The sequence below is a fragment of the Balaenoptera physalus genome (assembly GCF_965194825.1).
Source record: "Balaenoptera physalus genome assembly, chromosome: 15".
Classification (NCBI taxonomy): Eukaryota; Metazoa; Chordata; class Mammalia; order Artiodactyla; family Balaenopteridae; genus Balaenoptera; species Balaenoptera physalus.
This window is the reverse complement of record NC_138894.1, coordinates 98,160,371-98,222,344: the sequence shown is the minus strand read 5'-3', so window position 1 is coordinate 98,222,344 and position 61,974 is coordinate 98,160,371. Positions and strand designations below refer to the sequence as shown.

The following is a 61,974-nucleotide window of genomic DNA, read 5'->3' as shown; positions in this document are numbered from 1 at the left end:
CTGCTTGGTTTTCAGCACCTGAGGGACAACCTGTACAACTCCAGAGGCACCACAGAGAGTAGGTGACACATGCTCACACACCAAGGAGGCATGCAGCAGAGGGGTGGGGTGGCTCTCCCCAGGGCACGGAGGGCCACTTGCAAGACACGCCAGGAAGGTGAAAAAAGTGTCTGTTGCATCAGAGGACCACAGCCACACTGATGCCCTGAAGCAAAGGACAAGAGACTAAGGTCGGGATAGAGTCGGCACTCCTGCGTTCCACACACCACCAATAGGCAAGGGGGGAGAGGCAAGGGCCCCAAGTGAAGGCCAAGAGTGGCCCCATTTGCTTTGAACTGCCAGCCCTCATCTTGTTCAGAGAGCATAACAGAACCACCAATCCATGTGCATGGAATCCCCAAAGAGGAGACCCAGGGAGACCGTCACCAGCAGGGCCTGCTTCAGCCTCACCAGACACCTCTTCTCAGGTGACAGTGCCCAACACTTCTGGGAACATTACATCTCACACATGACATGACACCTGTGAGATGAAGTTATCACAGCCACAGCAGAGTGGAGGACCCACACTGCATGGCCTCACTGCCCTTGGGTTGCCAGGGGCCAGAGATGGAGTATGATATAGGATCAGCTCTGCTGGACACACACCTAAGAGCCAATGCACACGCCCAGGCAGGCAGCTCAAGAAGCAACGGGAGAGCCAGGTGCAAAGTTGTGGTCAAACCCAGAGCACTACGCACGTCCAGAAGCCCAATGTCCCTGGCAACACGCACTGAAGAAAACCACACCTCTCTAGCAGCAAAAAAAATGCCCACATTAGGTGAAAAACTTACCACACCCAGCAATGGGGGCTGGCTATTCACAAATTGCAGGGGGACCCACGGCACCTCAGTCCAGCCACTGGTCCCCAGCACTACCCCATCACTGCCAGCCCCAGGGCTCTCACGGCCATCTCAGGGTAGCGTGGCAGCAAAGGGGGGTGGGGGGCAGGAGCGGCAGGAATGAGGGAGAGAGTGGGCGGGGTATGCCCTCTCCAGTTCGCCCAAGTTGGCAGGTACCGGTCCGTCAATGTCTCTAGATGGGGACTTGGGGAAAATTCTGCAGACGCACCTCTGACGACTGGGCCCCAAGAGGGACAACACCCAGACCCGTGCCTCCCTATCCAGGTTATCTCTCATGGCCCGGGGCGGTCCCCACCTCCTCAGTGCGACTCCGGAAAAAGAGTCAGAAAGAATCCAACCCCCAGGACTCCAGCGTGCCCGCCACTGAGTCCACTCCACGCTCCACGGGCCTCAGCACATACCGGTCAGTCTTCACCTCGGGAGCAGAAAGTGTAGAGGGAGTGGGGAAATTAGTAAGGTTGACAAAGAACCACCGCGCCCCAGGCGTCTGGGTGCAGGACACTCTCGCTTTCCTCCCCGCAGCGCCGGGCCATCGTAGGGTGGGTCAGTGCAGCGAAAGGGGCGCTGGCGGATACCGGTACGCCGGCCAGGCGGCTCCACGTCCGGGCGGAAGCGCGGCGCGGCCCGCTCCCCTGTGAGCCTGCGCGCCCAGCCTCCGGCGAGAGAACGACACGCCCCCGCCCCTGCCTGACCAGGAGAGTTGCCGCCAGCTTCGCCGGACGCCCGGAACTCCCCTTCCCGCTCGGAGGCCGCGTCCCATCCATCGCAAAGGTCGCCGGAGCTCCAGAGGGAAGAGACGATATAAAAGAGGCCGCCAGATGGCGGCCGACAACCGGCGCGAACGTCAGCGGGAAGATCCCGAGCGCCCGGGAGCGAGGACGCAGCGCTGGCCGCCCCAAAGCCAAAACTTGTCCCGGGGCGGGTGGAGGGCGTCCGCCCCGGCCCTGAGGCATCCTCGTGGCACTTAGCTCCCGGTTTCGCACGGCACAGCACGGCACGACCGACCCCGGCAGCACACAGGGGGAGCGGGGGCGAGGAGAGGAGGCTGGGAAGATATTGGCCGGCGTCTGCCGCCATGGAAACACACTACCCACGCGATTTCCAGGTGGTTAAAATTCCACGGAGACGCCGGCGCGGCCTGGTGGCCAGCAAGGCCTGCCCACAGTGCAAGAGCGAGAGCCCGGCTCCTGCGAAGGAGGGAAGCCGTGGACTGGCAAACCGAAACCCAGCAAGTGCTCAGAGAACAACAATGCATGAGTCGGTTTTCATTCCATACTTTCGAACGGAGGAGGTCTTTCGAATGTACAGGGAAAGCCCAGAAGCTGGAAAGGAAAGGCTGATACGCTCAAACCTATACAAGTGGAAATAAAAATCTATCTCTGCATAGACCGTGACAAAGTCCAAAGACAACAAATTGGTGTGTGGGGGACACTGGGGAAAATGCACTTGTGGTCATGAGGACATGGATTTCAGCATGACTTACCACAATAACTGGGGGAAAAGAAGTGTGTGTGTGTCAATAGCTATCCACTATACACCGAGTTCCAGTCAATCTATACAATGCAACATTGTGTGCTGTGTGTGTTTGAAATATGTTAAATGATGGTGATAAACTGTAGTCCAATAAAAAAAACAAAATAAAACAACCACCCAAAACTCAACATGTAGAACTTCCAATGTCGGGCATTAAAAAATAAATTTTAAAAAATAGAAACAATATGTATATCTGATAAGGGGTTCCTATCCTATCCCTAACCCTAACCCTAACCGTAAACCCTAACCCTAAACCGTGCCCTAACCAGTACCCTAATCCTAACCTGAACCCTCACCCTAACCCTCCCCCTAACCCTAACCCGGACCCGAACCCGAACCCTAACCCTACCCCTAAACCCTAACCCCTCTCAGCTGCCCTCAGAATTGATTCCGCCGGGAATGCACAGGCGCTGTGGTTCGGAGGGGGGCGAACGCAGCGCCACTTTTTGGTCAGTCTCGGAAGTGCAGGCCGCGCCTCCCTCCCATGTCACTTGAGACAGCGCCCCCTGCTGGCAGAACTGCTGAATCCATTAAACTGTGGAAATTCAAACTAAACTGGAGACTATACCCCATAAGTTCTCCAAAGTAGTTAAGGAACAATTAATTGGAAACCATATGGAATGAAATGAATGTAGATGCAAACTTTAAAACTTACCCCAATTCACTCAAAATTTTTCATACACAAATTTTAAATGCAAAACTATTCAAAATTATAGAAGAAAACAGAGAAGAAAACCTACATGTCCTTGGGTTTGGTCATGTAGATCATGAGCTTCGAGTTTTAACACACAACACAAAAAGCCTATCCACAAAAAAAAGAGCAAGGAATACTGTGGACTTTATAAAATTAAAGATTTCTACTCTGTGAAAGACCTTATTCAGAAAATCAAAATACAAGCCACAAACTGGGAGAAAAAATATTTGCAAACACATATCTAATAAAGGCTCTGTCTCAAATATACAAAAAACTCTAACACAACCCCATTAAAGATAGGTAGAGATATGAACAGTCACCTGACCAAAGAAAATATACAGAGAGTATTAAAAAATTTGCTCAACATCATACACCACTGGGGAATTACAAATTAATGCTACACTGAGATATCGCTGCAAACCTATTAGAACTCTTGAGTTCTATCCCTCTTGAAATCTTGTGGCTGGACTCATAATAAAATTGACACAAGACAGATCAAAAGAAGAAAAAGAAACAAATTTAATTCCTGCACACAGAGGTCTCATAGAAATGAGACGTAAGAAGTAGTCAACACAGGCAGGAAAGAAAAAAAAAAAACTCACAGATGGAATGATGTCAAAAGAAACAGGGGCCAAACAAAAGGGATATCAATAGCCAAAACAGGAATAAACTAAGCAACCAAATACTGCAGTGCTGGGTTATACCCCAAACCTTAAACTACCTATCCACGTGTCCACACTGGTAAAAATAAATGATTGCACAGGTATTTTATTAATAGGATTGAATAGAAATCTCCTATGCAGGAGAATTCCTGAGAATTGATGAGGTTAAATAGAAATCTCCTATGCCAGAGAATTCCAAATAATTGATATAGACACTCAGCCATCCTTCAAGGAGGTGGAGCTAAAACACCTCTCCTGAAGTGTGGGTTCCACATAGTGCCTTCCTCCTGTCAAGGTAATTGAAACAAAAAAAGTCTGAGCAACTGTCAAGGACAAGAGCTTAAATAGTCATGATGACTACATATCATGCAGTACCATGGATGGAATCCTGGAACAGAAAAAGAGAATGAAGGGAACTGGAAAAAATACGGACTTTAGTTACTAGTAAGGTATTTATATTTGTTTGTTAGTTGTAAGAATTATGTAGAAAACTAGAAAGAGAGGAGAAAATAAAAATCAAATAAGAGAAACCTATTGCATCAAACCGAAAACCAAGAGGAAATGGGCGATTTCTTACTAAAAACACACATTAACAAGATGGACCCTAAAATAAAGAAAATATAGACAAACCAATTAGCCATCCAGGGACCTCTTTCCCCATCTGGTTCTCCTCTCATTATTCTGGGGTTTTTCATTCCCGGGAGAGGGAAGGAACAGGGACAGAGATGTTCAGCAGCTCCCCTAAGATCTGAGCCCAGCCACTGTCGTCACATCCCCAGTCAGGCCCCGCCCAGTGAGGACACCATGTGCGGGAGACTCAGAGAGCTTCGATGCTGATGAGTCAGCAAGGACTTTTCTGATGCCAAGGAACTGGACACACTTACTGAAGCAAAATAATTTAATATATTGTAAATGGTAGAAATAAATTCATACTTTTATGCGGCAAGTTTAACAGTGGGTTTGGACCTGGCAGGTCTAGGGGCTCACACTCTCACAGTGTGACCTGCTCCCTCTCCAACCCTATGTCCTGCTATGTGACTTTGGGTGGCTCCATTCACAGGCACAGTCTCACTGCATCCAGGGCCTCCACCAACTCCAGGCTGACACCAACTCACCGTCTATTCTACTAGAAAAGGTTTTTCCTTCCTTTGTGTTCCACAGAAATTCATGGCTTTAAATGCCATTGGCCTGGCTTGGGTCATATTATCATCTTTGAACCCATCAGAGCAGCCAGCGGATGGAACATGAGATTGGCTATATGTGGATGATATGCCCATCTTCACTGTGGATGGAAGATGAGGTCAGCCCTCTGGAACTGTTTGGATTGCAAGCAGGTAAGAAGTTCCCAAAGGAAAGCTGGGGTGCTGGACTTTGGCGTGAGAACACAGGCTGGCTCGGGGAAAGCGGCATATTCCACGTCTCTGACAGCCCACTGCCCAGCTCTGGGGTCTGAAGGTGTTGACTTAGGGCCAGGTCTGCAGCCACCCATCCAGTGCCCTTGCTGTCCTCCCACGACAGCAAGAAGCTCTTCCTCTTGCAAAAGGCACAGCCCTCATTGATGTCCCTGGTGGTGGGAGCCCAGGAGTCACACCTGCCCCCCGGCCACATTGCTCACCCATGCCCCAAGAACAGTATTGCTCATTTATCCAGTCTCCTCCCTCCTTTACAAAGAGCAGAGACTAAATGCTATGGTGGTAAAGAAATTATTCCTCAATGAAGCAGTGGGAGGCTCAAGGATTATTTCATACCAGGAAATGCAGAGTTGACCGGCTTTCAGGAGGCCACATGAATGCATGTGGCTCTCTGGGACCTTCGGGCCTTAGTGTAAAACTGCCAGGTTGGAGGTACAGTTGCTCCCATACATTTGATTCTCAGTGAGTATGAATGTCAAAGGTTATTATAACCAGAAGGCCACAGGATAGCACGCCACAATCTGCTGTGTGGTGGTAGGGACCAGGGCCATATTCAATGCTTGCTGGGTTATGACCTCTCTTGGCAGGCTAAGAGGCTGTGAGGGAGTGGACACTTGTCTCAACCACGTGAATGTTGGAAACTGAAAAATTCCAGGTACTGTCTAGGCTGCCCAGGTAGCTGTTCATTTGCCCAGCAGCAAGGTCAGCTCAGTAATTGGCCACAGGAGCGTGACAGCACCCAGACTGGCCTGAGCAGGAGGGCCACAGGCGGCTGCCTGGATGTCCGGAATTCAAGGGCTTTCCTGTCTCAGACCTGACCGTCTACTGCTGCCCACTCGGAAGGGTGGAAGGATCCACCGCGTCCCAGGAGGGCCTCACCAGCCCTCAAGAAGGCAGCGCCTGGGGTCTGGCAGCGTGCTGCACCAAGTCTACATGCACCCACACCTGTCTGCTGAGAGCTCTGCCTGTCAAGGCTACGCAGGAACCAGGCAGAGTGGGGCCAGCACCACCTTCCCCAAGTGCGAGGGCAGAAGAAAATCAAACCTTATGTGACCTCTGGGGCCCTAACACCCTTGACTGAGGTTGAGTTGGGTTTAAAACCATCTGTGGCCTGAGCAGACATTTCATTCTTCTATATGAGCCCAGGCCTGGGGGGCAGGCAAGCAATGGTCTGCATCAACCAATTTCCACCAGAGAGGTCTCTTGTCTGAGGTGTCATCTATTCATTGCTGCATACCTGTGGTCCTTCCAAGCACACTCAGAGGAATATAGGGAATTGTAAATACTGCTGCAATGAACACTGCGGTGCATGTATCTTTTTGAATTATAGTTTTCTCCAGATATATGCCCTGGATCATATGATAACTCCATTTTTAGTTTGTTAAGGAACCTCCATACTATTCTCCACAGTGGCTGCACCAATTTACATTCCCACCAACAGTGCAAGAGGGTTCCCTTTTCTCCACACCCTTTGCAGCAGTGGTACCCAACCTTTTTTGGCACCAGGGACTGCTTCCGTGGAAGACAATTTTTCCATGGACGAGGGTTGGGGGTGGTCAGGTGGTAATGCGATTGATGGGGAGTGATGGGGAATGATGGGGAGTGATGCGGAGTGATGGGGAACAGCAGATGAAGCTTCACTTGCTTGCCCACTGCTCACCTCCTGCTGTGCAGCCTGGGGGCTGGGGACCCCTGCTCTACAGCTTTTATTATTTGTAGACTTTTTGATCATGGCCATTCTAACACATATGAAGTGATAACTCAATGTAGTTTTGAGTTGCATTTCTCTAATAATTAGCAATGTTGAGCATTTTTTCATGTGCCTCTTGGCCATCTGTATGTCTTCTTTGGAGTAATATCTATTCAGATCTTTTGCCCATTTTTAGACTAGGTTGTTTGTGCTTTTGATATTAAGCTGTATGAGCTGTTTGTATATTTTGGAAATTAATCCCTTGTCGGCCACAACATTTGCAAATATTTTCACTCATTCTATAGGCTGTCTTTTCATTTTGCTTATGGTTTTCTTTGCTGTGCAAAAGCTTTTAAGTTTAATTAGGTGCCATTTGTTTATTTTTGTTTTTATTTCCATTACCCTAGGAGACAGATCCAAAAAGATTTTGCCGAGATTTATGTCAAAGACTGTTCTGCCTATATTTTCCTCTAGGAGTTTTATAGTACCCAGTCTTACATTTAGGTCTTTAATCCATTTCAAAAAGATACACGCACTCTAAAGTTCATTCTAACACTATTTACAATAGCCAAGACATGGAAGCAATCTAAATGTCCATCGATAGATAAATTGATAAAGATGTGGCACACACCCACACACACACACACAATAGAATGTTATTAGCCATAAAAAAGGATGAAATAATGTCATTTGCAGCAATATGAATGGGCCTAGAGATAATCATACTAAGTGAAGTAAGCCAGATAGAGAAAGACAACTATCATATGATATCACTTATATGTGGAACCTAAAAAAATGACACAAATGAACTTATTTACAACAATAGAAATATACCCACAGACATAGAAAACAAACTTATGGTTACCAAAGGAGAATGGGAGGGAGGGATAAATTGAGAGTTTGGGATTAACATATACACACTACTATATATAAACAGATAACTAGCAAGAACCTACTCTATAGTACAGGGAACTATACTCAATATTTTGTAATAACCTATAAGGGAAAAAAAATCTGAAAAACAACATATATATACGTATATATATATATATGTATATATACACACACACACATATAGAACTGAATCACTTTGCTGTACACCTAAAACTAACACATTGTAAATCAACTGTACTTCTCTAAAAATATTATTAAAAAAATAAAGAAAAACAACAAAAAAGAATATAGGGAAGTCTTTACTAAGGGTCAAATGCTAGTTTTGCAGAGTAACCCAGACACTTGAATTAGATCTTAGTACACTAGTATGAACCCTACAGAATATTAGACAAATCAATCATATATACATTTGAGAAAGAACCAATCATACAACATAAAGGCCTTGAGTTTCCACAGGAATACCCACAAGACACTCCATGGCAGTGATGAACAATAAAAAAGCAAATTCACATTTACCATAGACTCATTGGTGGTCACTGTGACCATCACAGGGGCACAATGACTGAATGTGCTAGAGATATTCTGCTCACTTCCCAGAGCCACTCTCAGCCACATCTACCTGCTTAGTATCCCAGAGAGCTGGCCTGTATGGACAGCCCACAGGCTCTCCTGCCTTCTGGCTTCCCATCAGCTCAGTCAGTGGGTGTTCACTGCTCTGCACGCCAACGAGGGCCACGGTGATTCTTGACCCAAGGTCGCAGCTCCTGTCAGATCGCATACTTCACAAAGTTTTCTCTCTGAGTTTGAGTCCTATTAAGAGCCAGCTCAGGCCTGAGGAGATGATGCTTCTGTCCCCCTCATTACTCACCTGCGGTGTAGCATTATTCCTTTGGATTCCTTACACTCTGCTCTTACACCTTTGCCAGCAGTGCCTTTATCAACAATTTTCTATCAGAACTCTGAATCATACAGTTAGCACCATTCTTCTGATTTTACAGATGAGAAAGCTGAGATAGGAAGCATTTAGAGACTTCTCAGAGATCACTCAGCTGGCATGTACCCAGGCCCAAATGCATGTTTGTCGTACTTTAAACCAGTGCTTGTGACTACTCTCATGCCTCCCCAAAGACGCGTTCCGTGTAGGAGAATGCCATGAGCCATATGGGTTCAGATAAGAAATCCTAAAACTTTGCAGGAAGGATTGATATCTGCGGGCCAACTGCATGGAGTGGTGGGAATACGCCTTGTGTTTGTGACAGTCATTAGAGCCATTCACCAAATATTTCCAGGTCTTCTTCCAGGGACGCATCTGATTGTGCTTTCCCATCTCCCTACACTCAGGCATGGTCATGCAACTTTCTTTCGCCAGTGCAGGTGAAGGGGAAATGGCATGTGAGTATTCCAGGAGAAATCTCCAAAAACCAGTGTGTGAGTCATCTCTCTTCTTTTCCGTTTCATAGTAATTGGGGGGATTATTGACAATACCTCCCTCACCCTGGCGTTCTGAGTTTGGATGCCATAATATAGAGGTCGCTCCCACCTGACCTTTGAGGAGCATGTATATTATGGAGAAGCTTCTTTGAGCCACTGAGATTTGGGGGTGGCTTGTTACCACAGTATAACTGAGCCTACCTGACTGCTGCAGGCTGAAAGGTGGGCAGAAGCTGCATCTGGAGAAGAGATGCAAAGAGCAGAGTAAAATGCAAGTCTTATCTCAAAAATGACAATGAGCATTGTGTGCTGTTGAGGTGGATGAAGAACACATAAGGAAAACCACATGCAATAATGAGCAACTAGACTTCAAGAGAAAGTTTCACTTTGCCTTCATGGAGACTCCAGTGTCTGGCTGAGCATTTGGGGCTGTGATGGCCAAACAAAGCCATTAAAAGCCCTGGTTCATCCAAGGATGGACCAGAGGCTCTGCTCTAGGAGACTTCCAGAGGAGAAAATCACCCACGTCCTCCAACTACATGCAATGAGATACTCTCCTACAGCTGCACCCTCGGCAAAGCTGTCGGCTTTCATTCTCTCCTCCAAGGTTTAGGAAAACACCTTTCTCTTTTTATAGACCTAAAATTACTAAGTGGTCCTTGCAATTCCCTTCTGTAGGTGGAAGAGTCTAATAATCAGGAGATCTGAAGCTAACACCAGTGCGTAGGCATGCATATTCACTGCAAAATGATCCACACTTGCCAGAGCTTGTTAAATACAGATATTCTGCAGTATCGGTTAACACATAGGGTTGACCTCCTCATCTGCTCCCTTCCTTCCCCTCTTGGAACTCTTGGGGGTGATGAAATGAGTCACAGGGGTGCAAGTCAAACCACTGCAAAATGGAGATTCATAAAAAAATCCATTGCCTTGAGAGGACATTTGGCGGGGAGGTTCTAGAACATGTGTGTTTAGGGGGAAGTGTGCGCCTTCACAGTGGCTGGGAAAGAAACATGTGGGCAAACAGGTCACATTGGAGCTTTCTCACACAGACCTAGAAAGAGAGAGAACTGGAGGTGGCACCAGTGCTGGAAATGAAAGCTGGTGTTTCGAGATCCGTTGTACTGAAGACAGAAACTAAAGTTGAGCTACAATTAATCCGACGATAGGTCAGGGAAACAGAAGAGCACAGACAGATTTGAACATTTCTCCACTAAAAATATGCTAAAATTCAGAATAAATTGATTTCAAGTTTTAAAAAATATTAAATGATTAATAATGAAAAGCAGAAGACTACAGTAGGAGCTGAAGCAAATCTCACAAAAAGGTTTTAGTATTAAAGGAATGTCTCTGGCTTTATCTCACCTTCACGTGTTCCAATTGTATATATTATGACAAAAGAAAAAAAAAAACCAGAAGGATTTCACAGATTAGGTTGTGAGAATTCAGTGGATTCTCTAGGAAGTCTGGGATTCCACTGCTGGAAAAAGAAGTTTGTTGAGAAAAACTGAGGCTGCTATTGGAATGAAGCAGAACTTCAATATCTGCTTATTACCCATTCTACAGTCTGCAGACAAAAGTTTAACAAAAGATGAGAGCTAGATTATTCATGAATGGGGCCCTTGCTTTCCCCAGAATGCAATGGAAAGAGAACAGACCAGTTTTTCTCCTTCAAAACACAATTGACATTTACAAACACTCAACGTTAGATGAGATATTGCTTACTCATTTTCAAGAACTTATTTTTTTTAAGCTGTTATATTGTTTTGCCTTCAGTAAAACTGAACTTAAGTCAGTTGCTTAAGGAATCTAAGAATGATTACAGTGTGATTTTGGAAACAAAACTAAATTTCAAATAACACCAGAGAGGTAATACTAAGATGAAAGAGAAACTTATTATGTTGTAAATCAAAATTTTAAATAAAGTTATAGATACCTGTTTTTCAAAGAAAACAAACAAAAAAAATTAGATGTAATGTTTACAATAAAATAAAGTGTGCTGGAAATAGAGGCATGTAGGCCATAACTATATTAGAGCTACATTGTTTCCCCTCTCACTGAGATTAAAACAATAACATCTTCCACAGTGCGGAAGAGAATAGAAGAGGGGAGGGACGGCCAGGCCTACAATGGTTTCAGGGTTTCGCCCCCAGAGAAGCGGCTGTGTGCATTGCAGCTGTGTACAAGGTGAAGGCTGCTGCAAGAAGAAGTGAACACAAGGGCGCCTTTGTCCATCTTGCTTCTGCAGAAGACAAAGTTTCAGATCTGTTGCATTTTTAGTTGAAAATTTATTATAAATTTTTACTCAAAAAAGAGAAAACTCACAGTGTTTGAACTGACAAAGGCTGCTGTGTTCAAAAATCAAGCAAGAGGAGAAAAAATAAAGTTGAAACATTTGGTGGACTTGAAGCACCCGCCCACCCCCGTACTCCCATCACCACCAAAAACAGAAGAAAAAGCTGTGATTACAAAAGCACCTTTCTGTATGATTTGTGCTTGGGGAGAGATCATGGTAGAATTATGAGCTGCTGAAACTCTTCTTAGATCTCTGACACTAAAGTTATCTACTTAATAGATAGGTTCCCTACGTTTCTATTTTCATTTTGTCTTACTTAGTAAAGGTGGTCTTCAGTGCTTCCAGAATTGCTCAGTTGCACCATTTCCAAGACATTATTTTCCTTTGTATTGAACACGGCTGGTTACAAACTAGCTGTGCTATTGCAGAGCCTATGGGTCACACATCTTTTAGCAGGGAAATGCGTGTAGTAGGTGGGAGCAGGCCTTACTTCAGGACTTGTCTTTGCTCCAACACCTGTTCTGTGCAGGTTTTCCATCATTTTAGCCCTGCCTTCACATCCAGCCTCACTCATTTCCACTCCTTCTTGGCACTTTCCTTGTAACCATACCTATGGAATAGCAGCCCCCAAATGTGATATAATCTCTCACTCATTCTGGGCATTGTACTCTAACTAACTCCAAATACCTTTCTGTTCTGGGACAAATTCCTTCTTTCCTCTTGAAGAGGCAGCCCATGTGTCCCCACCTCAGACATGTCTGTCTGCCACCCCAGTGTCTCCTAGACAGTCTGGGCACTCACTGCACCTCTTTATGTCTCTTTCTTGCTTCTGTGCAGGAACACATCAGAGTTTGTGGTGGCAGCACTAACCAGCTGGTGTGCTCATGCGTGGTTCAGTTCTAGATTCCCGCCTGCCACTCTAAAAGTGTTTGAAGTTTAAAATTCACATGAAGATTTTCCTTAGGAAGGGAATAGTTGACTTGAGTAGGCTCTTGAGCCTAGCTCATTTCTGTGTTCGGCAGCTATTGAGATGCAGGTCTAAGCCATGATTCTGCCCCTAGCAGCTGTGTGGCCCTGGGAGGTCACTTGGTGTTTCTCACCTTAAGTCCCAGCATGAGTAACACTTTCTCATGGCCTTGTCAGTTCTATCTGGTGAATAATAAACAAGCACACAAAACATTTAGTTTTCTGGAACCTGGAACGCAACAGTTCCTTGCTAAGTATCAGCTGTGTTGACAAGATTGGACTGAAAGGAGCTTTCAGAAGTAATGGGAATATCGTTGAGGTAAAGTGTATAGAAGAAAAACATCTGCTGTAGTGTGCCTTTTGTTGAAAGGCACGTTTCATCAGCTATTCAGCAAGAAAAGAAGCACTGCCTATAGACACTGAGGTCAGTCTTTGAAGAGAAACATGTTCTAATAGCCTTTAAAATTATCTACACCATGCTTTTTATGGGCCTTTACACCCAGAAATTCTGGAGAAAGAAGACTTTGAGTGGGATCAAGAGTGATGACGCACATGTTTTGATCTAGGGTCCAAAAGCCAGGAGCACTCCTGCGATTTGTGCATTTCAAATGCACCAGGATGCCTCAGGAGCGCATTTTCCTGCCCTCCAAGAGTCCAACAAGTTCCTATGGCCACAGTGTATCCAGACAGCCATTCTATTAACTCACTGAGAGACAAGAATGTTGCCCACTTAAGCAATGGTTTTACTTTTATATAGGAAGACATTATTTATCTAAGTGTCACTTTTGAGGCTATTGGTTCACATGGCTCATTTTCAAAATTTTCTCAAATTATCAGGGTCATAGCTAATGTCACTGGCACCTACCATAAGAGGGCTATTTTTAAAGAAACATTTTGTGAGAGGAAAAGATCACCACATTTCAAACTTTAATGTCTCATATTATGCATTGGTAAATTAGAAATGAACACGTTCCCCTTCCAGCCCTCATCATAGCTCATGATCAAGATCTCCTGCCTGAGTATTTTTAAACCCAGCATTTGCTGGCTGGCTGTGGGCAGTAGGTAGCACAGCTAACACCTCATTTCTCTTTGCCCTCCTGCCACACAGTTGAGGACAAACCTGAAGCAGCATGGATGGCGACTGGCTGAACACAATGGCAGCAGCAGACCTGGTTCTGGTCTCTCCTAATTTTTGCATTATCATCTTGATTTAACACAGGTGCCTCACATGTGGGGATTAGGAGGACACCTCTTTCTGGATGAGCACATAGCACTGAAAAGGACTTTTGTTTCTGTGATTTGCAGACTTTGGAATATAGTGTGTCTACACACTGAGGCAGGTGGTTCTGTGGTAGCACCACGTGTGTAGGTCTCAGGCCCACAGTGGCTGAGTCGCCTCACTGCCTGGCCCACTGCCAACCTGGACCATGCAAAGCTTCGCCCAACACATCTGTAACTTCTGAGCACATCTCTCCCCCAGCCGCAGGTGACAAATTGACAGTGGAGCCAAAGGGAACAGGCTCCAGGAAATGGGATGTAATTCTTAGAAATGAAGGGTTGAGTCTTGGACAAGCCTGGTGGACAGAGTCAAACTTGTGTAATGAGTAAACACAATGTGTGTCTTTTAATTAAATATTAAACCATAATGGAATGAGTGTAGAGAAGTGCCTAACATGGCTCAAATCCCAGATTTCAGATGCAGAAGTGCTGCTGTTTCAATCTGAACGAGCATAGCCATGGTTGAGGGGCTAGGGACTAAGGGATGGGCTGCGCTCCCAGCCCCCTTCAATCAGCACTGCACCAGTTTTATTTATTTTCTAAATAAGGATTCTCTTTGAAAAATGATTTAAACAACTCATTCCAATTTCCTATTTTACAAATGAAATGTAATGAAGCCCAGAGGGGTGAACTGCTTTGGTCACAGTCATCTAGTGCTCAGTCTTCTTTCATCTACAAAAGTAGAAAAGCAGTAAAACCTCCTGTGGTGATGGCATTTAGATATAACACTGTTGTCTCCCATCCTCCATCCAGCCATTCTGCTCATGTGGGGATGGCTAAAGTCCTCCTCTTTCGGGGAAGGGGTGGCTAGAAAGGGACTAGCTCTTGATTACTTCAGATGTAATGCAGTTGTAAACAGCATAAGTTTTAGTGTTGTTATTTTTGTGCTTTTTGTCATAGTAATGACCAAGAGCAAATTACTTTTCATTTACCTTGCAAAGACAAGACTCCATATTTCACACAGTTGAATTTTTTGGATCCTATTCATTGAATAATTGTAGAGTTTTACTATACTAACAGTGACATTTGAACCGGTAACTCTTCCATCTTTAGATCAGAGTCAAAAGTGAAAATGAAAGAAACAATGACGCACAAAGGAAACAGTGGACTGTTTACTTAATTTCTGCCTGCCCTAGGTAACATTCAACACTGGCAGTGCTTGGTCCAGCCCCACATCTTGCTCATAGGTGAGACAGGTCCTATTACCTAAGGCCTCCATAAGCTGGTTTCTTTCTGTTCACTCAATTTTAGTTCTAATTCCCAAGGAACACTATTTTCTAGGTTACGAGCATTTTCTGTAATGAAATAAGTGTTCTAATTTAAATTTAATTTAAATTAAATTCATACTTTTAATTTAACTATGTTTTTTTCCCAGTTTTATTGAGCTATGATTGGCATATAACATTGTACAAGTTTGTGTACAACATAATGATTTTATATTTGTATACAGTGCAGAATGATAACCACAATAAATTTAGTTGATGTCCATCACCTCACATATTATATTTTTTTCTTGTGATAAGAAGTTTTAAGGTCTACAATCTTAGCAACTTTCAACTATACAATCCAGTATTGTTAACTATAGTCATTATACTATATGCTATCAATACATTCTTGACTGTGTCCTTCTGGGTGGCCAATCATTCCAAATATCCAGGACAGTCCTGGGCAAACCAGAGCAGCTGGTCACCTACTGTGACATAACTTTCCACTACCAATTGGAATTTAGCCAAATCAGAGTGTTTTCAAACTAGATTAGTTTTCCAAGTCTTTATACCCGGTACTCTTTAGTACTACACTTGTGTTTTGCTTTCTCAGACTGCTTTCAGCCCCACAAATGGAGTCACATTGAAACTCCATTGCATGTGTCCAACTTAGTAAAGTAGCAAATATACACAAAAAAAGTTGCTAAGAGTCCTTGGAGTTCCACCTCAGCGCAGACCCTCTTTGTACACACTGCCTTATCTTCATGGAAGTGGGAGGTACTAACCCCACAGTTTTACCTGGAAATTAGCAGATTAAGCAGTAATGGGGCCACTTGAACTCCTTGAGGAAATAAATAACTCCTTTATTTCCCACCTGGCCCCTGAGGCACCACTGCCTATTGTGATTTATTCCTTAATTATTTTACCGCCTCCCATTAATCACTTGGATCTAGTCTGGGCTTGTACAGCCCTGTTCAGAGTGGCTGATTTGCAGAAACCTGATCAGGGCTCTCCTAGTTAAAGAGAAGTTCTTTGCTAATGGTAATAGAGTACGCAAAAAAGCTGGAGCTATAGGAACACCTTGGCATTCAAGAACCAAGGGTGCTACGGGGCTGGCTGAGAACACTGGGTGAAGGGGAGAGAGAGCTTATTTTCACTGATTCGGCAATTTTACTTACTTAAGGGTGTGGTGACACTTGGGGCTTCTCAGGGCCTCTCTCAGAGAGTCAATAAAGAGCCATCTCCTAATTCTGCGTATTTATTTTAACTCTCCTTCTGGACCTTTTGCCAGATGAACATGGGGAAAAGGCGGGGACAGGGATGTTGACAGAGGAAAGTTAAGATAAAGTCTGAATCCATTATTTATTGAGCATCTACCAGAAACGATTCACCACAAAACAGTTATTTCCTGAGATGGTGGGTGATCCTGCAACTGGTCCAGTGGGACAAATAAAGCAGACTCAGCAGCTGGGATCCTGTTTTTGGAAGATTCTTCCTCAATCAGTCTTATTCTGCAATCGTGCCTCATTCCATCTCTTTATTCAGTGCACTCTCCCCTCAGTGCACACACATGCACGTACACATGCATGTTCAAACACACACACACACTGCCCACAGCAGGTTTCAGTCTTATCCTGAGAGTCAGAGCAGTGTCAGTATCAGTCTGGATAATTGTTTGATCTTGGGTCACTTCACCCATTGGCTTCTAATTATACTAAGTTATTTGTCACTCTCTGCATGTGCTAGAGGATCCCATGCCTATCAGCCTTTGGAAACGTTATTCTCTCTGCCTCAAATGCAACCCTCCTCTTCCATGAAAACGAATTCCCATTGATCCTTTTGGACTCAGAAGCAGTTCATGACTGTGGCTGGGCATCACCAGTCTGGAGTGAGAGGGTCTGGATCTAAACATGGTTCTGCGGATCAGTAGCTTGTGACCATAGGCCACCTGCTTCATCTCAGCAAGCCTCCATTTTCACCTACTGATGAAATGATGTGATGGTAATAACTGTAGCCAAGCAGAGTTGTGTAAAGGATGGTGATGGGCCGAAGAACACCAGGGGCCTCTAGCTGGGGCACCTTACCATGGCAGCTCCTGGGGCCTTGACAGCCCACAAGTCTCCTTTTGCCGTTACTCACACTGACTGTTCAACATTATTGCCTTTGCAATCTCGGCCTCAGAGTTTTCCTCCATCGCATATCTTCACGGTAGTGCTTGCAAGTTCCAACTCAGAAGAGGAGACATCCAAGTGCAATGTGCGTTGACCAGTGAGTGGGATCAAGAAGACACCAGGGATGGAAGCTAAAGAGACTGGATGCCACAAGAGAGAGGGCATGTTTCTTGGCAATTTTAATGAGGACACAGTATATCTGGGCAGTTTATCAAGTAGGACTTGCATTTAACCTAGGCTCATTCTAATTGTGTTTGGTTTTCCATGAGCATCTCTCATCAGGAAACCCAAGCTTATTCTCTGAGGCTGAGAACACCTTTGTATAAACATACATATCTGCCTCTGATTTCAGTAAACCATTAAATTTTTTAGACTTTCCTATTCTTCAAATTGAGATTTTAACTTTAATTGTCAACTGAGGAGTACCAGGGGGGTAAAAGGCCTGTCAATGAGGGTTTACCTCTTCTGGCTGATAATCAATTCAGGGAAATGAACTGAAGAGCCCACAAGTCCGAGAAAATTAAAAGACACTATTCTCATCTACATAGAAATACACTTCAGGATGAAAAGGAGGAGAATAAACTGTCATGACAAAGCAATACTACTGATGCATATTGGCCCAGTTACAAAGGGGATAAATGGCTCACAAAAGTAGTTAATCCCTTTTGCTTTTAATAAAAGGAACAGACAGAAATCTGGGTGTGTACAATGCTGATTAATCATTTCCCAAATACTTTATGGTGCCGGTCTTGTTTTGAGTTGTCCTAGCATTAAATAAAGATCTCAGCCTTGGGAAATATTGTTTTTGAGCTCTTAAATTGTAATAACCCATCCTTCTAAGTGAGGTTCAAGTCCTTGCAATGAAGCCCTAGGCTGGTACCATTTTCCTAGATGCTTTCACTGGGGAATCTTAAGAAGTGCACAGTGTGGGTACTCTGGACACACACAACACACTTGAAAAGTGCCAAAATATGTCAAATAGACCTCAGAGAGTGAGAAGAGATGAAACTGAAGGAGAATTAGAAATTGGAAGCTCATGGGAGGACACACTAGGAATTTTTTGAGTAACTCTAGAAGATCACACTGAAGTCTAACTGTTGGGCATTTTCCTTTCTGCATTTCAAAGGAGTGAAGAGGACCCCCCCATAACTTTTGCTAACAGATATAAAATAACACAAAGAATTGGCATTCCTGGGTGGAACAAATCCAGTAATATTTCTAAATGATGATTTTTTAAAAAAACAGAACTAGCAACGACTGTAAAGGCAATGATTTAGTTTCTTTCCTCACAACTTAGATTTATACTTGCATTTTATAAACGTTTGTCTTTAAATCCTGCTGTGAACACAAAAGTAAAGACAGACCTATAGAGCTTCAGATAAGCATATAATGGACGTGATAGAGGGATGTCTTGAAGGACAATGAAGAGGAGATGAAGGGACTTGAAACCCTGTGAACAGAAAACAAAAAGGGCAACAGTGTAACAGAGCTTTACAAATACCACGCAATTGCAAATGTGGGGTAACACCTAATGAAGCTACTGCTGTATTCATTAAGCAGCTCTTTCTGATTGGTATGTTCACTAACCAACTATGCTAATATTTAATATTAGGTATAAAACAAAGTAGGCAAAGTTGCACCACACTACTCCAGGTATAACAAGGAGAATTTACAGAGTCATACATGAACTCTCCAAATCAAAGAAACATTCACCCGTAAACGGTTATGTTGTATAATTGTGAGTAATGTAAATACCTAAAACTTGATGCTCTGAGAAGCCGGCAGGAATGTCTTTTGGTACAAGAAAGATTCTCCAACTATCCTCCATGTCCTTTGACTTAGGTGGTTCTCTTTTCTTTGTATGATGAAATCAAGGATCTAAAATTGTCTGAAAAACTAGACATGCACAGTTTGTCTCATGCAGAATGGCTGGCTTTACAGCAATTGTTGTTTACAGATTATAAAACTGTTGAACAGAGAAAACAGTCAGCCTCTGCCTACAGGTTTTGTCCACATGGGATGCATACCTTACCAAGGATGGGGTCTTCCGAGCAAGCCAGTGGAGCCCCTTAATGGAAGGTGATTTTGAAATCTTGTAACTAATTAGTAACAATATCTTTGAACAATTTTTATGATCAAGTGTTCTACTTTGCTGTAAATAGAAAAATGTTCTCTGATCAGAAGAGACATCAGAGTAGGAAGTAGAGTATGAAGTGTTGGATTTTAGATTGTAAACTCTCATGCAATATTATGCATTCGAAGATATTTATTTCTAGAAACTCTGAATATAAAAAAGGAACTATTATCAGAACTGGAATAACAAAACAAACAGAAAATCACGTCAGCACCCTAAAATTTTGGTTGCAGAGTGTTTACGGAGTGTGAGGACTGGAAGCTTCCATTTGGCAACATCCGGAAAATCAGTCCATTGCTTCCAAGTCTGTCTGAAAACCGGTCAATTATTTCCACTCCAGCTATGCCACAGGGGAACGGCATTTTAAATGAGATGGCAGTGTATGTGAAGACCCTTGTAAACATGCTCTGCAGATGTGAAGAATAATCTAGGCTTAAAATAATGTGGCGTAGGTTTTCCTTCCACTAAGGGTAAAAAACTATTTGTGTGTATGACACACAAGCTGCTAAGTGCATGTGTGACCAGTCAGAGCACACAAGAGAACAATCATGTCAAAATGGAACAAACATATGCACACACACACTGCACTCAACATATAAAAGGTTTTATGCAAAAGGATGAATTAGAAAATTTAATCAGGTCTCTCACTGAACTGGATAAGGTAATTAGTGGAGAATCTCACGAGAAAGCTATAGGGGTTTTTGACAGAAACCTCTAGGAAAACCCAGCGGCCAAGACACAAAGCAGAGATGCCTCCGATAAGTTCTTGAATGATTCACTTAACCATTTAGTGAGGCTAATAGATGATCACTCCTCCACAACCGCAGGCCAATTATATCACTAAACGGAGGTGACAGCAACTTGACTCTTTCCTCCTCTGCAAAACAGAAGCAGTAGCAATACTTGCCCCGACTACCTCAAAGATGTTTGTGAAGATCAAATGAGAAAATAGATATCAAGAGAGCCTAGTAAACTTTAAACTTCTAGATAAGTTCAAGGTAGCAGTGCTTTGCCATTAATATTCCTTGATACCTTCCAGATATTTCACTAAATGATCAGAAAAATCACACAATACTTTTTCAGGATTTCCTAGTGCAGTTTTGGTGCTTTCTCTAGACCAGAAAAATGTGTTTGCTTTCTTTCTTGTTCTCTGTTTTGAAATTCTAACCCACTCTTACTTTACTAAACCATGGTGGTGAAAGAACTTTATACACCCACTGGACCTATCACCACTGATTCCCCTTCTGCTGGAAGTAGGTTCTACACAGGGAAATGGCTAGCTAAACGCAGAGCCAATTAGCAAGTCCCACGTTCCAGAGCCGTGAAACCTGGAGAACTCCAGAAAAGAAAAAAAACATTGATACCAAGTGATGGCAGCTTGAATATATAAACTGGTTCATAAATATTTAGACAAATCATTGAGTGATAAATATATATTGAATCATTAGGGGACTAATATGACGAGAATAATAATAACTATTCAGTGTCTCCTCTGCACTAAGTGCCTTTAAAGACATTCTCCACCCTCTAAACTGCCCGTTTACCTTTTAATTAAAAGGAGACTGAGAGAAGGTTTACTGCTGTCCCAGCTGCTCCAGAGGCACTTGCCTTCTGCGAGCCTCTGTTTCCATGAGCTCCCGCTCTACTGTACGGACACCACTCACGTTCGCTCTTTCAGAGCTCAGAGCTTAATCTCTCCACAGATGCATTTTTATTAGAAAATGTTCTTCCTCGGAAAAGGCCCTGTAGCTGTCTGACAGGGTTCCTCACATCATGGACCACTGTGGGTTTACTACGCTGACCACATAAGTACATCCTGTGACCAGGGTTAGTACTGGGTGAGCAATCCTGAGGATGCTGGCAGAGTGGGTGCAACGACTTCCTGTGGCCTTCAAGTCTGAGTTCACTCAGCCCGGAGGCAACAGGAAAAGGTGACTCAGGCTTCCTTCTGCCTCTACCTGCATGGGGAAAATGTTGACTGTCGGCTATGTGCCGTAGCTTTAAAATGCACTCGAGACTTAGTGCATATCTTGCTCTTCTCTTTTACTATTGCTGAAAAAATTTCACAAACCAAAAGACGTGCCAAAGTTCCCAGTACTTCAAAGTGACTTTAAAGGAGTTCGTCCTCCTCCTTTTACAACTGTGGCCATTTCTCATTTACCTAAAAGTCTCTGGGTAGCCCCTGCAATAATCATGGTTCTGCCAGACTTCGCTGAGACGATCCAGAAGGCCTTGAGCTTCTTATCTGGCGCTGGAATTCTGTGATGTACGTGAGGTGGATGCACTCTGGATTCGCAACACTCGTTCGTGGAGCTTGTGATGCAGCAGGTGGGCCGTCACCCAGTTTGGCATGTTGCCTCACTGGCCCAAGCTCTTCTGGCACAGCTTCCTTGCTCCCCCTCCGATTTTCTCTTTATTTAAGACTCTGTTTCTAAGGCGCATGCCATCTCATGTAAAATGACCAACACACCCTACACCATGAGAGCCTGTCCTGTAGCGTGGACATTTGCACGCTGCCCCGAGCCTTCTCAGCGCGTGAGACATGGGGCAGCGTCTCCACCCTCACCGGAGCCACTCAGCGGACGGAAATGGGGACAGTCGGGTAATGCGGGAGTGGCTGCTTGGAGAGAATCCTGCTTACGTTTTGATCTGTTGAATCAGTCTGCGCCCTTGAGAAGTTACGAAATTCTTCAAGCATTCTGGCTCTCATTTACTTCTTAAAAGAGAGAGTGCGGCTGCTTTTGGAGCCAGGCAGATTTAGGTCCATACTCTGACTTCTCCAGCATATTAGTTCTCTGACCCGAGCAGGTACTAAATCTCTCCACACCTCAGCTACCCCACAGGTTAAAATGGTGGTCCTGATAGATTGGTGTGAGGCTAAGGTAGAATAACGAAGGTGAGCGCTTCGTCCTGCTCCTGCTGCAGGTGCCCAGGAAGTGCGGGCCCCCTCCTGGGCTGTGGTGACCAGCTTCTTCCAGGGAGCTAGGCCCTCCCAGGAGTAGGACTAACACCAGAGAAGCATCTAACCCTTCTTCATCCTCACCACATGACCTTCCCCACCAGACAGGAAACACTCTACCTAAGCTGCCCTAATTTAAGGCAAGAGTGAAAATGCCAAACCCTGAACGCCATGAACTTCAAGTTCTCATGTGCTCACGGTAGTTTTGGCATTAATTTCCTCAGAGTGGGAATTAAAGTGAAATCGAGAGCTTGGCATGGAGATGTGTGCTGAGCAAGGTGCTCTCTTAGGGTGTCCCATCTTCCCAGCTGGCTGGGGACTGAAGATTCTCCGAGGACACCAGAAAGTTCCCGGCCGACAGGGACAGCTGGTTGCCCGGCTCACGTTCAGCAACTAGGGCAGGGCTGGGAAGGAGCCTGGACGGACGCGGGGGCGTCCCCCTGCTGGAGGCTGGGGCGGTGGTACACGAGTCCTAACATTCCTTCCAGCTTTGACGGTCTGTGGTCCCGGGTCCCTGCCCACCTCCGCAGATGCCGCACGGACATTCTCTCTGGCGCCTGGCTCACCCCCGCAAGGAAGCGGCCTGAGAGCTCTCTACTGGCACTTCGGATGCACCCCTCTCCGGACTGTGGGTGCTGCAGTCCTGACTGCCAAGCAGAGGAGGCCCAGCCTGCACCCAGCTGTTTACCTCCAAGGGCGTGTCCTTGACACAGCCTCAGAGGTCACCAGAGGAAACACCGCCCCTTCGTGAGAGCGGGCCTGCTCTGGCCTCTGGCAGTCACCGCTTCTTTGCTATCTTGACTTTTTATTCTATTTGAAAAGAGGACTTCCTCTAAGAGCCAGGAAAGCCACACAGTCCTTTATCAACAAAGTTCTGACTGGATACAGACCAAGTCCCGAGGCCCCATTTGTAATGCGTTCTGCTTTTCATTCAATTTAGACTTCACATGAATTTGGAGGGTGAAGGGCCTCCAGGGATTAAAATAAACCATTTGTAACTTGCATGTTTTATTTCCCAGTAGCTTGACTCTTTTTATGATTTGGACTTTGGGTTCCATTTATGGTTCAGACAGATTGGCCAATAAATAGAAACTACAAAACGAAGGGTCGTATTGAAATCCGTGAGGCTGGCTCATGGCGCCGCTCGCTTCTGTCTGCTCGACTTTACTCTGCTTTATCCCCTCCCCCACCTTCCATCTGCGTGTTTCCCACGTCTGTCATCTAACTGCTGGCCTATCTACCCTTTACTGAGTATCTGACCTTCCTCCTAGAACATACGCCGTCATGGCAGGGCGCCTGGGGAGCCCCAGTGCCTACTGCGGTATCTGGCTCCTCAATACATGAACGTGGGTGAATCTGCTTGTTATCAGTGGGTTGTCCTTGATTATAGCCGCTACTTCTCAGGACCATGAGTGTTTCAACAGCAGGGTATGCATTTAGTGGATACCATAATTTCCATTCTGGCACTTGTAGCAAGAGTCCTACTTAAGCTCAAAATTGAGTATCCCACAGGCTATATACTAAAGCCAAGATTCCAATCTTTCCATATCTGTTTCTGTGGCTCGGTTTCTCACTTTCTAAAGACATCAATATTCTGTTTCGACTTAAAGATGAATAGTTATCAATGGTTTAATACATTCTCCCCTGCAGAAAGCATTTCAATTTTAATGACAATTTTCAAGGAGATAACACAAAGATGACAATTGTAGGATTGGGGACATTGTAGCAGAGATAATGAGGAAAATATTACTGGATAGGAGCACATTGTCTGGTGTCTCTGTATTTTCTCCCCATGAACTGTTCCTTCCTACTTCCCTGACCAGAGTTATAAGCTCCTGGTTGAGACCTTAATTTCCTTCTTGCTCGATATTTCCAACCTGGAACATTTAACTATTATATAAATTAATTTATCTCATCACAGAAAACGCAAGCAAAGTCGAAACATCTAACCACTGTGCATCACTTCATTGTTTCTGTCTTATCAAATTTTCAAAAAGAGAAACAGAAAGGTGAGAACTCATGTTTACCTGAAGGAAGACAATGACAGGTGCTGTTGGATTCTGTGACGGAAGCCACATAGCACAATGTCTGGACAGTTTCTGAACAGTTACAATCAGAGAGTTTCTACAGTCCCTGGGGGCTTGTCCATGGTCTTCGTGGAAATACAGGGTAAACTATTCTCCTCAAGAATCCTGTCTTTGGACGCTTGTGTGGATTTTTGCATAAGCCACTGAAGGACTGAAAGAGAAGCTGGCCTGGCTCAACCAGATCAGCGGTTTAGAGACTGGCCCTCCCCACTGGCTGAGGCCTACATCTCCAGTCCCAGCAGATACAGAGAGCAAACCTGATGTACGTAGTTTGCCTTCACCAAGCAGTTAACTAACGGGAAAGGTAACGAACTACACTCTCATTTTTATCTTTGGACCCATTTTACAATGATAGTATTAATAAACCATGAAGAAAAAAAATTTAAACAAAAGACTGATGAAACAAAGAAAACCAACGTGCTAAATATTCAAACTGTTTTTATTGCATTCCGTCTCCAGGGAGAACTGGAGACTTTGGATACCACATGGCTCTCCTGGGAGAACTGGAGACTTTGGGTACCATATGGCTCTCCTGGGAGAACTGGAGACTTTGGGTACCACATGGCTCTCCTGGGTCAAGTTTTAGAATGCGCTCCTCATTTCTACTGATAATCTGTTGAGATGATATTAGGAAAAAAGGGAGAAAGCCAAAGATTTGAGTAATTATAATAAGCATACTCTTGCTTCAGTTTTTTCACATTGTACAAATTCATAAAGTAATACTAAAAATGATAAAAAATACTTTATTTCTTTGACACAGAATGTACAATATTGCACTCATGTCGCAAGTAGTGTGTAGAAAAAATGAACTCTATTCGGAAACAGCCGTAACAATTGTCTGGGCCTGATATTTTATGGAATCACCAACTATAACTAGAGCACTGCACCTTTAAGCCACTGAGAAGGGCGACGTCTGATAAAGCCTTCTTTGTATTCCAGTGTCAGTGACCAGCAGTTTAGAAACTATATGCATCAGTATATAGTGAGGAAACTTTCCGGTTACATAAATACCTTTCACTCTGAGGCACTGATGATCTGTACCCATGTATTAATGAAATAGATACTATCAAGATATTTTCCATGCTGTATCAATAATTTTTTCTCTCCATTGTGCTTAATCATATTATCTGAGAAGCTCTTCTTTTGTGAACAAAAGAAACTATTTTGCAGCAATAGTGAAAAGAAATTACAAGCTTTTTCATTCAGATTGAGCTACAAAGTTTGATTTTCTCAAAGTCACTCAGCAAACTGGGGTAATTCAGTTAGGAAAGGACCCCTGGCCTCCAACCACACACTCAGGCCCGGAGCTTAGGCATGAATCTGAACGGACAAGAGGGAGCGTTAACCCATCCTGCTGGGGTCTGGGGATACCCTGTTCCTGGCAGTACTTCCAGGAGTCGCCTCCACTGAAGTGCAAATGCTTCTCGAAGATCTTGGTGCTTTTAAATGGTAACCAATTTGTTTTTCTCTTTTTTCATCTATTACATGGATGGTAGAGTCTGCACCATTTTGATCTCAGATAAATCTGAGCTAGCTTTCGGTTCATCCTATTCTGACAATAGAAAGGCACATAACAATTTTACTTAAAGCATTCACATATAAAATTAATGGAACCTGTAAACAAGGGAACTGCATATATGAAAAGGCCCTTTAAAGAAAACTCCTCTCATCTTTGACATTATCTTTCAAACTAAGTGTAATCCAGTGAACAGCAAAACAGCAGCATTTTTAAAAAAACAACAGGGAAAAATTTCTTAGAGCAGGGAATCTTTGTCTTTCTAGAGACTACATTGACAGAGGTACATCCGTCAGCCAACAGAGCCTCCCCAAATGCGCATCTGTGTTTTACTTAAAAACAAGTCCCCACAGTACTGAGCACTTTATAGAGTAGTGAACGCTCTGCTTGCACTCAAATTTGGAAATTCAGTTAAACAACATACAAAAACATAACCAAGGAGAGAATGATTTTAAATTATCCTGATAAAAACTAAAACCATATGAAGTGTAGGAAAACTATTTGAAGACCAATAACTATGTAAAAATAAATATTTAAGTAACTGAAGGACTTATTCTCACAGTAAAAGTTACAAAAATAGAATACAATATTAAACAAATACATGAATATATCAAAATTGGTTTATAAAATATTTTACCATTGAGAAACCTATTTCTCTTCCCTCCCGATTCTTCTAATAATTTTATTCTTGAAGGGACATATTGTGATAAAACATTGTAAGCTTTGACCAGGTGACAAATTTTCTTTGGGTTGTCATCATGGATACAAAATTCCTCTCAGAAGTTTCTGAATCTGAAATCTATTTACTCTGAGTGTCATGAGCTGGTTCAGATTTAGGGTCACAGTAACTCCTTACCGACACCCAGAGGCTAACCCTTGTCTCAACACACCCTTTTCAGAGAAGGGTGAACTGCTGCCAAGTTTGGAATGATTGCCTGATGGTGGGTGTGTGAATCAGACCAGAGAGCAGGGCATGTCACATGTCATGAGTCCATGTTCTGTCTAAACCGAGGCTTTTTATCCTTTTGGAAGCTGGGAACAAGAGAACCATGGAGGCACATTCTAAACGGTGCTGCAGAAGAGGACCACTGCTGTTGATCTGAAGGAACGAAGCTCCAATATTCTTCTGCCAACTCTCAAGGAACTGTCCAGGTACAAGAAAAGGTTTCCTAACAGTATTTCAGCTCTTTATCTTTTAATGGTACCTCTGCATGTCTACAACCCAACAGGAGTGGCGTTCACAGAATGACCTTGCAGCTCACAAGTGGTTTTAAAAGTGCTTTCTGATTCATTTCATAAGATGATCAGTTGCACAGTTTGGCAATTCACTGTAGTTTACAGGGCAGTGGTGCTTAGAAATTGAGGTCTACCTGTGAGTATGCAAGTGTGAGCACGTGTTTGCTCTTTGTTAGCCAGAGAATTTGTGTAGAATATAACTTCTTCTGATCACAGAACTTTGATTTAGATGGTGCCAATCCATCCAATATGATTGAAGTAAATACCGTGGCATTCATGTTTGCTTTTCATGCTCTTTGCCTTTTTTTCTTTTTAAAATTAATTTAGATATCATTAAAATGTATCATTGTACCTCTTTGTCAGCAAGCCACTCAAAAAGATGCCCTTGAAAATATTTCCAAGCAGCTTTTCCCTCTTCTGCTGCTCTCTGGAAGCAAGAATAGGTCCACCTAACACAAGAAAATATCTTCCAGAGCTTCAGCTGTGTCATAACAGTTATAACTCAGCTAATTTCCAAGTTCTATGCTCCCATCTTCTCCATAGCACTTCAAACCTTCTGAAATTGCTTAGGCTTCTTCAATGGTGTGCTTTATTCCTGGGAAAACAGCAATCATATGGACACCTGGGTACACTGGACAAAACCTGGCAGTGAGGATGGCCCTGGGGTCCCAATCATCCAGATGTACTTCAAGGAGTCCCAACTGTCGGGAAGGCTTGCTTCCTGAGGAGTAAGGAAAGAGCTGTCAATCAACACCATTCTAGGCAAAAATTATAAAGCCAAGCATTGAACTACAAAGTCTGGTCCCTGCAGTTTTTGGTTTTGTGATATTTTCTGCATTTTAAACATCTCCTTTGCACATTTTAAATTTTGAAAAGAAATCAGTAGCAAAAACAGCTATCATCTGGTTTCTCTGCATCCATCTCCCTGCAGGCCTTTTTCTGGGGCAGTAAAGAAAAATTTCTTTGAATGTTGATTGGTAAGGCCCAGTGCCCACTAGCACACAGCTGGACAACAAAATAGAACACAAAGCAAGCAGTACAAATAAATTTTTAGAGGCAAACAGATTCTTCGCTTTCAAATACAAATCTCTCTAAAAGACCCAGCGGCTGGCCTGAAGACAGAGTAGGTAGCCTTATTACAGCTCAAGCCACTAGTTTACCTAAAATGCACTCTTAGTTGGTGACTACAGAGCTTCCCAGCTAGTCAAAAAAGAAAGAAGCAGAAAGTCAGGAGTGTCCCAGTTTGTTTGCTCTATCTCCCCATGGCACCTTTGCAGATGGTGAGACAGTTCCACCCCCTAGCTTTTCAGTTGCCCACATCTACCAAAGAGAAATCTGAAGAGAGCTGGGCAATGTCTGAGATTTTGGCCTTAAAACCAAACAATGTTTATCCCTAATTAATTCAAAGGACAAGTTACCATTCTTTCATAACAATATTAAAATCAGTAACATATAGTCTGTGCAAAAGATAGAAAACCAGAAACCTAAATTTTGGCAGGCCTATCATTTTAGTGAATTGAATGACAGGAAGATGATTAAACACCAGTAGACAGAAGAGCAGTTTTCAGGAATTATACACTGGGAAACAGCATACCAAAATTATCCACATGTGACTATCTATCACTAATGGATCCCAGGGGGACCGCGTGCAGATTCTACAAGTCATTCTCCAGCTCTGATATTCTCAGTTTGGGAAAGCAAATATTTTTACTCCATGGGGTAATAAATTTGTGAACCTTTTATTTAATTCTGGATGGGATTTTTTTTTTTTTAATATAAATGGAAGAGATTTGGTTTATGAAACCTAAGCCCACCCAAGTTTCCTAGTGGACTAAGGGTAAATGGGCCATATGATCATTTTCATGTGTACTGCTCATTTTATTCACCTGGAGGAGCTTTTTTAAATTTATTTATTTTTGCCTGTGTTGGGTCTTCGTTTCTGTGCGAGGGCTTTCTCTAGTTGCGGCAAGCGGGGGCCACTCTTCATCGCGGTGCGCGGGCCTCTCACTATCGCGGCCTCTCGTTGCGGAGCGCAAGCCCCAGACGCGCAGGCTCAGTAGCCGTGGCTCACGGGCCCAGTTGCTCCGCGGCATGTGGGATCCTCCCAGACCAGGGCTCGAACCCGTGTCCCCTGCATCGGCAGGCAGATTCTCAACCGCTGCGCCACCAGGGAAGCCCCTGGATGGGATATTTTAATTTTACTTTATAATATCTCTATCTACCAAGGGGACAAAAACCTCCATATAAAATGTTTTCCTTCTCACTTAGAAAGCATATATTTGTTCATCTCAAATTTTCTGAATTTTTCATGACATCTTAAAATGAATCCGTATGGACTCCAACACAAATGTCCTGATAAACTAGAGAAAAATTACACCTTGTAGTCTTGCTTCCACAGCTCCCAGAAGTTATGGAATTAATCTCGGGCAAGTAATCCTGTGAGAAAAGGTCAGCTGCATTTTGTTCAAGCTGCCAGAAGACCCTCACCAATGAAGGCAAAGGGTCTGAGCTCTCTCCTGGCTCTTCTTCAGAGGGGACTTCGTGTCTGCGGACGGCGAGTCGAGGGGCCGGGATCGTGGACAGACATCGTCCCAGTCCCAGTGAGCTGGAGAAAGGACGTGCATTTCTTCCTCACAATTCTCCGAGCAGCCAGCCCTTAGGTGTCCTGGGTGGAAGTTCAAATAACCTGAGCTGTTTTGGGTCTAGGAGAGTAAATTTGTAGAGAAAATCTTTACAGTGCTGGTGCTTGCCAATGCCATACAGCAAACTGGGCAGGTCCCGTGTCAATTCCATCTCCCTTCTCTGAGCGGTAATATGAAACAGCTCAGGATACAGGTGACACCGTCCCCCACTTGAACAAACAGGGTTACGCAGAGGGAGGGAGGGGGGGAGTGAGTGACCTCTGTTCTCCTGCAGAGGCTCACGCTGGGCAGTTTCCTAAACCTGTGTCACTTTCTCTCTTGCCTCAACTACTTCTCTGTCATAAAAGTGAAAGTTGTTACAGGCTAACCAACCTTCTTAAATCTTTCACAGGCTCAGACCTAAAAGGAAAGGTTATTTGGAAAGTTACTTCATGGACTGAATCCTAAACTCCCTCTCAGGCTTTCACACTGGAGCACTGCGGGTGAGCGTGGGGCTGGGTCTCCACGAATCAGAGGAGAGTGCTTTTATTTTGTTGGTGTCAGGTTTTATTTTGGTGTGTTTGTGCACCATTGTGTTACTTCAGCACTATTTGCACCACCAATTTTACCTATACTCTTTGCATAAAATACAGTGCACTCTGGCCACCTGGAAGGAGCTTATTTATAAGTTTACTTTTTACATACTAAAATAGACGACAGGTTTTTTGTTTTCCTTTTCTGGGTTACAGTCGTGGAACACAGACATACAGACTACTGACTATATGGAATCGTAAAGCATAGACGTTGGAAAGCATCTGCTATCTGCCTTCGTTTTATGGACAACGGGAGCCTAAGCTAGAAGTGCGGGAGTGGTTGCTACCAGAAGCCCTCCCCGCGCCCGCTGACAGCTCCATCCTACACAACATCCCTCTGGGACATGCTGGCCCCTGCCGCTTCCTTCCTCCACATCAGGGTGTTCATGGCCAACCCTAACCCTGGCCAGCATTCACTCATCTCAGTTCCCAAGACAACCGGTGAAAAGTACCAGTTAATGTGTGCTTTTAGTTTAAATTCTGACTGCCTATATACATTCCTTGGGGATTCAAGCTAGTGGAAATGCAACAATCCTCAATGAACTACAAGGGAGCACTTAAGTCATGACCCTTCTGAGTCCAAGAGAAACAATGAACTCCTCTCTTTTTGCGAATTGTCACAACTGTACCAAGACCATGGCCACTGGGGGAAGTTAGGCTTTTTCCAGGCCTCAAACACAGGTGAGCTGTGTGCATCGTGTCTGCAGCAGACTCCCTCACCATGCTGAAGACTGATACTGTGTGTTCAATTACTCATCTCAAGGGCAGAAAAAATACTTCCACCACATGAATTTCACAAACACCTGTAGCAAGTTTTCAGTGCAGGGTCAGAGAAAACAAGATATTGCAATGTTTAAAATCTTGGTTCCCAAAGAGAACCCTGAAAAGGTACCTTCCCTTCTCTCTTCACTACCCCCGGAAATGCCCTCTCCACAGAGGTGACAGTGAGGATAAGCATTCCTTAGTTCCCCAGGGAAAAAGAACTTCTCGAGATCAACCCTGAGCTACTGATGTCCAAGCGGAAGAAACTTACCTCCCAAATTATCATCAGAGGCAAATAAAATACAGAATCACTGCCGAGTAGAACTCTAAGATGCTAGTTATGATCTAGTCCAGCTCCCAATTCAACAAACTGAAGCTCCTTCTTGTGAACTAAGCTGCTCCAGCGACTCTCCGTAGGAAGGTCTCCAAACAATTTGAACAAAATTTAGCCAAATAAAGATCTTTGCAGCTAAATGAATGTCAAACTGCTGACAAGATCCTGTAGAGAAGTTCTCCTCCCTCCCAGTTGGGTAAAGGCCTCCAGGAAGTGCAGAGCCTTCCTTTCTGCTGGAGGGGAGATGGCAGCCCCACCCCAGGGCCACAGGCTGACCAGTCAACTCACATCAAAGCTCTGGATGCCCACAGGAACTGGGGCCCTCAGGCTATGTTGAAATCAGGATAACAGCTGAGGTGTAAAACCACTTCTTAACTGAGCATTTATAATCCCAATGTCTCCACTTTTCACAGTAATAGACCAACTGGGATGGTGTTAGTGTACACAATTACCTTTCCAGGCAGCCAGAAACCGCACACTCAGAAGAACTGGTGCAGGCCCTGCGGGCACCTGGCCTGGCGGCCCTTCTGCTCTTCAGCAGCGGCCTCTCTGACGCAGGAGCCTCTGCGTCTCCATCGCTAGGGTCCCTCGCTACTCGAGAAGGCTGGAGCTACCCGGCTCGCTCGGTCACTCCCCAAGCCCTCACAGGCTCGCCACACACACACCCCTCCCGGCCTCTCTGGACGCAAACCTCGGTCCGGGTATCCCGGGGCGCAGCGGTCACGCCGGGCCCTGCAGCCCCTGGCCGGGGGTCTCCTTGGCCTTCTTACAGGTGTACAGCCACTTGATGATGCGGGCGTTCCTCTCGACCACCGAGGTGGTGCTGGGCACCTGCTCCGTCAGCTCTCCCTCCTGCAGCCCCTCGTCGCCGCCGCTGTGCCGGGAGAAGCCGCTGTCGGAGGTGGCGACGCTCACGCTGCGGACCTTGCGGGCGACGAGGTCCGACCCGGCGGAGAAGTTCTCCCGTCCGAGCGCCTCCACTACCTCGGGCTCCAGGCCACAGTACTGGAAGAAGGTGTCAAATTCGGCCAAGGACGCGGAGTAGCGCGCGCTGAGGTCGGACTGCGAGCGCTGCAGCCCCCGGTGCCTCGCCCCGAGCAGCTCCGGACCCCGGGGCGCAGCCGGGACTCTGGAGGGCGCCCTGACCGGCGGGGCGGGGGCCGGAGGCGCGGAGGGCCCTGGCACCGCGGGAGCCGCGACGGGGCCGGGCTCGGTCGGGGCGGCCTCCGGGGCCCTGGCCCCGCCCTCCTCCCCCACCCGGGACGTGCCGGGCGACCCCGGCGTCTTGTCCTTCCCCGGCCCCTGGAAGAGCTTCTTCACCAGGCCTCCCCTGGGGCTGTCGGCTCCCGACCCTCGGACGAACTCGCATTTCTGTCGGTAGATAACCAGCGAGTCCGGCCTCAGCGGCTTCCGCGCTATGGCCCTGCGCGCCACCGGACCGGGGACGCGCGCCGGGGGCCGAGGGTCGCCCGCCTGCCCTTGGCTCGCCCCGGGGCTGCTGCCCTCGCAAGCCGGGCCTGGGCCGGCTCCCGGCGGGCCCCGCACGTACTTGGAGCGGTCGGCTGCCAGCCTTTCCACCGCGCTCCTGCGCGTCGGCCCCGTCGCGTCCCGGGCCCGGGGGGCCCCGGAGTCCCGGGACAGTAGGCGCTCGCTCGGGGGCGCATCCAGGGCTGGCAGGGCGCGCATCCTCGGGGCTCGACAAACTGCGGAAACGCGCTGCGGCCGCGGCGCCCGTCAGGCCGCCAGCCAATTCCGAAGTCCGCGAGAGGTGGGGAGCTGCTCCCCAGTTCCCGCCGGCCGGTCGGGAGCCTGGGCGAACACGAGTCCGCGCGGATTGGCTAGTTGCCTCGGTCCCCGCCCCGCCGGCTCCGCCCCGCCTGCTGCCGCCCCCGCCCCTCTCCGCGCGCCTGGTTCCCGGGTCCCCGCCCCGCCCACACTGGCTCCGGGCAGCCAGTAGCCGGGAGGACTGCGGGCGGACCTGCCCCGAGGGGCCTGCGCGCGGAGCCCGGCGCTCCGCAGCTGGGAGGGCCAGTCTGCGCCACAGGGCAGAGGAACGGGGAGGGACCGCGTTGGTTCAGATCCAGGTATCAACCGCCTCCTCCCAGCCTGGGAGTGCCTCGGGTCCCCGTTGGACGCTGGCATTTCCGGACTGGGGGAGGGCAGAGCGGCTCACGGGCTCCCCCCTCGGCAGGTGTCTCGTGTCCTTTGAATTCTTAAAGTGACCTCAGCGTGTTTGGAAACTTATGACTCTTTGATTTCCTAAATCTCTACCTGAGCACTACTCTTAACTGTCAGAAAGAAAAGTCTATAAAAGGAAAGGAAACGCATCGCAGGACAGGTCAGTCTATGTGTTAGGTAGAAAGAACCCAGGAACCGGGTAGGGACCTGGATTGCGTCCAGACTCCGTCAGGAGGCCGACGGGGGGCCTAACCAGACCGGAGCACCTGGTGCCGGGACCCGCTGGAGAGCAGTGGTGTCGGAGGCGAGGCTCAGTGGATTTGGAAAAAAACCTGAACAAATTCCCAGAATGACTGCTGTTTTTACCGTAATCAGTGCAGCGGGGAAACCACGGGTTCACCGGGGTAGTGGATCAGCCTAGGAATGCTAAAAGTCTAAGGCGAAACATTTCCAAAATTCCATTCTTTCAAAAGTTGGACAAAGGACTAAAAATATCTGCCAGACGAGTGAAATATCCACGTTATCTCATGTTAAGGCCGACTCCAAGACAGGCTGACCTTCAAAGTTGTGGTCGAGTGCGCCTGGTGCAGGGCAACACAGCAGCCCGTGGGCTGCAGGCAGGAAGGTGCCTTAGGTCTGGGTCTGATTATGTTTCCAGAAATGCCAGTGGGCACCAAGAGGGGGCTTGTGGTGAGTCAGCAGGAGCCGCAGCTGAATGATTTCAAACAGGTTTGGCAAACTGGCGCCTACTGACCACCACCCCCCCAGGATCGCAGCAGGTGCCAAATGCGTCTTTGCACCGTGAGTTTCCGTGAGGCCAAATCTTGTCGTCAGTGACAGAAACACAAGAAACCAGGTCTCCTGAGAATCGGACTACCCAGTTAGTGTGACCAGAAAATGCCACACTGATGCAAAAAGATGACTGTGGTCCTGAGGGTGAGAGAGAGAGAGATGGAGCCGGTGCCAGCTCCTGGGTTGGACACACTGTTTCCCACAGTAGGATACTACTGGTGGAGGGGGACCAGGTGGGAGCCCAAAGTCCAGGCTTTTCTCTGCTCAGGCGGCCTGGTCTATTGTCAGTCAGAGAAAAAAAATCTTCTTAATTGCTTAGCCCAAAGTGGCTCCTTTTCCTCCTTTGCACTTCATGTGCAATTGCAGCAGGTCAGAGAGGGAGAACTCCTAAGCATAGGATATCCAGAATTTGTCTGAGCCTGGGTCCACCATTTATTAGCTATGTTCCATTGGACAGATAACAAACCTCTCAGGATCTTTGTTTTGTCATTTGTAAAAACCCTCATTTTTATAGCTTAGAACATTCATTGCTTTGTAGTGAGCACTAAAGGAATGTTAAAGAAAGACCTAGGCTTGGGTCTCTGCTCTAGCTTCTGGAGAGGCTGTCAGGTTGGACTTCTCAATGACTCTGGTTGCTCCTCTGTAAACTAGAGCTCCTTACATCCACCTGTTAGGGTATTTGTTAATGAGATTATGCATATAAAGGGCTTAGCACTATGTCTGGTACAGATCAAATTTTCAATAAATAAATGTTTTGATTATGATGGTTATGATTAGTGGTTTATCACATTTTAAATAATGTTAGTGAATTCACATATGAGTACTGAACATAAGAATAAAAACTACTATAAAGTTGTATTTAAGATTTATTGCTATTAAAGCAAATTATATTTATATCCATAATTTTCTATCTATTAAGCAGATAACTAACTGGATAAATAGAACTGGAATAATAAGATACTGACAAGAAAATTTTCTAAATAAATTGTTCTCATTGCTCAACTGGTAGCTTAGACTTTGAGCCTAATTTCCTCTTCAGCATCATCTCAAAAGATTTGGTCAGAGCAGGAAATAATGCTTACAGACGCAATGATCCAGGAACTCTACTCCAAGGAATATATCCTAAGGAACTAAGAAGAGATGTGTGCACAGAATGAGGATATTCGTTGCAGACAAACAGTTGAAATCAACCTGCATTTAACAACAGGAAGAAGGTTAGATAATGTATGACATACTTGTGGGATGGAGTATTACGCAACCATTTAGTCATGCTTCCACAGGATATTTTATGGAATGGGAAATGATCATGATGTATGTGAAATTTTAAAAATAGGACAAATATAGTGGCAGTCTTGAATAAATTTCTAGAAACATAAAACCTCCCAAGACTAAATCGTGAAGAAACAGAAAATCCAAATAGACCTATAACTAGTAGGAGATTGAATCAGAAATCAAATGTCTCCCATCAAAGAAAAGCCCTGAACCTGATTATTCACTGACCAAACTTTTAAAGAAGAACTAATACCAATCCGTCTTAACCTTTTCCCAAAAAGTGAAGAGGAGGGAACACTTCTAACTCATTCTATAAGGTCTGCATTACGCTGATACCAAAGCCAGACAGAGACAACAAAAGAAATCTACAGATCCTTATCTCTTATCAACAATGATGCAAAAATGCTTAACAAAATACTAGCAAGCATAATTCAGCAGCGTATTGAAAGGATTATCCACCATAACCAAGTGGGATTTATTCCTGGAATGCAAGGGTGGTTCAACATATGAAAATCAATCAATGTAATATGCCATATCAACAGAATGAAGAGAAAAAAAAACACACACATGGTCATCTCAATTGATGCAGAAAAGACACTTGACAAAATTCAGCATCCTTTAATGATAAAAACACTCAACAAACTAGGAATAGAAGGAAACAACTTCAACATAATAAAAGTCGTATGTGAAAAAACTAGAATGAACATTATGCTCAGTGGTGAGAGACTGAAAGCTTTTTCTCTAAGATTAGAAACAAGGCAAGGATGCGTGCTTCACCACTTCTAGTCAATGTAGCACTGAAAGTTCAAGCCAGAGTAATTGGGCAAGAAAAAGACACAAAAGCCATACAAATTGGAAAGAAAGAGGTAAATTTTCCTCTGTTTGCAGATGATATGATCTTATATGTAGTAAACTCTGAAGATTCTGGGAAAAAAAAAAAACCTGTTACAATGAAAAATTTCAGCAAAGTAGGAGGATACAGGTCAACACAGAAAAATCAGTGGCATTTCTATACACTAACAATGATCAATCTAAAAAGAAACTTACAAAACAATTGCATTCACTACAGTATCCAAAAAAAGAGTAAAATACTTAGGAATTAACTTAAACAAGGAGGTAAAAGACTTGTATGATGAAAACTACAAAACGCCACTGAAAGAAATGAAAGAAGACATAAATAAATTGAAATACATCCCATGTTAATGGTTTGCAAGATTTAATCTTGTTAAAAAGCCAATACTACCCAAAACGATCTACAGATTAAATGTGATCCCTATGAAAATCCCCATGATACTTTTGCAGAATTACAAAAAAAACTATCCTAAAATTCATATAAAATCTCAAGGAACCCCAAATAGCAAAAGCAAACTTGAAAAAGAAGAACAAAACTGGAGGACTTACACTCCTGATTTAATAACTTACTACCAAGCTAAATCAAAAGAGTGTGGCATTGACATAAAGACAGGTATAAAGACCAATGGAATAGAATAGAGAGTCTGAAAATAAGCCCTCACATATATGGTCAAATGAATTTTTACAAGGGTGCCAAGACCAGTCAATAGGGAAGGGACAGTCTTTGCAACAAACGATGCTGGGAAAACTGGATATCCACATGCAAAAGGATGAAGTTGGACTTTTACCGAACTCCATATACAAAAATTAACTCATATTGGATCAAGAACCTAAATATAAGCCTTAACACAATACAAGTCTTAGAAGAAAACATAGGACAAAACTTTATGACATTGGATTTGGCAATGTTTTCTTGGATATGACACCAAAGGCACAGGTAACAACAACAAAAAAAAATAGATTGCAATTCATGAAAATGTTTTAAAATGTGTGCATCAAAGACACTTATCCACAGAGTAAAATGGCAACCCATAGAATGGGAGAAAATATTTGCTAATCATGTATCTGATACAGGATTAATAGTCAGAATATATAGAGAACTCCCAAAACTCAACAACACAAAAACAAAAACCCAATTCAAAAGTGGACAAAGGATTCAGACATTTCTCCAAAAAAAGATTATACAAATGGCCAATAAGCACATGAAGAAATGTTCAACATCAGTAATCATTAGGAAAATGTAAATCAAAAGTGCAAAGAAATACCACCTCACACCCATTAGGATGGCTACAAGGAAGGAAGGAAAGAAGGAAGGAAGGAAGTCCAGAAAACAAGTGCAGGTAAAGATCTGGAGAAATTGGGACTCTTATGCTCTCTTGGTGGGAATGTACAATGATGAAACTGCTGTGGGAAACAGCATGGCCTTCATCAAAAACTTAAAAATAGAATTACTGTATGTTCCAACAATTCCACTTCTGGTTATATATCCAAAAGAATTGAAAGCAAGATCTGGAAGAGTATTTGTACCCCGTGTTCATAGTAGCATTATTCACAATAGCTAAAATGTTGAAGCAACCCAAGTGTCCATCAACAGATGAAAGGATATGCAAAAAAGTATATACATGCAAGAGAATATCATTCAGCCTTAAAAATGAAGAAAATTTTGCAATAGACTGCAACACAGTTGAAGCTTGAGGACATTATGCCAAGTGAAATAAGCCGGTCACAAAAAGACAACTACAGTGTGACTCCACTTACATAAGGTACCTAGAGTAGTCAAAATTATAAAGACAGAAAGTATAATAGTGGTTGCCATGGGCTAGGGGAGAGGATTCTGGGGAGTTATTGTTTAATGGGTAGAGATTCAGTTTTACAAGATAGAAAGAGTTATGGAGATGGATGGTGGTGATGGTTGCACAACAATGTGAATGCATTTAAAACCACTGAACTGAACACTTAAAATGGTTAAGATGGTAATTGTCATGTTATACACATAACAATAAATATTTTACCACAATAAAAGAGTGGAAAAAAAGCAAGAACTGTGGTACAATCATACTATGGAACATCACTCAACAATAGAAAGGAATGAACTGATACACCCAACCTGGATGAATCTACAGTGAATTATGTTGAAGAAAAGCCCATCCCAAAAGTTTACATACTGTATGGTTTTATTTGTATAGCTTTATCACAATGACAAAGTTATAGAAATGAAGAACAAATTAGTGGTCCCAGGGCTTAGGGAAGAAGTAGGAGAGAAGTGGGTCTAACTATAAGAGGACAACGTGACACATGATAGAAATGTATCTTCACTGTATGAATGTCAATATCCTGGTTGTGATATTTTATTACAGTTTTGCAAATATCACCATTGGGGAAAACTGGGTGAACAGCACGCTGGATATTGCTGTATTTTTTCTTACATCAGCATGTGAATCTATCTTTTTTATCTCAAAATATGTTTAATAATTCAAAAATTAAAATACTAATATAAATAAGTGAATAAATAAATAGGTGTGTCAGTTACTCCAGTACTTCAGCTTCTGAGTACATTCTAGAACATAATAAATATTTACTGGCACTAACTGTATGCAGAACACTGTTCCAGCTACCAAAGATACAGCAACAAACAATGATACTAAAAAAAAAAAAAAAAAAGCATAAGCCATACTTCAATGTATGTATCTCTTTTCAAGTTGATTTAATGTTAGCTTTTCTGCCTTAATGATCAAAGTGTTTGCTGAGTTTGTTTTCTGAGAGGAATAACTGTTGATTTTAAAATAATACATGAGTTATAAACACATTTATGAACAAATAACCACAATTACTCAGAAGCATATCATTTAATTATCTTTGGATCGGATTTGTAAACAGCAATACACTTCACCGATGTGCTCATTCACCTCTCCTGTGACAGACTCTGGCTACAACATTTATTCACGTAATGGTTATAAACATTTGTTTGATTAAAATAGTGCTGGACTATTTTAGTAAATGTTGTAATAGAAAGTTTGTATATTTTAAAAATTTATTTATTATTGGAATAAATTTGGCAATATGTCTTCCTCTCTCAATTTATGAGCCAATAAACATGGAGAATCTATCTTTGAATTTATCAGTCACTTAAAACTCTGCAAAATGATTATGATACAAAGTATTTTGATTCCTAGCTGTTTTTTGCAATATTTATCACCTATTGATGGTAAATTATTAAAACTCCTCTGGGGGATAGTCTTCAATTTGAAGTTAACTAAAATGAAAATATATAAATAGTTTTATAAATGCATGTGAAAAGTATTGATAAGGCTAATGCCTTGTAATGCAAGATGGTTCAGATAAAAATTAAGGGATCCTTCTGCCTTCCTAATATATGTACACACTCATCCATGTGTGAATGTGTGTATAATATGGGTTATGTATTTAATATATATGGTTCAAAAGAGAGAACATTATAGTTAAAATTATAAAACTTAAGTCCTAATCTAGGTATTTCCATAAATAACTGAATGAATGTGTTCACATCATTTAATTGTTTTTTGAGTCTCAGTTTCCTCATCAGTAAAATGGAATAATAATACCTGCCTTTTATCTTTTACAGGGTCATTATAAAAATAAAATTAAGTAGTATACATAGAAAGGGCTTTGGAAAATAGGGTTCTTCAAACACAAGCTTTTATTGTAGAACACAGCAGAATTTTGTGATAGGTTGACTCAAATTACTTAATAATTTTTGAATGACTAAATAAATCTTTTAAACATGTGATTAGTAGAAAAGTAAGGGAAAGTTAAAGATGTCCATAAGTGACTTTCCAAATGTTTACCAGTGTTCCTGTGCTAATTCATCCTCTTCTAATTAAGCTTGTTTTGTTTCAATATATGAACAATCAGGAAAAATGAAAATTTATTTATTATGCGTTTTGTTCTGTGTTGTGTTTAGTTATAGGGGCTCCCTGACTTATCAACACCTAATTTAAAAGTTATTAGCTAATTCTATCCTGAGAATAAATTAAGAGACTAGGAAAAGCATAACCACCCTGCTGTAGTGAGACATTCCCCCCTTAGACACATTACGCAAAATCATAGTATTTAATAAGAGTGCCAGGGCTTCCCTGATGCGGCAGTGGTTAAGAATCCACCTGCCAATGCAGGGGACACGGGTTCGAGCCCTGGTCTGGGAAGATCCCACATGCCGTGGAGCAACTAAGCCCGTGCACCACAACTACAGAGCCTGCACTCTAGAGCCCACGAACCACAGCTACTGAGCCCGTGCACCACAACTACTGAAGCCTGCACGCCTAGAACCCATGCTCCACAACAAGAGAAGCCACCACAACGAGAAGACTGTGCACTGCAACGAAGAGTGGCCCCCGCTCGCCTCAACTAGAGAAAGCCCGTGTGCTGCAAGGAAGACCCAATGCAGCCAATAAATAAATATATAAATAAATAAATAAGTTTATAAAAAAATAAAAATAGTTCCAGTGCTATTACTAGTATAGTAGCTTACACCATTCAACTAGCACCACACTATTAATATGATAGTTCTGTTTGTTTCTGACACAGCTGAAATTGACACAGTTTCATCTACTTATGGGCTAAATAGTGGTTGTGGTGGATTATCCATGATATCAACTGTTTATACTGTTTTTTCTGTAAGAAGGTATATTTGGAGTTCCCTTAAGTTTATTTATAAAGGGACTTTGGAAACATATTCTTTTATAATATGCCTATCCTCTCATTGTAACAATATTGCTCTGTTTTTTATTGGAAATGCATTGCATTGAACTACATATGACATGATAATATTTGAAAATATTAAAGGCTTTTCCAGTGTTTCCTTTTCCTATTTAGGAGCATCTAGGTCACTCTCTGCTCTGTGCTTCAGAAGAAGGCGAATGACAAAAGAAAGATAGATTCAAGACGATATTTCCTGGCATTTGGGGACCAGCATCTCAGCCCTGGGTAAAGGGGCGAATGGGGAGGAAGTGACATAAACTCAGTTCAAAGACAATAAAGCTGATTCAGGGCAGCACACGGTGTTGTAAGGGTAAACTTTCCTGGCTCCTTTCTGCCTCCAGACTAGATCAAAATCTCCTGGACCCAGATTGGAAGAAGTATCAGAAAGGAAACTAGAAGTGAGTAGATATTGATAATGGTGGGTGTCATGATGCTGCCTTTCTCCCCACAGCTGAGCTCTGGAAATTGGCAAGGATGAGACAAATGTCATGATAGGCTTGAGCTCTGAAAGCAGAGATCATCTCTAGAGACCATCTCTTGGCAGGGGACATGCATCGTAGTGCAGTGCCTCAGAGCTGGACCTGGACCCCTATCGGTGGCGAACAGGACCCAGCAAAGAGCGACATGGATGGATGACCAGAGGGCAGAGGGAGCAAGCACAGCTCAGTAGACGAGTATAGACAGATGACAGCCAGAAATCCACCTGCCTCACGTCCTCCCTGTGCCTGAGGTAGCCTCCAGGAACCTACACGGGATCCTGGGTAAATACGTGGGCCGAAAATCCAAACTGAGTGAGCAAAAAGAGAGCTGGAATTGTTTTCCTGCAGACATTAGGAGCTAAATGGACATGTGTGAGCAAGGCTGTTATCATAAACATTCTAACACTCCTCTTGAGAAAGAGTATTTTGGTTATAAACCATAGACTTACAAATAATTTATTTTGCATTAAAATAAATGTTTAAAGTTAAGGATTGTATTCATTTTTTTTGTATGAATCTCTTATTTGAGTAGAAAGTAAATTACAGAATGTTATGTACATTTTGATATCTAAATAAATTAAAAAGAATAGAATATGCTATTCTGCATATGTAACTATAAAAAGAATATTAAAATGTGGTATGAATGTACACCAAATTTACCACAGAAGTTTCCTCTGAGGAGGGGAAGAATGGGACAGGGGCTTCAACTATAGCTGCAATGTTTGTTTTTAGAAAAAAAATATTTAAAACAAACAAAAATATGTAAATCTCACTCTTTCTCACTGTTTCTTGCTCTCAGAATAAGCCTTTGGTATAAAGTGCTGATGTATCATCTACTAGTTTTCTTTTTCCTCAGTTGCAGTTGATATTGATGATGATGTGACAGTTGGAGTGTCTTAAAACGTGTTGGAGTGTAAGTATTATGGTAACTTTGAGGTGGTGGTAGCTGAGTTGCATGTTACAAACAGAATTTCATCATGAGGAGATTGGGGTGAAAGTTCCCTGCTACAGGGAACTGAGACAAAGGCTTCAACCTGAAACAGTTGACTGTCATTTTCAAAGGGGGGCATCTGGTGGTGGGGAAAAAATAGAATGATAATAACCTGAAAAGATGGCCAAAAGAAAGATGCTGCTTTGGCTGGTGAGAGGTGAACATACAGTAAACACGAGACAAAGAACCACTGAAGGTGCGTGTAAAGAGGAGGTGGCTGGGGCGATGGTGAGGGGAAGAGATAGTTAGGTAGTTTGGGACTGACATGTACACACTGCTATATTTAAAGTGGATAACCAACAAGGACCTACTGTATAGCATGGGGAACTCTGCTCAGTGATATGTGGCAGCCTGGATGGGAGGGGAAATTGAGGGAGAATGGGTGATTCGCTTTGCTGTGCACCTGAAACTATCACAACGTTGTTAATCGACTATACTCCAATGTAATATAAAAAGTTAAAACGAAACAAAAACAAAACAAAAATAAATAAATAAAAACAACACCATCAAAAAAAAAGATTGAGTGGAGATTCACTTTCTTTAATTACGACAGTGACTAAGAAAACAAATAAACATATCTACAAATAAGCATAAAAAAAGAGGAGGTGGCTGGCTGGCTAAAGTGCCTGGGGAGGTGAGAGTGACAAGAGCCAAGCCTGGAAGGGGAAAATCAACTCCAGAGAGAAAATAGTGGAATAAAGTAAGAATTCAAACTAAAGAAGACAAACCATGAGACAAGCTCTCCCCAGCCTCAGCGTACACTCTACCCTCCTTCCTGCTACGGGTACTGTCAGCGGACTCCACAGAAGAAGTTCAAGGTAGAATATTTAAAAATAAAAAAGGATACTGGGTTCTGGTTTCTCTTTAAGATTAGAAATACCTGATATACTCTAGATAAATACATTTAACTAAATTAAGACTAAACCACATTTTGAAGCATAAGATTGAATCGTATTGTTTTCTAAACACAGTAATCAAGTCAGTTAAGCAAAAAAAGCCACCACAAAACTCTCAAAGCTTAGATGAACCCCGACTGTTGAAACCTGACTAGTTTGTTACAGCAAACACACAGACAAAATCACAGATGGTATCCAATCTTCACATCTCAATTTGGTTACAATAACTCTGGCAAGGGTCTTAGGAAGTTCTTTAACAGGTGAGTGAAACTTATCAAATTTCCAGGAGGTATTGTTGTCTTCTTTCTTTTTCTTTCTTTCTTTCTCTATTATTTAAGAAGAATGAACCTTGAGTATAAGATGTCCATGCATCATTTACTAACTTTTTTCCCCTTTGAATTGAATTTGATATTGGTGGTGCTATGGGCAGTTCAAGTGTCTACAGAAATGTGCTGGAGTGTAACTGTTATTGTAAAGCTGCCCCCAAACCAGGAAGGTAAACATTCTCTACCGTGGGACACGTAAGTGCCTTGTTGAACGCTCTTTAGGAGAAGTAATGAGTAGACACTAGAAACCAAGGCATGAATGATGCTGTTCAGATGAGCTCTCTCTCCTGCCCACGATGGCCAGACTATGGCTTTAAAATTAAATATCCTCAGATGAGTGCATAAAGTTATGTTAAAATAAAACTACTGGTTTTCATTCCAACAGACAGAACGTCAAATAAAAATTACCAAAAATACCTTCCCATAGTCAAAAAGCCAATAATGCAAGAAGCTGATCAAATTAGGGAAGTTTTGACACGGTGCTTCTTTAAATATTTCACAAAGATTATAATGAAAAGATGACATTATTTGGGGGAGATGGTTTAATATCTACCCAGTAGGAGAGACTGAAGTTATTTCCATATCTCTTTATTATTTTTAAAGTTTATTTTTTCTCATTCTAAATGTAACACAGAAATGAAACAAAACAAAATGAATCAATACTGCCCATGGTACCTAGTATGCTTGAACTTACAGGGCACGAATACACTGGTTCCAAACCACTGCCTGGTTTAGCCTAAGCCCTGCAAGCTGATACTTGGGGCCCCTGCTGATGTTGGGTGTTTCCCTGCAGCTCAACCAAACCTCCCTAGTGATCTCTGCTTCCAGCCACACACCCCAGCAGCCCAGCTCCATCCTTTCTGCTCTTTGTCTGCCCTTGCTCTCCCTCTGAAATTATCCAGCAGCCCTACTCACAGGGCTCAGAGTCTGCCTGGTGCTGTCAGGTGTACTGTTTTTAAAACTATATGCAATATGTTTTCCAATCAACATTATGTAGGTTCCTCAAGACCAGAACCTTTATTTTTCCATAATTGAATCCCTAACTAGCAGAGTTATCTGCATTCATTAAGTAACCAATAGAAGTTTGTCAGTTGATTTGTATCTGTATTTTCTTGGTCAGTTATTGACATCTCTGCTTTTCAGTTACTTCTTTAAATAAGTCATTAAAATGCATCACTCAGATTTTTATTATAACAATATATTTTCATGTTTTAGTTTCACTCCATAATCAGAAGTTTACAGTAGCCATATTTTTGTTTATAAACCTTGACACATGTTTCTACATATAGATAATGACCAATCTCTGAATCTAATATGAAAGCTAAATTAACTTTCAAAGTCATTAAAATATAAATCTTTGATGAATGGATTCTTTGCCTTCTTTTATTCAATCTGAGGAATTTGAAAAATGACATTATTGCTTAAGTGCTTTGTTGTGTTCTTGTTATAATAATGCAAAGTTATAATATTACAGTAATGCCAATGAAGGTGGAGTCAGGATTTATTATAGTTCATTGCATAAACATCAGAATAATCTTTTCGAATAGAGTTTGTGAAACAAAAGATAAGTTATTTTCTCCATCAAAAACCACTTTTATTTTCAATAAAACCATTGCACAAAAGTTTTTCTTACTATTTGTACTAATCGGCGTTAGGGTAGGCTGACTATAAGTTGCAGAAGATCTGATTACAGTTGGGGGACCATGGATCTTTGTTTGCCTGGAACAGTGCTAATTTATACCTACTATTCTGACACAATTATTAATACCGCCCCTTTACTTAACAAAAAATCTTAGTTTGGATAGTCACTCTAGTTATGCTGCCAGTTCAAACCAATTGTGTCTTTATGTAGGTTAATTAACTTCTATTGGGCTCAATTTCCCATTTTTAAAATGACGAGGTCGACCTAGGTGATATGTCAGGCCTGTTCAGCTCTACCATTATGACCTGTGAAGAAAGCATAGGTAGGTCTGAAGAATGATGTTGCTTATAGTTTTCTAGTTCTCGGGATAACAAACTTCCTCACCAAAGATTCACAGAAAGGCTCCCTTAAAACAGCTACTTAATACAAAACAAAAATCCAAATTCTGCTCTCTGATCTGACTCTGGCATGCTGTTATTTGCTAAGCTCTATGTGACTCATTCCTCTTGTAAAGACTTGTCAAGAATGACAAAACCCTTTCAACAATCAATCGTTTTCTTACGTAGGTCTTTAAGTTAAATAAACTTTACCTCTTCTGTGGATGTAATCTGGGGAAGGAGGTAGAGAGCTGGGGAAAAGCAGGAAGAAGCAATATGAACCAACAGCAAAGCTGGTAAAGGAGTATCTGCATATTCAGCAACAGCTAAACGGGGTTGTGCAGGAGGGGGCTGAGTGCTGCCTCGGGCCTGTTTGTTAACAATACATCCACTAGAAGAGGGATTTCTAACCCAAATGCCCAGGATATTTGAGATCCTCAAAAGTAATACAAGGGATCTATAAATATTTCAATATTTTGAAAATCCAAATGGAAAGTGGTCATCAACTTTATAGCTGTATTAGCTTATCCAGAGGATTGGATTCCTGTGCTTTCAGCCAGCATTCTGTGAACCCATTGTGATGGGAGCAGGACAGGACAGATAACCAGACAGAAGAAAGCCTAGTTGAGACAATTCTGTAACGAAGGACTGCTGACCTCACGCTATTCATTTTTGACAAGACATTTTTACTATAGAAGTCAGAGTCACATGCAGTCCAGGTGTTACATATAACACCCCGTGAGTAGTTCTTCAGCTTGGGAATTTATGAGGAAGAATATAGGTTTTGTTGAGAATAACTGAAAGCAATCTGCAGTGAGAAGGATACAGACTGCTAGGTTACAAGGTTTGCATGAAAACTTACATCAAGTGGACACTGATGTCAGACAGTAATTCCTTCTTCTTCACGCTCTCCTCCGTAACTGCCCTTTCAGGGCAGCTGGGGACACTGCTCTGGTTTGGAAGCTGTTTCTTCTGGACACAGAAAATCCTCCTGTGTGTGTTGTGGTCATTGCTCTGTGCAGTCTCTGCTGCACACTTGCTCCTGTCTAGGGTTTACTACTAATTACAGAGAGTTCTTGGATTTTACTAAGGCATTTTCTCAAGATGCAGTCACTATATGCAATTTTTTTCCTGTTGACTTCCATCTCATTTGCTCTAAAATTTGCTGGATGCCTGCTTTGCTAGTTGCAGAGGTCAGTGTTTCTTGTATAGTAAATCTGACCCAGTAGAAGGAGGCCCTGGACAGGTTGTGGGGAACGATGATGGCTAAATGTGGCAGGGCAAGTTTGGAGGGGGCCTTGAAGGCCAGGCAGGGGTGAGGTTTGAAATGCTAGGAGACAGGGCTCACCAAATGTCTCTGGTTAGGAGAGGGACAAAATAGTGGGGCCCTAAATAAATTAGAGTAGTCTAATTTTCTTGGGTCCTAAATTAAAGTCATATTTTAAAAGGGACTTTTTATTTAAGCCCCCGACTCCAGGAAGAAAGTGTTTTCCCAAGTGGTCTACAGAACTCTTGAAGGAGATATTTATAGGAATGCCCAGGGAAACAGGTTTTGTCATGAGGTAAGTTTGGGAAATTGCCTCTTAAATTATCCTTTGTATGCCTAAGATTGCACAATAACATTTTAAACATCTTCTACACTAAAGAAATCCATTTAATTTTGGTTGCCATGTAACTTTCAAACTTACTGGAGAGCAAGATTTGTGCTTGCACGTATGTGTCATAAAGCATCAGTCAATGTTCTGCAAAACTCTGACACATAGGCCTTGTTCACAAAGAACAAAATAATTCAGTATAAAAGCCCTTTTAATGCTGAAAAATCTGACAAGATAATGCATTTGTTAAATTCTTCCTATACGTCAGGAGCTGTGTTTTCTACATGCTGCCTCCCACACAGCTGGACATCACTGGAACCCATGTCAGTTATGGAAAGATGAACGTCCTTTCTCTAGACTACTAAAATATCTCTGCTTTAGTTTAAGCCTATTTCCTCTTGCTGATATTCACACACTTTTGGAAAGAAAAGGATCAATATCCTGTTTATATAATAAGGAGAAAACTTTCCTTTTAATAACTTCCTTTTAAGTTTTCTCTTACTATTCAGTCATCAGTTTGAATCACTTTGGTCCCCATTTTTAAACTCTCACTAGTGTTCCATCCTCTTTCTTACAATCACTCTAAGGCAGCTTTGAAGTTCATCAGAAAACAAGAAACAGGGAACAGAGACTTCCTAGCACAAAAGAGGCAGCTGAGTCATAGGTCCTGGAGCAGAAAACTCCGGGTCCTGTGGATGTGAAGGCTCAGGGGGCATGTGGGCTGAGAGGGGAGGGCAGAGGGGAAGCCTGCCTCAACCCAGCCATGGAGGGACGAGATCCACGCGCCTGCCCAAGGCCCTCAGAAGTTCCAGAGCTGAAACATTATCCCACAGCTACCTGACGGGCACTGAAGCAAACACACAAAGACTCCTCAGGAATATTATGGGAAGCCAGTCAAGATGATAAAGTGACACAATTGTTCTTTCTTAACAAGAGCCTAGTGTGCTTAATCTTGAGTTTAATACTTCAAATAGTGACATTTTAACCTGACTGGAAAAAAACATCAGTGTCAAATTGTAGTCACATGTTTATAATTCTCTCTATAAAGACGTAGAGGCTTTGTGCAGATGTTAATCTTCAATAAATATGATTTCACGTAATCGACTGGCGGTTCACACATTACCTGAACTTGCTCTGAGGGGCAGGTGAGAGTTACAACCCTAAAGACCTATATCAGGGCACTAATTACTTTGTCCACGCCTGTGCCAAGAAATGAAGGGCAGCCGGGGAGGCAGGGGTGGCGTATTTGCTTTGGGCAGCCGCAGGACGCAACCTCCTGTGACACAGTGGAGGGTTAGTAGTGTCACACCTAAGCAGCATTACATCCCCTCTGAATCAAAGCGATTAGGAAGTTTCCAAAACTGATGCCTAAGAACTGGATATTAATTAAACAGGAAAGTAAATAATAAATGACCTTTACAAAGATACACTTTCCGAGATAATTGAAAAGTTTAATAATTTATTTTGTACTTTAAGAAGGAAGTTTATTCATTTTCAGAAATTTTTTTCTTAAAGATCTAGGATGTGATAGACCAGGAGAAATAGCCGCATGGGCATGCCTGCTCCAATGTCTGGACCATAGAGCAAATTCTGATGGTGGATCAACCAGGTATGGGGAAGGGCACTGGTTTTAAAGCCAGGAAGTCTGGAACCGAATCCTGGCTCTGCCAGCTACTAGTTACATGGCCTGGATGTATGGCATGGGATAAGTCTACCTTCCTAGTATGGCTTCGTAGGGATGGTGAAGGGCAATGTGTAGAAAAGTCTCTGACATAGTCGACAGCTTCTCCTCTTCCTCTAATGAATTCTTTTGCCGTTTACCCACACATATCCTCTTTCCCTCAACCCTGGGGCTCCTTAAGCTACAAAGTGTGTTGGGTGAAGGCAGCCGAGGGAGTGTGGGCGCTCTTTCCCCGGCGGCTTCCCATAGGACACCTGGGGCAGGAAAGTCTATAGGAAATTTGTTAAAGCCATCAATTTCGTGTTCCAGCTAAGCAGACTGGTACTGGTTTTTATCCTAAGAACTCAATCTTTTCTGTCCCGGGGTACCCTCGGGCTCCAGTGATGGGGAATTTGCATCCATGTATTATGAAAGAGCCACATCAATCATTAGGATTCTAGTTTTTGATTAGACAAGGATGAAATAACATACATGGAGACTTCCCTATCAACCATTTTAATTTCTAGGAAAGCCAGAAGTGGGTACTGAGGCAAGTTATCTGTACTCATGGCACAACCCTTCAACTCTCACTTTTCTGGCGCCCTTTACTTTGCCGCTTTGCAACCCCTGTCTTCAAGGGCAGAGGCCCCTCCCCCGCTTCGACCTCAGCTGGTCATGTGACTCACTTTGGCCGACAGAATGTTAGCTGACCCGGAGCAGGTAGGGGTCTGAGATGCCCCTGCTATTCCCGCTGCCTCCCTCACTCCTCTGCCTCACGACGGGTATATCGTATTCCCGTTATAATTGCAATGTTAACAGAAGGATATGTGTGTATGTACAGAGGGGTTGCATATCTTGTACACGTTTCCCTGCTATCCCAAAGTAGAGTGTTCCTGCGCAGCCTTTTGTAAACCAGAATAGCATAAGGCGAAGAGCAATTAACTAATCACGGTGAAGCACAGGTACTCACAGACGCAGTGCACAGCGCTGGCGGCCTGGGCGCATGGGAACAGTAAGCGTTGGAGATTGTACCATGAGTACAGATAACCTACCACGGTTCACACTTCTGGTTTTCCTGGAAATTAAAATGGTTGATAGCGAAATCTCCACGTGCATTATTTCATCCTTACTTTATTAAAAACTAGAATAAAGTTATAACAATTGATGTGGCTCTTTCACAACACATTTGGGGTTGTTAAGAGGTTATAATCGATGCAGAAACATCAGCTCTGGCCTCAGTGATCATTGTGCAGTCTTCTTTCATGCAAAAACAGTTACAGGGCCAAGTGTAAAATGTAAAAAAAGCAACAAATCCCCCAGGGCCCGAGAATGTGTCTGTGTGAGAGTATAAATGTGAGTAACTATAAAGGACTGGAATAAACTGTCTTAGGGCTTCATCAGGGAAGGTACTGGGACATCAGTCTCTTCCGTATAAAGCTCTGAGCATTCTGGCTGGTTGCCGCACCCCTCCCCGCCACCCCCCAACCCCCCGAAGGCAATGTCTTACAAACGAATGTGCTGCCAGATAGATTTTACTCATGACACAGACCGCCTTGAAGTCCGCGGCCCTGTGGGGAAGCGAGGCAAGTCCTAGCACGCTTTAGTCCTTCTGATGCCCATGTAGACACCGTCTTGGTGGGCTGGTGCTCTGGGTTGCCGTGTCACTATTCTGGACTAGGAGTGCAGAGTCTGAAGAGCTGGCATTGATCAGAGACAGACTGCTAGACCCTAGAAACTTAAAGACTCTCAAGGACGGTCCAGGTAGAAGGTGGGGTAGAAAGGTGGCAATCTTTATGATCTCTAGGGTTTCCAGTCTTTCGACCAAGCAACGGGTGCTCATCATGTGCCAAAACCAACAGCCAATCACATGCCCTATTTTCTTTTTTTTTTTTTTTAATAAATTTATTTATTTATTTTTGGCTGCTTTGGGTCTTCGTTGCTGCATGCAGGCTTTCTCTAGTTGCGGCGAGCAGGGGCTACTCTTCGTTTTGGTGCGTGGGCTTTTCATTGTGGTGGCTTCTCTTGTTGCGGAGCACGGGCTCTAGGCGCACGGGCTTCCATATCTGTGGCACACAGGCTCAGTAGTTGTGGCGCAAACCCCCCAAAAGCTGTCTTTTTGGGATTTCTGTTTCATCTGAGTTAAAATTGCATGATAGTTTACTACATATCTGTTGGTATTATGGAGACACCTGAAGAAGCTTTCTGGTTAGCATTCTGTCAACATAATATTTTTTTTCTACTAGATTTTGGAATAGAAATCATTTGATTTGAGTCGTGAAGAATAAAATGCCTTTTGATTGCATCTCAGTGATTCATAGTGGAAAGGTATTATTTAGGAATTTTGAATAAGTACCTTAAAATGAGGTGATTGAATATAATAGTATCCAAAAAATAGAAAATAGATTTGGTTTACTTTCCTCTTTAATGCTCTATTTTGGGTAAATGAGTCAATAGTAATCTCTCCCTCCTTCCAAAAGAAAAAAAAAGGGACAGTTGGGAAAGGGCAAAATGGAGAGTTTTAAAGTCAGAGACAGTACCGTCCACCCATCACATTTGGAGAAATGCAGGATTCCTTGTCTCTGAGCTCCCTCAGCATTTTGGGTGTTTGGCCACCTCAGCCTGATGCCAACCCTTCGACTGCCTTGGAGATGATTCGTCACTTACTCTCAGAATCTCCTAAGCTGATGAGCCCTCTTTCCTGAGGCAGCAACGCGCAAAGCCCAGAGCAGGGGATCTGGGGCCATTTGGCTGGTTTAATCCTCACCCTGACTTGCTAGCTAAGGAGTACTGAGGAGTACTGAGTACCCTCCCTCTACCTTAGCTGCATGGGGATAGGCAAGTAGCCTCTAAGCTATGTGACGATTAAATAGGTTTTGTAAGAAAGAGAAAGGTTTTAGTATACCACCTGGTTCATGGTAGGTGTGCTATTCTTTTTTGATGAACGAAGGAGCTTGTTCTCAGGCTCATATGGCCTGGTCTCTTTAAAGACCCACCTTTGTTACTTCTCTGCTGCTTTATCTTCTTTCCCCCTACTTCCAAATCTTGATAATAGACAACTAGTAGTTGGTGGCCATCCCTCTGAGGTATGGAATGGTCTCTGTGGTATCAGTTAAGAAGGAAACACAAGTTGAGATACTGAAAAAAAAACCCAAACTTACAGGGGCTTCACATAACAGAAGTCACATTTCTCACTCATATAGGGGCAAGGATGGGTAGGTGGAGAGCCCTCCGCCAAAGATGTGTGCTCCCTCTGTAGTGCAAATGTTTAGCTGAAAAGTTGCTGCACACGAGGACTACATTCACCAGCCCATCTTGCATGGTGAACCCAAGTAACTGAGTCCCAGTCAACAGAATATGGGCAGAGTGATGTGTACGTCTCTAGGGCTGAGCCATAAAGGCATCCTTTGATCCCCCACTCTGACCTTGACTCCATTGGCTGCTGGGTGTTGATGGAGCTGCCTTCAGTGGAACTTAGAAGCACACGGGGAAGAGAGCCGAGTCTCCCCCAGGCTGGGTCCCTCCAAGTTTGCCTGATGTTGAGTTCCTGTCCCTGGTCCGAAACACCCAATCTTGGGTATTCTTGGCGGTTCCTCCAATGTGAAAAATAAGTCCTCAGTGTCTCCTCCACTGCTTGAAATGCATGTGGGCTCATGTCCTTTATTCATTTTGATGAATTTGGTATTTCAAATACATTTGACCTGAGGAAACAAAGACAGGAATGTTTGTGTTGATATAAACTATTACTACATTTTATAATATTGGTCTATTGCACTTCTTTTTATCCCTCTCTATTAAAGTCTAAACATGAGGCTTATGTTTCTAGGATTTAAAAATATTTTCATTGTTAATATATGTATGGTCTTGCCCAATAAGTTGACAGAAAAGAATAGTTTATTCCTAGGCTAAGAAACATATCCCTGTATCCAATGCAGAATTAAAAAATAATTTTAATCACTAAGTATTACACACATGTGAGAAAGTTCATAAAACATGTGTGTGGTTTAATGAATTATTACATGAACACTAATGTGACCACCACTCAGACCAAGAAATGAAAGGTCATCAGCATCTCCTGTATGACATGTCCTGATTTCATGTCTTTCCACTGAGCATCATTAAGGCACAAATTATTACTCATTAAAGAGAAGAGACCAACCACAGGGGGACCTTGGGGCTTCTGCCAAGAGGGTTAGGAAGGACCCTACCAGATTTGGCTGGTGTTCAGTAATCTGGGGGAGAGTCTGAGGAAGCAGGGCTCTGCTCTGGGATAGAGGCTCGGGGGATGCAGGCAGTTTTACGACTGGGGGGTCTCAACAAGTCTTAGCAGGAGGTGGGAGGCTGGGCTGACGTAGCTGTGTAGCCGTCACTCATACCAGCTGGGGTTTTGTGGTTTGGACGAGGTTTATGTTCTGTCTGTTCAGACGTGATCGCCCAGGGCTCTGGTTTCTGTCTTCCTCCTGCCTGGTGTTGATGTTCAGCAGCAGATCAGCGGGCCAGCTTTGGGGTGCAAGGCGTGGCTTTTCTCTCAGGGTTCACCCCCCTTTCGCACTGTGTCGTTTAAAAGTCCCTCTCATAATGCTGGGAATTAAGGGGTTAGACTTGTCCACTAGACAGTAGCAGGTGCACTTTTTGACCTCACATTCAAATGGAAGTTTTTTCTTCTTCTCCAAGTACTATTGAAATAATAGTTAATTTTCCTCAATTTTTAAATTTACTCCAGAAGCAAGCAGTTAAAGATTGAAGAAAACAATCAGACAGATTACCACAATTCTCCAGGATACATGTTTTTACTTTCTTAATAATTCTTTATATATGATTTTTAAAAAGCCTGCTTGCAACTTGGTGTGTGATCATGTTGTAATCTTTAACATTTCTCTGCCCTCAATTTCATGCTAAGTATCTAATCTGTGAAGATGTAAAAAGAAATGATGTGTAAAGGACAATTTCAATACTCAGCTAACTTTCAGCAGGAAACTTGCTTCAAAACCATATAAAACGTATTTTCTTTATTTGACCATATTGGTAGCTAATTTATAACCCCATGGTCAAGAGACTTGCACAGTTCTTCTAACTTTGATGTAACTTGCTGTGGAACATTGGGGTGGACATCCCTATCTGTAACATGAGGATGATAAGAGGGCCTCCAGATATAAAAGAGGTAACACCAGAGAAGATGCTGTAAGTTCTTCATAAATTGTTTCATATTTTACAAAGTTCTTCTAACTTACCTTTGCAAATTTTATCTATGTTATACTCTTGTGTAACAGTTATTATTTTCACTAGGAGAATATTCAACCAAGAGTGGCTCAGCAATTTGTCCAATTTCATTTAGTTTGTGTTAAGGCCAGAAACCAAGCTGCTGCTTCTTTTTTTCACTCTAAACATTTATAGTCTAATCACTCTTCTACTGCATTTTTACAGCATGGCTGCTCAAGGTTTTTCTCCTAAAGAAAATTATGCTAGTTCTATTTACAATAGCCAAGACATGGAAGCAACCTAAGTGTCCATCAACAGATGAATGGATAAAGATGTGGCACATATATACAATGGAATATTACTCAGCCATAAAAAGAAATGAAATTGAGTTATTTGTAGTGAGGTGGATAGACCTAGAGTCTGTCATACAGAGTGAAGTAAGTCAGAAAGAGAAAAGCAAATACCATATGCTAACACATATATATGGACTCTAAAAAAAAAAAAGAAAAGTTCTGAAGAACCTAAGGGCAGGACAGGAATAAAGACACAGATGTAGAGAATGGACTTGAGGACACGGGGAGGGGGAAGGGTAAGCTGGGACGAAGTGAGAGAGTAGCATTGACATATATACACTACCAAATGTAAAACAGGTAGCTAGTGGGAAGCAGCCGCAAAGCACAGGGAGATCAGCTCGGTGCTTTGTGACCACCTAGAGGGATGGGATAGGGAGGATGGGAGGGAGATGCAAGAGGGAGGGGATATGGGGATATATGTATATGTATAACTGATTCACTTTGTTATAAAACAGAAACTAACACACCATTGTAAAGCGATTATACTCCAATAAAGATGTTAAAAAAAAAGAAAAAGAAAAAGAAAATTATGCTAAATTTTTCTTAAGAATCTCATTTGCATGCAGGGAAAGCACTACAATACAAAGCTAAGAAAAACAAAGACATATATCCCTACTAGCATTAAGGCTGTGGCTTTCAGTTCAAGAATTATTACAACTGAGATCATGACTGAGCAGATCTTTCTGGATTTAAATGTGATTGCTTCCTGGTGCCTGCTTCCTAAGTCCGTGCTGGCTGCATCTTGTAATTACTAAACACCAGGCCAGCCTTCCCAGCACTTCCAACAAGGAGTGCCACCTGTTCTGTTATTAGTTATTAGTGTTTGAGGATATTCTGAAGAAACCTGAAGTGGAAAACCATTAGGCACTAATCAAAACAAGAGAAAAACATGCATATATTCCAACTACTGCCTTCAGAAAACATTCATTGTCTACAGACCCTCTGAGCTTCCTCCTGGCAGAAAGGCAAAGTAGGGCATTTTTCTTTCTTCCTATTTTATCTAAAGATAGATATTATCATGAATATTATATAAGTAAGAAGAATAAGACACAATAACAGATAACAATAGATATATGTCAACCCTAATGACATAGAATTATTGCCAAGGGTGAAAGTAACTAATGTTTCTTTACTTAAAACATAATGACTATAGAAAGAGCAATGGATCTTAAGGCCAAAGAACAGAGATTGAGACCTGTCCCTGCATCTCCCAGGGGAGACTTCTGGCTAATTATTTAACTCCCCAGAGTGCTTTTTTCTCATCTATAAATGGTGATTTTAACATCTGCTCTACCAACTCCCAGGGTGGTTGTGAAGATAAACTATTACAAACTTTTGTGGTTGAGACCTCTTTAATTTTTCTTTTACATGCCTCTTACCAACATTAGTAATAAACTTTATCTGTAAAGTAAAAGGATTAATTTGAAAATTGCTCAGATCATCTTTTAACTCTAAAATTGAGAGAATGTATGGCCTTTTGCCTTTCCCATTCTCTGAGCCCCTATTCACATCCTATGATCACATAAAGCCAAAAAGTTGTAGAGAACCTATTATGATCCAGGCCCTTCATGTGCACCACCATTGTTTCTTGATTTAGCTAACAACACACACACACACACACACACACACACACACACACACACACACACCTCTCAGTTTAAGAACACTTGTAAAATATTTATATATTATTTATCAAATGATAATTGGGCACCTGATATATACTAGGCACTATGTACCAAATACTACTATTCCAGATTTACAAATGAGGAAACTGAGATTAAACAGCATGAGATTAAATAGCTAGTTAGTTCAAGAGGCAGGATTCAAACTGATGTCTTTCTTATTCCAAAGCCTGTGTGATACCAGTCTGCATGCTGCTGTCTCTCCAGGGATGTCATCTAATAAAAATAAGTTGTCTTTAACTTTTCTAACTGCCTCTGTTTAGTGTAAAGACAATTGAACAGAATCTTGGGTGGGGCGGGGGTGGTGAGGGGAAACATTGTCTGGTTGTGGGAACCAAAGTCTAAAAATGCTTTTGCTAGTATGAGTAACATATGTAAACAGCACCTATTCTGATTCATAATGCCATAAGGTTGAATGGCACCCTGCACTGTCGCTTTGACCTAGAAAAGCACTACAACCTAGGCAACCATGCCTTAATGGAAGAGCAAGGCTTGAAGCAAAAAATTGGGGCCCTGGCCCTTACTCTGTCCATCATGAGCTGCATGCCTTTGAAGAAATTGTTTAGCTTCTCAGAATTGCACTTCTACTGTCTTCAGGACAGATGATAAACCGTATCACGCCTACCTCACAAAGACATGTGAAAGCATTTTGTAAAATACAATGCTCTGCAAATATAAAAAGTTATTGGTCACATTGGTAGAAGGCATTTCAAGCACCAATTAAAGTTGAGCTTGAAGTTATGACCTGAAGAAAGAAAGATTACTCAGTGAGTAGGTGAATACAGAGTGTTGTAGGACTCACATCACAGCCTTTGGGGTTTGGATGCCCAAGAAGGAGCCAGGGTAGTTGGAACAGAGAGTATTGTTGAAGCTAATGTTTAAGTACATGAACAGAATCAGCTTGAGGTAGGGATAGATCACAGACAAAGTGCAAGTGTGGACAGTCGCTGGTAAAGTACAAGCTAAAATCACACCTGGAGAAAGTGTCAAGTCGCCAAAGCCAGAGGCAAGCAGAGTGAAACTGTTGTGGAGAAACTCAAGTCAAAAAGAACAAGCCCTGAGTAGCAGATGCATGAGGTGAATGTAGTATCAGGGTATCAGGGTTCAGGGAGTCCAGGTCCAAGGAAGTTCAAGTGGGGAGAGTCTGGGCCGTGGCTTGTTGGTCTTTTGCAGCCATTTCTCCTTTAACTTCAACCACTTGTTCACATATGAAGGGGGCAGGACTAATGGCCACATTGAGGAAACAGAGCAGAGTCAGCGAACATCAAAAAAGTGTGTGCATCTGTGGAAGATTTTCTAGTAGGGAAGACCCCGAAGTCCAAAGCTACTAGTTATGAGGGAGCCCTGAATCAAGAAACTGTAAACATAATTGATGAAATCCTCTAGAACCTGGGGAGGCTTAAGACAGAAAATAGCAAATAACATTCTTTATGTAATACCAAAACAATTTGAAAGTTTTTATGTTGTAAATGCTGTTGACAGCTGCTGCTTTTTAGAAAAGGTACACCCATGTATATATTGTTAAAATATTTTTTTATCTTAGTACCTTTTATTAATGATAATAACAGTTTCTTCAGGAGTACAAATGATTTATATTTTTGTTGATTATAGAGCAGGAAGCTTAACTTCTTCAGATCATTTCCCACATGTATAGGATGAAGACATCTCTCTATGAATATCTGTGAACCATTATCACATCTTCCGAGACAAAAATCTACAGTTGTATCAAAAAGAAGAATTAAAAAATTTTTACAAGGCCTAACTTCAAAGTACTCATTAAACATGTATATATATTAGGCTATTTTCTATTCTAAAATAAAATCCCCAGTACACTGCTTAGTGAAATCATTGTATTCACTGGGAATGGGTTTATATAGTGGTGGGCAGAAAAGAGTCAGTTAAATAAAATAGATGTTATTTTATTCTCACATTCAAGAATCCCAGCCTTTCCTTGTCTTTTATAGCCTTGTTTTCTAAAACATGACAGTTTTGAAGATTACAGGCTGATTATTTTATATTTATTGCCCTAAAGCAAAAAATAGCAACTTTGCTGTGGAGAAGTTTAGCAGACATGACATTCAATGAGCAATCAAAGTTAACATAAACTGTGATGGGACAAATTGAAATCATGTGCCACCTCACAGGATGCACTGAGAAGTACATAAGCATCACTTCTCTGATGCTTGTCAAAGAGTCATGATCTGAGTCAAATTAGAAAGAAATATCAGACACACCTATTGAGGGACATTATCCAAAGAAGACATACAAATAGTCAAATGGTATATGAAAAGATGTTCACTATCACTAATCATCAGGGAAATGCAAATCAAAAGCACAATGAGACATCACCTCACACCTGTTTGGATGGTTATTATTAAAAGAAAATCTCAAAAGATAAGTGTTGGTGATGATGTAGAAATTGGAACCCTTGTATACAGTTGGTAGGAATGTAAATGGTGCAGCCTCCGTGGAAAACAGTATGGAGGTTGCTCAAAAAATCAAAACTACTGTATGATCCAAGCAATCACATTTCTAAGTTAATGTCCAAAGGATCTGAAATCAGGATCTTGAAAGGATATCTGCACTCCTGTGTTCATTGCAGCATTATTCACAATAGCCAAGATATTGAAACAACATAAATGTCCATTGATGGGTGAAATGATAAAGAAGATATGAGATATAGATATATCTCATACACAGTAGAACATTATTCAGCCAGGAGAGAGAAGGAAATTCTGCCATTTGTGACAACATGGACGAACCTTGAGGGCATTATGCTAAGTGAAACAGGCCAAACAAAGACAAACGCTGTATTTATATCACTTATATGTGGAATCTAAAAAAAGCTGAACTCATACAAACAGAGTGTAGAATAATGGTTGCCAGGGGCTGTGATGGTGTATTAAAGTACACGGTGTTATATATAAATTATATCTCAATAAAGCTGGAGAAAATAAAAAGAGTTAATAAAGTAACAACTTTCGTAAACTAGAAACTACAAAGGCTACAAGGAAAAATAGAAACAATAAAGTAAATATAGAAACATCAGACTAAGCCTTTCTCAGTTCAAGACATATTAAGAACATTACATAATCAATAATATAGTTCTTATGGATATATTAAATTCAGGCCCCTGATGAAAAAGACTACATTTTATTTCAAATAATGAAAGCATCCTGAAAACTGGTACATCATAGGACACAAAACCTCAATTAAGTAAAAATATAAGCATTCTCCAACAATGATGTACTAAAACTAGAAATTAATAATAAAATAAGAATATAAAAAAGGTCCAGTCACCTGAATATAGCAAAAAAAAAATGCTATTAAATAACTGAAATTTCATATTTCTGTGAAAGTAACAATGACAGCATGATATAATATCTGAATCTGTAGGACCAAATGAAGCAGTTACAAGAAGAAATTTTGTATCAATACTTACGTCTAAAAAAATAAAAATATTAAACCAGCAATTTGAAAAGCTAGAAAGAAAACCAAGAAAAAATCAAAAGAAAGCAAAAGAAAGGTATTACTAAAGGCAGAAGCAGAAATTAATGATTTAGGAAAATGTTGAACTAAGTAAACTAAAGCTGTGTAGAAAAAATGCATTGTTGCCATTATTATTTTGAATTACAAAACTGTCTCTGTGTGAACATATCATTTCATTTATTTTTCATAAAAACCTAGGAGGAATGATTGTTTTGAGTTGTGAATTTTTCAAAGATTGACAGAATTTTCTAATTTTAAATTCTTAATTTTAAAAATTTAAGATGGTAACAGCAACTTTCAGTTAAAAATATAAAGGGAGAGGACATTGCTTAAAAGTAGCTTTTTGTTACCACATTTAAGATTTTTAAAAAGTGGTTACAAATTTTCAAATTCTAAGCAAAATATAGAAAAGGTCTCAGCTTTCATCTCGGCAGGATTTAGACACATCTGAGAAAATCTGCTAGGATGATGTGTGGCACCTTGCATGTGGCTTGAGAGCTCAGGGGCAAAAACTCAACTACTGCTCTTGCTGGGATTCAGACATGTCCAAATGTGTCGGCTGAGGTGGCAGAGTTTTATCCTCACGTGCATCTATAATGTTGGGCAGTGGCGTGGAGGAGAGGTTCAGAGGCCTTCAGAAGGAGTCATCTTGAGTGAAAAACTCAAACAAAAAAAAGCAGACACAAAGAGTTAATCCAGTCATCTTTGCGGTCATTCATCAGATACTTGATGTATAAGCACCAAGACACACACTGAGCAAATCAGAGTAAAGCCCTCACCGTCAAGGATCTTACTTCCTTTTGCAGGAAGAAAAAATAAAGTGTGTACAGTGTCAGTGTTATATGTACTGCGAGGAAGAGTGAGTTAGGGTGAGGGGACAGATCCCGATGGTCTAGGCTTTCATTTTCAGTAGGGGAGTTAGAAAAGGCCGCTGGGAGAGGGAGGAGGGCTCCTGTGAGCAGTGAGGGGGGCCGAAGTGAAGGCCACGGGAGCTGGTGTGGCCGGGGGCCCTCAGCAAGGGGTGCAGGTGGAGAAATGAGGTCAATGAGGCCGGCTGGGGGCCGCATCACCAAGGTCTTTGAGGTCAGACAAGGACCCTGGGGAAGCACAGGCTTTGTCGGATCTTGAGTAGATGAGTGACCTAATCCTCCAAAGCACTCCGAGTGAAGGGTTATTGTCACGTGGCTTCCCTTTTCTCAGGACACAGGTGGAAGACACAGGGAGAGGTTTTCTAAGGTAAAATCTGAAATTAAAGCTACCCTCTAGGACACTGGGGGCCAAGCAGCTCTGCTGTGGGATTCCACAAGGACTACATTTGCTCATCTGCCCTCCTGCCGTCCGGGAGGGCAGATGAGCACCTAGTAAGACACAGCACCCCTGAGGGAGGCCTGGCAGCCTGGGTGGTGAGAACTGGGAGAAGCCCTAAGCCATCCTGAATGTCTGGTTGGGGCTGGGGAGGGCTCTTCTGATTACCGCGCTGCCCTAGACTCAGGCCTGGGTAAGGAAGCCGCACTGAATTCCACTGGTGGCTCTGCCTTTTCCTTCTTCCCTACCCTCTCCTTCTTCTCCACTTCTTCCCTACCCACTGGATCTGCTTTTTTTTGTAGGCTGAAGCCTGTGGAGGGTTGTTTCCCAGGGCTCCAGGAGGAGATCGTGAAAGCCCTCTGTCATCTGAGCAATTCCTTAAGTGAGGGTATCCACAAGCACCGACTTTAAGCAGCTCAGCGAATATGTTGAATGGAATGACAAATTGCTGCAACATGTCTTATGGCAAGATGACATGAACTCCCAGGAGCACATAGAAACCCAAGGAGCAGGTACTACTTCACAACAGAATTCAAGGTGAGCTTCAAAGACCATGAGAAGGTTAGAGGGAGCCAGAACCACTAGTTCAAGATTAGACAGAAAAGATTAGATTGTAACCAGGTATTGTTTGTTTACATATACTATTTGCTAATATTGCTTCGGTTCAGAAACAATTTTCCTAAAATTTTTATTGAATTTTTAAAAGAAATGGGAGAATTCTTTACTTTAAATCTGGGTACTATAATTGAGACCATGGGCTCCTCCCCTGGGATATGATA

General features: G+C 42.7%; 1 protein-coding gene across 6 annotated transcripts; it reads right to left on the bottom strand.

The window, feature by feature from the left end:
* Nucleotides 1–13,571: 13,571 nt before the first annotated feature.
* Nucleotides 13,572–56,337, bottom strand: FAM110C (family with sequence similarity 110 member C). Of its 6 annotated transcripts, none has more exons than XR_014254044.1 (3): nt 32,065–56,337; nt 29,441–29,765; nt 13,572–27,784 (listed from the first exon to the last, which is right to left on the bottom strand). XR_014254044.1 is itself a non-coding variant. In XM_082426740.1 (2 exons), exon 1 carries the CDS (start codon nt 33,057–33,059, stop codon nt 32,094–32,096), a length of 966 nt encoding a protein of 321 aa, XP_082282866.1. In that variant the 5' UTR covers nt 33,060–56,337; the 3' UTR covers nt 13,572–24,924; nt 32,065–32,093. The 6 variants fall into 6 exon arrangements, 2 of the variants coding, with proteins under 2 accessions (XP_082282866.1, XP_082282865.1); XR_014254045.1 differs by having other exon boundaries at nt 29,441–29,728; XR_014254046.1 differs by lacking the exon at nt 29,441–29,765 and having other exon boundaries at nt 13,572–24,924; nt 26,465–27,784; nt 32,065–56,334.
* Between the last annotated feature and the right edge of the window lie 5,637 nt (nt 56,338–61,974).

Coding starts and splice junctions, on each gene's coding strand:
- FAM110C (XM_082426740.1), bottom strand. CDS start 33,059: ATGCGCGCCCTGCCAGCCCTGGATGCGCCCCCGAGCGAGCGCCTACTG.